The 72,089-nt window shown below is 31.8% G+C and overlaps 2 protein-coding genes across 2 annotated transcripts; both read right to left on the bottom strand.

Annotated features, from left to right (window-relative positions):
* Positions 1 to 31,369: 31,369 nt before the first annotated feature.
* On the bottom strand, positions 31,370 to 32,232 carry LOC146531681 (uncharacterized). The gene is made up of 2 exons (XM_085198637.1): positions 31,900 to 32,232; positions 31,370 to 31,533 (listed from the first exon to the last, which is right to left on the bottom strand). The coding sequence occupies exons 1-2, from the start codon at positions 32,186 to 32,188 to the stop codon at positions 31,496 to 31,498; spliced, it is 327 nt and encodes a 108-aa protein (XP_085054763.1). The 5' UTR covers positions 32,189 to 32,232; the 3' UTR covers positions 31,370 to 31,495.
* A 2,788-nt stretch (positions 32,233 to 35,020) lies between these two features.
* LOC146531680 (uncharacterized) lies at positions 35,021 to 35,323 on the bottom strand. The gene has a single exon (XM_085198586.1). It carries the CDS (start codon positions 35,321 to 35,323, stop codon positions 35,021 to 35,023), a length of 303 nt encoding a protein of 100 aa, XP_085054712.1.
* Between the last annotated feature and the right edge of the window lie 36,766 nt (positions 35,324 to 72,089).

The raw sequence follows: 72,089 nt of genomic DNA, 5'->3' as shown, positions 1-72,089 counted from the left end.
GCCGAGCCGATGATCAAATATTTCAGAAATAGTTTCATATTATTAAAGACTTAAAATGGTAAAACTTTTTTAATTTATAAACTACTAGAACACACAAGTATAATAATTGATTTATATTATAACTAGCGACCCTCTTGCGGCTTCGCCCGCTTTAACTACTGGATTATTCATGTAATGTATGTTTGCAAAGCACTTAAGATAATGTGAAAATTAATTAAACCCTAATGCAACCCGCATTTTCGTAGTTTCAATAAGGATTTTCCAATTGTTTCACACAGCAAGGATTTTTTAGTACGTACCGTAATTTTAAATCTGTGCACTAATCTTTTCAAGTACTTATTAAAATATATTTAAATGACTATTTTTAGATAGTTAAATGACTATTTTTAAACGATAGAAATTATAAACAAAAACCTACCTTCTACTAACTACTACAAAAAATGTGAAACCAAATATATCGCGCTTAAATAATACATTCAACTCCAATTATCCAATACGTGCAAACGCATCTAACTAAATCTTCGTTGCTATAGAAGCAGCCGGGTTTTTTTTTTCGAGCTTGTGGTTAATGCTGAAGGGGTTATTCTGTCCCTGATGAAAAGCAAGCACGACGTGGCTGCCTGTGAGGAAAATTAAATAGAATGCATGGGCCGAGACTCGAACCCGGGCTGCCCGCGTGGCAGGCGAGCATTCTACCACTGAACCACCGATGCGTGTAAAAGGCAAGCGGGCACGGCGGACGCATGGCGAGTGGCAAGCCGTTTCACAGCAAGGATTTTTTTGATATTGTAACAACTTCTAAAGTACTTATTAAAATGAAAAACAGTAAAAGACAGTTTTGATCTACATTAAATGGCCAACGTAACTAATATACTTATTTATATGCTGAGAGTAAGGGATAAGTGAAACTTGAGTAACATAAAGCTGATGTGTGAACGGCGGGATGAATCAACAATTAAATGCGTTTTTCTGTAAAACTATTCGCAATTTCGAAATATTGTAAAAAGCAAATTTTATCATCGTTTAACTTAGAAAATTAATAAAGTATTTTAAAGGATAAGGATTAATACCATTATGGAAAAATATCCCTCACAATAAAAAATATATTGAAATTATTATTTTCAGACAGAAAAATGATCACTACACGTTATTCTTAAAAGATACGAATATGCTCTCGCGGACTTTTTTGTAGATTTTATTAAGAGGAACAATACTCCAGTACATTATTTTCATGTAGTACTTACCATTAGAGCAGCGCATGCACGAAAGTGTCTCAACGGGTAGGACTTTATACACATTTATCGTATTTATGTTAATTTACATAAGAATGTACAAATAATAAACTATATATAAACCTTCTACGAAAAACACTCGACTTAATGGTGAAGACCGCATCAAAATCCGTTGGGTAGTTTAGAAGAAGAAGAGTTAGAAACAACAGACAGACACGAAAAGCGACTTTGTTTTATAAGATATAGGAATTATCAACATGACAATGTAAACTTTTTATTATATAACATCAACCACGTGCGGTGCCGTTTGACATAAAATGATTCATTTTCGTGTAAGCGTTGATTATATTTTTTTGCTTCACAATAGCTTTCTACAGAAAGCATTTTTTGATGTATCTAATTTGATTTAAAAACTCTTAACCTCTACAAGTGGGGCATTTTTCGACTATTTTGTTAAGTAGACGACATTCCAACTCGCTTGGTAGTCAGCAATAGTTAATTAACTTTATCAACCTACCAAAAATTTTAAGCCGCATTTGGAATTCCAAACATGACTTAAACTTTTCAGTAGGAGTAACTCTGGAACCTTCCTGAAGTATTTGTGGCCGCCATCTTGTTAAACATTTTCTTTGGATAACTCATTAAAATCAAATTTCTGAAACCCTTCTTACATAATGTAAAAGTTGGGCATTTGTTCATTCATATTTTTAACGTTTCTGTTGTTTTATCTATAACGAAATAACGAAATATTTCCTATATTCTTCATTTTATTTATTTCCAGCTTACAATAAAATCCAAGTGGTTAGTGCTTATCAAAATATTTAATTAAACTATAAAGCCACAACAAGTTTCTATAACGAAGTTGGTGAAAGCCAATTTCTATACGTCTCATTATTTGTATAATGGTAGTTTCAGCGACGAAGTCAAACGTAGCAAGTTAGTTACCTTCGCAAGTGCCTTTCGAAGTTTAGCTAATGTGTAAGGTTTGAGCGTTTATTGTATCCTCCTGGAAGTACCATATTAATTTAGATTCTTGCAATATTGTTTTAAGATAATAAAATCAAAAAAATAAATATCTATAAACTATCTGTGAAGCAAGTGCACAGGGCTATAACCGACTGAATGTAAGCACACTGTTATTAGGTTAGTGAGTAAATTAAATAATTTAATGCCTGGTGCTAAAAAATATTGCCCATCGGCCATTTCGTCGGTGAAGTTTATAACGACACATTACTTAACATTTAAATTGGCTCTCATATCACAGTTATGTATTTGACGGGATATTTTTTTTTTGGAGACACACCAAAAGTATATCTTAAATAGGTATAGTATCTGTCTATTTATACAAAAACAAATCTACGAGTAGTTAGTTAACTAACAAGTAAAAAATATTCACTGAAACTCAATACTGGTAATAAGGAAACAAAAAAAAACACAAGAGAGTTTTAAATTTTCACGAAAATATCTCATTATCACACATATATTTCCCACTTCCACAGCTAATGAATCGTGTTAGACTAAGTTATCTCAATGTTCTCTTTACCATTTTTATTCTTCTGATTCGGAACAACACGAATTTGCAAAATAGATTACTTACTCTGAGGACATGTGGAATTTGCAATTTGTTCTCTAAACGTTCAAAGAATTTATTATAAGATTATATTCTACAGTATCTTTTTAAATTCTGAGTATCTGAAGGCTAATCGTGACGCAAGGGCACCAACTGTGAGAAGCGAACTCTACTCGTACACAAAATTTAATTTCGATATTTGTTTAAATTTATATTTTAATTTCTTCTCTCTGCTGTCGAAGCGAAAGCGTGGTGTCGAGTTCCGCCATTTAACACGTAATGTCTCCAGAATTTGGAAATTAAGGAATGCACTGTCCTAATACAAGATTCCCTTTACCGACCCATGCTGCATTCCGCACACAGCAGAATGAAAAAAACTAATTTAAGTTTATATAGCCGTGAAATATCAGTGGATTATAGCTATGTAAAGCGATATAAGATAAATTAAAATTCAGCTTAGCGTGCATTAGATCAATCGGGGAAAAAATATTATCACTTACCCGTTATGGTAAAACTAAGTGGGACTTACAGTTTCACCACTCAGCAGGTAGAGTCAGGAAAAAGCAGCAAATCAATTGCAAGCAAAACAATCGTATTTACGTTTGCGTTTTAACATACACATTAACTATAATAATACATAATATATTTACCTCAGTTACATAAAGTAATATATTTATTTTTAATATTATAAAAGAAATTTCATTTATTTTTATCATTTTTATTTGGTCTCTTAAGATGAAAATCAATTAATTATCTCTTATTAAATTGTGAAATACGATAACTGCAAACAAAGAAGCTCCCTAATTAATAAATTAATGAAATAAAGTTAATAAAGGCGTTTAATTAGACGATGTTCTTTGTTCACCGTAGCTTAGTTATAAGAAGATCAAGTTTTCATTAAAATTCGTCTTATTTTTTTTATAGATATATATCTATATATCTAATGTATCGTATTTTTTCATAAAAAATTTGCAACTGCTCCCGATTGACACAATTCCATTGCTTTTATAGTCTTTTTCACGTATTCTACCCTCTTTTACATGAGTTCGCTAATATAATACATTTATTTTAAATAATGCTCGCCGATTTACGGTTTTAATAAACCAACGCCAACATGGTAAATAGTACACATTTATGACTGTCTATATTTAATGGTTTGCCGTTAGAAATATAATTATGCCTGAGATAATGATACTTGACTGTTATTATAAGAATGAAACATTCTAAAAAATCCGCAAAATATTTGGAAAAATATAGAATATATATCTTAAGTACCTAAAAACTTGATTTGAGATTAATTAACTTCTTCTCTTTTGTACCAACAGAAATCATTAAAATATATCAACCCCTAGTTCGATTACGTGGCCCCATGCTGTTTTGCTTATACAATACCCTGGTCTCTGGTCCTGTAAAGTAACAAGAAACAGAGTTGTCGAACTGATGACCTCGCTCCGACTGAGGCCATGTTTAAATTTCCATAATTCAATTAAACTGCTCTTTGTGAAGCAAGTGTAGTAAATAATTTTCTAAATAATATCTTATTACTTCATAATGTGAACAACACTATTATATTGTACTTTTTATAATAATTATCATTTAAAAAAATACAAAGATTCTTTCTGCTTTAAAATAATTAATGCTATGAAAATAATTAAGTGTAAAAATTAGTTCTTTCACGTCGATCTTTTATAGACGCTTGTAACTTAATAGAAATTCAATTTGACGCAGTTTTTACGTGATTTATAACTTACTAGCGGACCCGGACGCGGCTACGCCTGCTTGAAATATAAGAATATAATTTCTATAGAAATATAATTTCAATCTAGATGAAATGCTAAAAGTGACTATTAGATTTATTTTCATAAGGATGAATATCAAAATGACGCGGTAACGAACGCGGTCGCGTAGCGACGACGATTGTTATTAACATGGCAGAATAAATTGCATGTCACATTAGAAAGTATTTTAATTTATTAGAATATATGTATAATGTAATATTATATAGCCTATAGCACTTCTGAAGAATGCAGCTTTCATACAAAACAAAAACAAAGTAAATCGATCCAGTAGATCCAGAGATCTTAGCGTTCAAACAAACAAACAAACAAACTCTTCCGCTTTATTATTAAAAAAGCTTTTATTTAACTTGCAATGTATGTATGTGGGTTCGGGTGAAATCTTAGAGCTCAATTTTGAAGTAGATATCGTCAACCGATTGAGCTGAAATTTTGTATACACGTTTACTTTGGATAACAATGCACGATAAAATATGTGACGTCATTCTATATCTAATATGGCGGACCATGCAAGATGGCGGAATTGTTATTTTTAATGTACTTCTACAATATGGGTATCAAATGAAAGAGCTCGTTGAGAGCAACTCGAAAAATAATGTGATGTCACTCTAAATCCCATAAGGAGGATATCGAAGATAGCCGAGTATCTGTTTGGTCTACTTCTACAATATAGATATTAAATGAAATGGGTCGTTGACCGTAACTCCAAAAATAATGTGACGTTATATTAAATCCAATATGGCGGAACATCTAAGATGGCGGAATAGTTATTATTTATGCACTTTTGCAATATGGGTATCAAATGAAAGATCTTGCCGAGAACTATTAGAAAAATAATGTGACATCACTTGAAATCCAATAGAATCGACACGATTCAAGTTTTTTGTGCTTTCATATAATGAAAGGAATGTTCGTACGATTGAGCTGAAATTTTGTATACACGATTGGTTTGGATGACAATGCATGATAATGTTTGTGACTTCATTCTAAATACAATATGGCGGACCATCCAGGATGGCGGAATAGTTATATTTCATGAACTTCTATAATATGGGTATCAAATGAAAGGGCTTGTTGAGAGTAACTGGAAAAATAGTGTAACGTCATGCTAAATCCAATATGGCGAACCATCCAAAGTAACAGAATAGTTATTTTTGATACACTTGTATATTACGGGTATCAAATGAAAGAGCTTCTTAAGAGCAACTTGAAAAATGATGTGACGTGATTCTAAATCTAATACGGCGGACCATCCAAGATGGCGGAATAGTTATATTCAATGTACTTCTATAATATGGGTATCAAATGAAAGGGCTTCTTGAGAGCAACTTGGGAAATAATGTGACGTCATTCTAAATCCAATATGGGGGACCATCCAAGATAGCCGAATAGGTAATTTTAGTCTACTTCTACAATATGAATATCTATTGAAAGGGCTCGTTGAGAGTAACTCGAAAAATGTGACGTTTTTCTAAATCCAATATGGCGGAACATCTAAGATGGCGGAATAGTTATTATTTACGCACATCTGCAATACGGGTATCAAATGAAAGGGCTTATCGAGAATAATTAGAAAAATAATATGACATCTAGTGTGAGAAACCTTCTTCCTCCTGGCCTTAATCCGGCATCACGACATCCAACCAGCGCTTCCTTGGGCGTCCAGGAGGTCTCACTCCAGGAACTGATATAGCAAGGCACTTGCATCCGACTTAGTTCTTAGACCGGTGCGTAACGTGGCCAAACCATATCAGGCGGCGCTCTTGGAGCTTATCCGCAACGTCAAGGCCCCATGACTACCTCGAACGAATGTGTTGCGTATGTGGTCAGACCGCATTACGCCGCACATCCACCTCAGCATCTTCATTTCCGTGACGTGAAGCTCCTGAGTGTGCCGAGATAGTGCTAGCCAACATTCGCTGCCGTATAAAAGAACCGGTCGTATGATGCTCTTGTACATCAGTCCCTTGAGCTTGGCGGTTTTCTTCGGTCACAGACCACACCAGTGACCTCCCGCCATTTGGCCCAGGCAGCACTTATCCGACCATGGACATCGTGATCGATGCCTCCAGACTCGTGCATAACGGATCCAAGGTACCTAAACTTTTCTGACTTAACGGCTGGCTCAGGACCAATAAGGATCGTGCTCGAGTCCGGGCTCCCGCAGGCCATGTACTCGGTCTTCGACACATTTAGTTTAAGACCGCCGTTCTCAAGCGTACCCTTCCAGAGGTTCACTTTACGCTCCAGCGTCAGTCGGTTCTCGTCAATGAGTGCTATGTCGTCGGCATACATCATCAGCCATGGAGGCTGCACTACATTGAATAAGAACGGACTAGAGTCGAGCCCTGGTGAACCCCCACTGTAATCGGGAAGGGTCTAGTGTCGCCAACAGCATTCCTAACCATAGAAGAGGAATCGTGGTACATGTCTCTAGTGTGAGAAACCTAGACAGTGGTAACTAAAAAGTAAAAAATAAATTATAATCAAAAAATCTTTTTTAGAAAAAGCTTTTATTTAAAAGCCCTAAAAAGGAGAAAATAAAATTTGTCTTTTAAATTTTAACTATCAACTCATAAGCTCATTGTACACAATTTATATGATCATAAAAGCTTGTCGCGTTAATCAATATTTAATTAAATTGAAACTTTAAAAATTGAAACTTAGCAGATTTTAGTAAATTAAATTAGCACTAGTTTAGTTACACAAGTAAATCGCGCGACAAGCTTTTTCTAAAAAAGATTTTTTGATTTTAATTTTATTAGTATAGATTTAGCTTTCGCTCATACAGTTTTTTACGCGATGTGAAGATCAGTGGTTCTTAGTATGGTGCGATAGGAATAGTACTAGGTGGTTGTGGGTTCGATTTTGTATTCAGATATATATATATGCAAAATATTTTAATCCTTATACAATATATTATTGTTTATCTGCTGTGCTTATCTATAAAGTAACATTGTTTTCAGCTAAATATATAATTTTGTACAGCATAACCTAGTTTCAGCTGATATTACAGAACTAAATCATAAGTTATAATCATTTCTAATACATTTGCTACTAATTGGAGCCATTTAGATGAATTATGGGAATACGAACGCGGCGCTGCCTGGTCAAAACGTTACAAATTGGCAGCCTTATTAATTTGCAGGTTTAGTTTAACCTATGATACAATTAGAAAGTACGATATTTAAATTTTGAAATTAAAAATGACACTTCCAAAAAATATTATTTTAATATTGTGTTGTAGGAAAGCATTCATATTCTTCCAATATAGTAAAAAGTCTATTATACGTGCAAAAACTACAATACTTATCTTATAATTTTATCTGTAGTATAAAATTTACAACGCCAGCTACCGCGTGGGCGATGTAAAATATCGAAATGAAAAGCAAGTCCAACCCGATCGTTGATAAGGATAACCTGAATGAAAATCCATTCTCTAGAGCTTCATATCCAGAGATAACTACAATAGTTTTATATAATTTTGAATATCAACAGAAATGGTCAGTTTTATTGTCTAAAATGCTTTTTATAATAGGAAGCTTATATAAGTACAAGTTGTATTTTGTTGATGCAAATATTTTTTCAGTAGGTACAAAGTTTCTGAGACCATTTACAAAATACAAATATAAGTGGAGAAAATACTCAAACTGGAAAAACTAATCTGAAACAGTGATTGATATCTATAGAATAGCGAACGTCCATTATATGTGACTGACGTTTTTGTTCATTTGAATGGTTTTATAGTCGGACATCGTTCCTAAAAGAACATATGTCTGTGAACTTAGCAGAGCATTGTCCAGCAGATCAAAAAAAAAATGGAGTTCTCTTCGCATGCACCTGAGTTCTATAGTTCCTGATAGGTTTTATAAATAGTTCTGTCGTTTTTACCCCTGAAAAAGTTATGTAAAAAAATGATCTGCTAACTTCCCTTGGCAGATCATTTTTTTGCAAATAAAAATCGGGGCGAGATCTGCACTCATAGGGATGAATAAAATAGTTCCTGATAATTTTTAACAATAGTTCTGTTAATTTCACGAAGATAAAAAATTTTAAAAAGAAAAAAAGAACGTTCGTTTCGAAAATAGTTCAAAAGGTAAAGTAATTTTAAAAATTAATAAAATGATATTCAGACGCGAGAACTCTTCATTTTTAAATAGATTATAAGTAGTTCTACGATATTTAGCCTGAAAGAAAACCAGAACTCTGAAAAAACTGCCAGCAGAGCATAGTTGATTGTATGAAATATTGAAAAATGTCCATTTCAACTCTTCATATGTAAAAGTACTAAATAATTTATTTCTGAATGTGCTCAAACACGAGAACTCTTGTATTTCTAACAGAATATGAGTTATTCTATTATACAAAGTCAATTACAAAACTAGAACTCCTGTAAAAATGCCAGCAGAGCATAGTTGAAAATTCGATTTGTTGAAAAATATCAAATTAACTTGTTGCGACGAAAAATATTTTTTAAAAATATTAATATCTTGCTCAGAAGCGAGAACTCTTCATTTTTCAACATAATACAGGTAGTTCTACGATATTTAGCCTAAAAGAAAACCAGAACTCTGAAAAAACTGCCAGCAGAGCATAGTTGATTGTATGAAATATTGAAAAATGTCCATTTCAACTCTTCATATGTAAAAGTACTAAATAATTTATTTCTGAATGTGCTCAAACACGAGAACTCTTGTATTTCTAACAGAATATGAGTTATTCTATTATACAAAGTCAATTACAAAACTAGAACTCCTGTAAAAATGCCAGCAGAGCATAGTTGAAAATTCGATTTGTTGAAAAATATCAAATTAACTTGTTGCGAAGAAAAATATTTTTTAAAAATATGAATATCTTGCTCAGAAGCGAGAACTCTTCATTTTTCAACAGAACACAGGTAGTTCTACGATATTTAGCCTGAATGAAAACCAGAACTCTGAAAAAACTGCCAGCAGAGCATAGTTGATTGTATGAAATGTAGAAAAATGACAATTTTAACTCTACATATGTTAAAGTACTAAATATTTTTTTTTGAAAGTGTTCAGACACGGGAACTCTTGGATTTCTAACAGAATATGAGTTATTCTATTATACAAAGTCAATTACAAAACTAGAACTCCTGTAAAAATGCCAGCAGAGCATAGTTGAAAATTCGATTTGTTGAAAAATATCAAATTAACTTATTGCGACGAAAAATATTTTTTAAAAATATTAATATCTTGCTCAGAAGCGAGAACTCTTCATTTTTCAACATAATACAGGTAGTTCTACGATATTTAGCCTAAAAGAAAACCAGAACTCTGAAAAAACTGCCAGCAGAGCATAGTTGATTGTATGAAATATTGAAAAATGTCCATTTCAACTCTTCATATGTAAAAGTACTAAATAATTTATTTCTGAATGTGCTCAAACACGAGAACTCTTGTATTTCTAACAGAATATGAGTTATTCTATTATACAAAGTCAATTACAAAACTAGAACTCCTGTAAAAATGCCAGCAGAGCATAGTTGAAAATTCGATTTGTTGAAAAATATCAAATTAACTTGTTGCGACGAAAAATATTTTTTAAAAATATTAATATCTTGCTCAGAAGCGAGAACTCTTCATTTTTCAACATAATACAGGTAGTTCTACGATATTTAGCCTAAAAGAAAACCAGAACTCTGAAAAAACTGCCAGCAGAGCATAGTTGATTGTATGAAATATTGAAAAATGTCCATTTCAACTCTTCATATGTAAAAGTACTAAATAATTTATTTCTGAATGTGCTCAAACACGAAAACTCTTGTATTTCTAACAGAATATGAGTTGTTCTATTATAAAAAGCCAATTACAAAACTAGAACTCCTGTAAAAATGCCAGCAGAGCATTGTTGAAAATTCGATTTGTTGAAAAATATCAAATTAACTTGTTGCGACGAAAAATATTTTTTAAAAATATGAATATCTTGCTCAGAAGCGAGAACTCTTTATTTTTGAACAGAATATAGGTAGTTCTACGATATTTAGCCTGAATGAAAACCAGAACTCTGAAAAAACTGCCAGCAGAGCATAGTTGATTGTATGAAATATTGAAAAATGTCCATTTCAACTCTTCATATGTAAAAGTACTAAATAATTTATTTCTGAATGTGCTCAAACACGAGAACTCTTGTATTTCTAACAGAATATGAGTTGTTCCATTATAAAAAGCCAATTACAAAACTAGAACTTCTGTAAAAATGCCAGCAGAGCATAGTTGAAAATTAGATTTGTTGAAAAATATCAAATTAATTTGTTGAGATGCAAAAATATTTTTTAAAAATATGAATATCTTGCTCAGACGCGAGAACTCTTCATTTTTCAACAGAACACAGGTAGTTCTACGATATTTAGCCTGAATGAAAACCAGAACTCTGAAAAAACTGCCAGCAGAGCATAGTTGATTGTATGAAATATTGAAAAATGTCCATTTCAACTCTTCATATGTAAAAGTACTAAATAATTTATTTCTGAATGTGCTCAAACACGAGAACTCTTGTATTTCTAACAGAATATGAGTTGTTCTATTATAAAAAGCCAATTACAAAACTAGAACTCCTGTAAAAATGCCAGCAGAGCATAGTTGAAAATTCGATTTGTTGAAAAATATCAAATTAACTTGTTGCGACGAAAAATATTTTTTAAAACTATGAATATCTTGCTCAGAAGCGAGAACTCTTCATTTTTCAACAGAATACAGGTAGTTCTACGATATTTAGCCTAAAAGAAAACCAGAACTCTGAAAAAACTGCCAGCAGAGCATAGTTGATTGTATGAAATATTGAAAAATGTCCATTTCAACTCTTCATATGTAAAAGTACTAAATAATTTATTTCTGAATGTGCTCAAACACGAGAACTCTTGTATTTCTAACAGAATATGAGTTATTCTATTATACAAAGTCAATTACAAAACTAGAACTCCTGTAAAAATGCCAGCAGAGCATAGTTGAAAATTCGATTTGTTGAAAAATATCAAATTAACTTGTTGCGACGAAAAATATTTTTTAAAAATATTAATATCTTGCTCAGAAGCGAGAACTCTTCATTTTTCAACATAATACAGGTAGTTCTACGATATTTAGCCTAAAAGAAAACCAGAACTCTGAAAAAACTGCCAGCAGAGCATAGTTGATTGTATGAAATATTGAAAAATGTCCATTTCAACTCTTCATATGTAAAAGTACTAAATAATTTATTTCTGAATGTGCTCAAACACGAGAACTCTTGTATTTCTAACAGAATATGAGTTGTTCCATTATAAAAAGCCAATTACAAAACTAGAACTCCTGTAAAAATGCCAGCAGAGCATAGTTGAAAATTCGATTTGTTGAAAAATATCAAATTAACTTGTTGCGACGAAAAATATTTTTTAAAAATATGAATATCTTGCTCAGAAGCGAGAACTCTTCATTTTTCAACAGAACACAGGTAGTTCTACGATATTTAGCCTGAATGAAAACCAGAACTCTGAAAAAACTGCCAGCAGAGCATAGTTGATTGTATGAAATGTAGAAAAATGACAATTTTAACTCTACATATGTTAAAGTACTAAATATTTTTTTTTGAAAGTGTTCAGACACGGGAACTCTTGGATTTCTAACAGAATATGAGTTATTCTATTATACAAAGTCAATTACAAAACTAGAACTCCTGTAAAAATGCCAGCAGAGCATAGTTGAAAATTCGATTTGTTGAAAAATATCAAATTAACTTATTGCGACGAAAAATATTTTTTAAAAATATTAATATCTTGCTCAGAAGCGAGAACTCTTCATTTTTCAACATAATACAGGTAGTTCTACGATATTTAGCCTAAAAGAAAACCAGAACTCTGAAAAAACTGCCAGCAGAGCATAGTTGATTGTATGAAATATTGAAAAATGTCCATTTCAACTCTTCATATGTAAAAGTACTAAATAATTTATTTCTGAATGTGCTCAAACACGAAAACTCTTGTATTTCTAACAGAATATGAGTTGTTCTATTATAAAAAGCCAATTACAAAACTAGAACTCCTGTAAAAATGCCAGCAGAGCATAGTAGAAAATTCGATTTGTTGAAAAATATCAAATTAACTTGTTGCGACGAAAAATATTTTTTAAAAATATGAATATCTTGCTCAGAAGCGAGAACTCTTTATTTTTGAACAGAATATAGGTAGTTCTACGATATTTAGCCTGAATGAAAACCAGAACTCTGAAAAAACTGCCAGCAGAGCATAGTTGATTGTATGAAATATTGAAAAATGTCCATTTCAACTCTTCATATGTAAAAGTACTAAATAATTTATTTCTGAATGTGCTCAAACACGAGAACTCTTGTATTTCTAACAGAATATGAGTTGTTCCATTATAAAAAGCCAATTACAAAACTAGAACTCCTGTAAAAATGCCAGCAGAGCATAGTTGAAAATTCGATTTGTTGAAAAATATCAAATTAACTTGTTGCGACGAAAAATATTTTTTAAAAATATGAATATCTTGCTCAGAAGCGAGAACTCTTCATTTTTCAACAGAACACAGGTAGTTCTACGATATTTAGCCTGAATGAAAACCAGAACTCTGAAAAAACTGCCAGCAGAGCATAGTTGATTGTATGAAATATTGAAAAATGTCCATTTCAACTCTTCATATGTAAAAGTACTAAATAATTTATTTCTGAATGTGCTCAAACACGAGAACTCTTGTATTTCTAACAGAATATGAGTTGTTCCATTATAAAAAGCCAATTACAAAACTAGAACTTCTGTAAAAATGCCAGCAGAGCATAGTAGAAAATTCGATTTGTTGAAAAATATCAAATTAACTTGTTGCGACGAAAAATATTTTTTAAAAATATGAATATCTTGCTCAGAAGCAAGAACTCTTCATTTTTGAACAGAATATAGGTAGTTCTACGATATTTAGCCTGAATGAAAAGCAGAACTCTGAAAAAACTGCCAGCAGAGCATAGTTGATTGTATGAAATGTAGAAAAATTACAATTTTAACTCTACATATGTTAAAGTACTAAATATTTTTTTTTGAAAGTGTTCAGACACGGGAACTCTTGGATTTCTAACAGAATATGAGTTATTCTATTATACAAAGTCAATTACAAAACTAGAACTCCTGTACAAATGCCAGCAGAGCATAGTTGAAAATTCGATTTGTTGAAAAATATCAAATTAACTTGTTGCGACGAAAAATATTTGTTAAAAATATTAATATCTTGCTCAGAACCAAGAACTCGTCATTTTTCATTAGAATATAAGTAGTTCTACGATATTTAGCCTGAGCACAATATTCATTTTTTAAAAAAATATATATTCGTCTTAAATAATTAATTTGATATTTTTCGACAAATTGAATATTTAGGTATGCTCTTCTGGCATTTTTACAGGAGTTCAAGTTTTATAGTTGGCTTTGTATAATAGAATAACTTATATTCTGTTAGAAATCCAAGAGTTCCCGTGTCTGAACACTTTCAAAAAAAATATTTAGTACTTTAACATATGTAGAGTTAAAATTGTCATTTTTCTACATTTCATACAATCAACTATGCTCTGCTGGCAGTTTTTTCAGAGTTCTGGTTTTTATTCAGGCTAAATATCGTAGAACTACCTATATTCTGTTGAAAAATAAAGAGTTCTCGCTTCTGAGCAAGATATTCATAGTTTTAAAACATATTTTTCGTCGCAACAAGTTAATTTGATATTTTTCAACAAATCGAATTTTCTACTATGCTCTGCTGGCATTTTTACAGGAGTTCTAGTTTTGTAATTGGCTTTTTATAATAGAACAACTCATATTCTGTTAGAAATACAAGAGTTCTCGTGTTTGAGCACATTCAGAAATAAATTATTTAGTACTTTTACATATGAAGAGTTGAAATGGACATTTTTCAATATTTCATACAATCAACTATGCTCTGCTGGCAGTTTTTTCAGAGTTCTGGTTTTCATTCAGGCTAAATATCGTAGAACTACCTGTATTATGTTGAAAAATGAAGAGTTCTCGCTTCTAAGCATGATATTAATATTTTTAAAAAATATTTTTCGTCGCAACAAGTTAATTTGATATTTTTCAACAAATCGAATTTTCAACTATGCTCTGCTGGCATTTTTACAGGAGTTTTAGTTTTGTAATTGACTTTGTATAATAGAATAACTCATATTCTGTTAGAAATCCAAGAGTTCCCGTGTCTGAACACTTTCAAAAAAAAATATTTAGTACTTTAACATATGTAGAGTTAAAATGTCATTTTTCTACATTTCATACAATCAACTATGCTCTGCTGGCAGTTTTTTCAGAGTTCTGGTTTTCATTCAGGCTAAATATCGTAGAACTACCTGTATTCTGTTGAAAAATGAAGAGTTCTCGCTTCTGAGCAAGATATTCATAGTTTTAAAAAATATTTTTCGTCGCAACAAGTTAATTTGATATTTTTCAACAAATCGAATTTTCAACTATGCTCTGCTGGCATTTTTACAGAAGTTCTAGTTTTGTAATTGACTTTGTATAATAAAATAACTCATATTCTGTTAGAAATACAAGAGTTCTCGTGTTTGAGCACATTCAGAAATAAATTATTTAGTACTTTTACATATGAAGAGTTGAAATGGACATTTTTCAATATTTCATACAATCAACTATGCTCTGCTGGCAGTTTTTTCAGAGTTCTGGTTTTCATTCAGGCTAAATATCGTAGAACTACCTGTATTCTGTTGAAAAATGAAGAGTTCTCGCTTCTGAGCAAGATATTAATATTTTTAAAAAATATTTTTCGTCGCAACAAGTTAATTTGATATTTTTCAACAAATCGAATTTTCAACTATGCTCTGCTGGCATTTTTACAGGAGTTCTAGTTTTGTAATTGGCTTTTTATAATAGAACAACTCATATTCTATTAGAAATACAAGAGTTCTCGTGTTTGAGCACATTCAGAAATAAATTATTTAGTACTTTTACATATGAAGAGTTGAAATGGACATTTTTCAATATTTCATACAATCAACTATGCTCTGCTGGCAGATTTTCAGAGTTCTGGTTTTTATTCAGGCTAAATATCGTAGAACTACCTGTATTATGTTGAAAAATGAAGAGTTCTTGCTTCTGAGCAAGATATTAATATTTTTAAAAAATATTTTTCGTCGCAACAAGTTAATTTGATATTTTTCAACAAATCGAATTTTCAACTATGCTCTGCTGGCATTTTTACAGGAGTTCTAGTTTTGTAATTGACTTTGTATAATAGAATAACTCATATTCTGTTAGAAATCCAAGAGTTCCCGTGTCTGAACACTTTCAAAAAAAAATATTTAGTACTTTAACATATGTAGAGTTAAAATTGTCATTTTTCTACATTTCATACAATCAACTATGCTCTGCTGGCAGTTTTTTCAGAGTTCTGGTTTTCATTCAGGCTAAATATCGTAGAACTACCTGTATTCTGTTGAAAAATGAAGAGTTCTCGCTTCTGAGCAAGATATTCATAGTTTTAAAAAATATTTTTCGTCGCAACAAGTTAATTTGATATTTTTCAACAAATCGAATTTTCAACTATGCTCTGCTGGCATTTTTACAGGAGTTCTAGTTTTGTAATTGGCTTTTTATAATAGAACAACTCATATTCTGTTAGAAATCTAAGAGTTCTCGTGTTTGAGCATATTCAGAAATAAATTATTTAGTACTTTTACATATGAAGAGTTGAAATGGACATTTTTCAATATTTCATACAATCAACTATGCTCTGCTGGCAGTTTTTTCAGAGTTCTGGTTTTCATTCAGGCTAAATATCGTAGAACTACCTGTATTATGTTGAAAAATGAAGAGTTCTCGCTTCTGAGCAAGATATTAATATTTTTAAAAAATATTTTTCGTCGCAACAAGTTAATTTGATATTTTTCAACAAATCGAATTTTCAACTATGCTCTGCTGGCATTTTTACAGGAGTTCTAGTTTTGTAATTGACTTTGTATAATAGAATAACTCATATTCTGTTAGAAATCCAAGAGTTCCCGTGTCTGAACACTTTCAAAAAAAAATATTTAGTACTTTAACATATGTAGAGTTAAAATGTCATTTTTCTACATTTCATACAATCAACTATTCTCTGCTGGCAGTTTTTTCAGAGTTCTGGTTTTCATTCAGGCTAAATATCGTAGAACTACCTGTATTCTGTTGAAAAATGAAGAGTTCTCGCTTCTGAGCAAGATATTCATATTTTTAAAAAATATTTTTCGTCGCAACAAGTTAATTTGATATTTTTCAACAAATCGAATTTTCTACTATGCTCTGCTGGCATTTTTACAGGAGTTCTAGTTTTGTAATTGGCTTTTTATAATAGAACAACTCATATTCTGTTAGAAATACAAGAGTTCTCGTGTTTGAGCACATTCAGAAATAAATTATTTAGTACTTTTACATATGAAGAGTTGAAATGGACATTTTTCAATATTTCATACAATCAACTATGCTCTGCTGGCAGTTTTTTCAGAGTTCTGGTTTTCATTCAGGCTAAATATCGTAGAACTACCTGTATTCTGTTGAAAAATGAAGAGTTCTCGCTTCTGAGCAAGATATTCATATTTTTAAAAAATATTTTTGCATCTCAACAAATTAATTTGATATTTTTCAACAAATTCAATCTTCAACTATGCTCTGCTGGCATTTTTACAGGAGTTCTAGTTTTGTAATTGGCTTTGTATAATAGAATAACTCATATTCTGTTAGAAATCCAAGAGTTCCCGTGTCTGAACACTTTCAAAAAAAAATATTTAGTACTTTTACATATGAAGACTTAAAATAGACATTTTTCAATATTTCATACATTAAACTATGCTCTGCTGGCAGTTTTTTCAGAGTTCTGGTTTTCTTTCAGGCTAAATATCGCAGAACTACTTATATTTTATTGTAAAATAAAGAGTTCTCGCGTCTGAGTATCATTTTATTAATTTTAAAAATTACTTTACCTTTCGAACTATTTTCGAAACGAACGTTCTTTTTTTCTGTTTAAAAATTTTTTTCTTCGTGAAATTAACAGAACTATTGTTAAAAATTATCAGGAACTATTTTATTCATCCCTATGAGTGCAGATCTCGCCCCGATTTTTATTTGCAAAAAAATGATCTGCTACGGGAAGTCAGCAGATCATTCTTTTACATAACTTTTTCAGGGGTAAAAACGGCAGAACTATTTATAAAACCTATCAGGAACTATAGAACTCAGGTGCATGCGAAGAGAACTCCATTTTTTTTTTGATCTGCTGGACAATGCTCTGCTAAGTTCACAGACATAAAGAACATCAATGATTATTTTTTTGTATATATGTTACCTATTTATTTATGAGTTCATTCGGTAAATTCAAAATAATCGATATCTTTTCCGTAGAATTCAATTAAAAATACTGCAGGATTTTATACACAAATATGGAGCAACAACTGAAAATATTTATAAATGAATTATATGTATTTTTTTAATGTAACGCAGATGAACAATATTTATGTATCTTTTATCATATTGCATTTCTTAAATTCAATCACATATTTAAAGTTCAACTTGATAGACTATAAATACACAACACAGTTCTTGAATTACTTGTGTTATCTAAAATGTATGTGTGTTTATTTTACATTACTAAAATATACCTCCCAAAAGCTACTCCATAATAAGATTACAATAAATACAAATATAAAAAGCATTATAAAATATCTGAATGTAATTTTTAAGTAATTATCACTCAAAAGTACTTTTGGCTTGAATTCAAGATATACTATAAATAACAGAAGCATATAATTTTATTTTATAGTATCATTTACATTTTTACTCCCTAAATATCAAAAGATTAACAACCCCGTGTATATTTTATAAATGCATAAACCTTTCATTTTCCGGAGTATTTCACGAGGGTTCTACAAATCCCCAAAATGGTTTCGTTTGATGATCAAACATGCCAATTCAAGCCTCAAGCTCGAGTTTCCATTTACCATCGAACCATTGTATCGATGTAAGCCTATGCCTTTACAAATGTTAGGAAACGCAAAATGTTTGAAAATTTTCATTGTTTAAGTAAAATAATTATATATATCGGTACTTACAGGTTAATATTGACCACCTACAAATGTGCACCAATACTGTGTAATAATTATACGAGATGTGATCATGAATGTACGTTACACGTTCATCGAAGAAATATATTTTTCTTTCAGCAATATGCGTAGATAATAGTTTAAAAAAATTCTATGTTATACATTAGTAACCTGATAAATACAATAAATATTTGATAAGTACAAGAAAATTATAAAGTGAAAATGTAAGTGAATATAAACTTTAGCATTATTTATAATTAATTATTGCAACGCAATGATTCAAGGGTTTATTTTGTAATCTTCGCATCAAATATGATAAAAAGAACATATTGTGATCATATATATTACGTATTATCCCAGTCAAACGAATATTTTTTTATATTTTACTTTAATTAAAACGACGAATAAAATAAATATACGTATATAATATTCGTGTCAAGCTAAATTTAATTTAAAGATAAAATCTTTTAAATAAATATTCTACAGAGATTCTATCCCAGAATTTCTTAACTTAAAGATACAGATCACGTTTTATTCGCATAAACTTTTCGTCTAAGTTAGAATTTAATTATTTCTTCAAGTTTATTTAGGAGGTCACCACAAATCAGTCACTAGAAATCCTCTCCACCATCTTCAACCGAGTAGCTCATCATTACTTCCAACAACTCCACGCCTAAACCACTGCTGCCTCATTTTGAAGTAAATTAAACAGTTCTATTGACGTCTTCATTATTACTTTGACAGACGATTTTCTTAAGTTTTACTTTCGAGTAACCTTACTCAAAAGCAAGTGTGATCAGGGCGAGTATATTTTTGTCATTAATTGAGTATATTTTTTTTTATCGCGCATAGACTTCATCATTTCCTATATACAAAATATGTAAAGTTATAGCATCAAGTCCACAGTCCGTGAAAATGACCTTAATATTTTAACATTTTTAGACAGAAGTATGATTATTTTCATAATGTTTTTATTTGTTTTATTTACCATTTAATAGCAATGTCTTGAAGTCGGAAGGCGGAGAATTAAGTTTTTTGTCACTAGGTTCCCTTGCCGATCCTGCTACTCGGGACTATGCAACCGAAATCTGAATACTATACTCACTATGTAATAACGAATAATGTAAATAAATATATTGAATTTTTGGACTACACTTGTTTTATTTCATAAGTATATTTTTCAATACTTTTGATTATTTTGACAGTTCCTGGCATAAGTTTAAATTATAAAACTAGTAGTTGTATTGTGTATCTTTAAATATATTTTAGTCTTGAAACTAAATTAATTAAATGTTTCTCTTTCAATACTCTAACAAACTCCGATATGATCCATTCGCGAATATGGAAATTAGCAAAAACAATAAAAAATTGTAATCCTGGCGCACGTTTTACATTAAATCTGTGATCTCATCAGAAAAGTTTCCACCTTGTAAATCTGCACTTCCTCAACTGCACTAAGTACGTGACCGCCCCTAGCCGCAGCTTGTACGAGCAGCTACTTAAGATATGCTCCATACTATAGGGAAATATGTACGGTATAGATAAAAAAATAACCATTTTACTATCATTGTATTATTAAAAAATCGATCAAGTGTGAGTTGGCTTTGCCAACCGAAGATTCAGCCTCAATTTCAAGACTGTAGTTCAACGGCAAGTACAATTTATAAAATTTAAATAATTGTCCCTCGTTTTTTATTAAATAAACTTCTACCAAGTTACGGCAGTAAAAAGGAACTCTGTCACAATGGTAGTTTATTATTTCAAATATTAAAATATATATAGAACTTAAATCTTTCACATATTTTAATTGAAAAAAATATAAGTACAATTTCGAAAACAAAACTTAAGAGCCCCGAAGCCGAACTTGCGACAGTGTAATCGATACTGTCGCGCGCTAAGAAATAAATCACCGATGTTTTCTAAGATTTAGGTCTTTGTAAGTCTGCTCAAGCATCCTCAACTAACAATTCGTTTCTGTTATTAAAACTTTTATATTAACAAAGTTATTTTATTTTATTTTTACAATAGAGATGAAATGGGAGTGAACGTTTAAAATTGAAGTACTTGATCTAAGACACTTTTTTATTATGTTTTTTTTTGTCTATTTGTTACACTAACCAGCGGATCTAGTTGTATTAGGAATACACAGTACTAATATATAATTTACATATATTCTTATTGCCTAATCTTTTCATTTTAATTATCTTATTTGTGTGACTGGATTCGGGAAACATCTACTATAGAATCATTTAAAATACATGTCTTTTCCAAATCTTACGTAGATAATCATGTACCTATTATAGCAATAACTTATAGTTGTTTTTAAGCTTTCGCGACACAACATCTCCTTAACCATACAGCATTTGTTTCGATATGAATATTAAAATAACAGAGTTCGATCTCGTTTTTGAGACTAATATTAACCTGTTTAATGCCGTCTAATCCACGATCGTCTATTTAACGAAACTTTAAATAGCGCCAAAAATAATAAAAAAAATCGTAAAAACTTGCAAAGGTATATGTTTGAGGTCCAGAAGGATTTTGACAATATATTCGCACTTGAAAATTTTTACCAATAATCTTGGCAAAGGTACTTTTATTCTTTATTGTTTTCCGATATATCCGCTATTTTATAAGAGCGAGGAAATGTAGATTATTTCAATGAATCCCACTTCTACCGCGTTCACACCTATCACGCATAAGTATAGATGTGGCATATATATGAGTGACAACATACGATCAAATTCTCACTGAACGAATGAATATTTTAATAAATATTAGCATTCAAAACAATAAAACAGTAGTAATTACATGCGTACGGCTTGTGAAACCAAATATTGACAACAATTTTAAATATGTATCAGTTTAATATGTGGTTGAAATTGCGTTACGTTATCACGAGTAACAAGGATTAAGTAGAATCTGCTATAATCGAATGAGGGGGCGACACGGGGCGATATATGTAGTCAAACAAACATCCAACAACACAATTGTACGATTTGGCTATAATATAACAATAAATTTAAGCGGGCGAAGCCGCGTGTAAATCACTAGTATTTTATAATTATTGGTTTTTTATATGGCATTGAAAAATGTCTCAGTTTTAATCAAAAAGGTTATACAAAACAGTATATCCAAAAATATCATACCAATAAGGGAGACTGTGTAATTTAGCTCCACTGGAGTTTGATGTGATGTATACAAAATTCAATGACGCGAAAGATACGGGGCAACGAAGCATTCATTAAAATGCCAATCAAGCATACAATGAGCGGTTGAGTTCATGTCATATTGACTTTCGATGACCGTTACTCAAAATGTAATTTTGGTTTATTTAAATAAGGACTTTTAAAATTTTGTGGTGTCGATGTTGTTAATATGAACATTTTATCTCATATTCTTTAACTGTTAGACATTCTTTATTACTTACATGTATACTATGAAAATTTACGTAGGAAAGCAACACATAGAAAGAATCAAATTGTCGCTTCAATCAATTTCTTTTTAACTGGTTTCAGAAACTAGTAAATATTAAATTATATTTTAGGTAAAAACTTTATAGACACCTATATGTCTTATTTACTTATTTTTAACATAATAGCATTATAAGTCTGTTATCGTCTATCCTCAAATCGCTCGCTATATTTTGCAAACTCATCACACAAAATTGACAGTAACAAACATCCAGAAATTTTCTTCGAAGAAAATCACCAGGCGTGAATCATAATGGAGGCCATTGTTAATAAAAAATATACGTAAGATATAATATAATATAATATATATATTATATATAATATATATTACGAAATTTCAATGTTTTTAATAATTTGTTGTTCCCTAATCATTCTATACGTTTACCTTTAACAAAATGGATATTTCTCACTTTAAAAAGTTTGCAAATAGAAATTCTTACTTGGACCATTCCGATATCAGGTTCTGAACTTCAGAAAGAAACCAAAAAACTTACAATAGTCCTCCTCAGATGGTACTACTGAGATTATTGAATTTGAATAACATAATCCAACAAATGCCAGATGCGGCTATTGCTTTCAAGCAAATTACCCGTTTCTCTATTTACGCTAGAATAACCTAATGCTACACTTATTAAATGAAAAGGTCTTATTACCCACCTTTGGACCTCTGTTATCGGATTAAGAGCTTTTATCTGCAGAGTGTTCCGAATTAATGCGAGAATTTTCGGCCTATTTTAGTTTGATAGTTCTGGTTAATCTTTTGTGATCCTATTAATCTTTCTAATAGTGTCCGATTGTAGGCAAAATCTTAAATCTATAATCAATAAACCAGCTTTGATATCATACATTTTTAAATTAAACATTTAAAGTTCCAACAAACCATTCTGTTTCTTCAGAGTTTCTTGTCTCTTCAGATTGCAATAGTAAAATCTTCACGAATTGTACAAATTGCTGAGTAAAAGTCGCAAAGTTTTACTCCCATGTGTAGTGATCAAAGAGCCCTCTGCCTTCCTTTTCCATTAAAGTCGAGACGATTGTACTGTTTTTACTGAACCAAATAAAGTAAAACTGTTTTATAGTTACTTTTAATTGACTTTGTTGGATAAAATGTACATGTTCAACTCATAAGCTTCATCTTTTATTACAGCTGATTTGCTGTGTTACTATAGCTGATGTTACTTCCACTCCCTACTTTCCGCCGAATTCTGAAGATATTGAGGTCAAAGCAGGTAAATGAAAAAACAAGTAGGTAAATGAAATTCTCTACCCAGAGTGCAAAACGAACTAAGAACCGTGGAAGCCAGACAGGCATTGTGCCGTTGCGTCATTGTATTAACTCTATAGTTAAAAAACCATATTTAAAAATCCCGAACATTTGCAGGATAAAATTATAAATAATATATAGTCATCACCTATCCACATCCACATCCACAGTTTTCTTGGTATAATCCCAATATGGATGACTGAATGGGTCTCAATCTAGTTTGCACCATCGATGTTTTCCTATAGTGTGCGGTACAAGGGCTATAATTGATATGGACGGATTAAAAAAGAACTGAAAAGCATAGGAGGAGTTGTTTAGGCTTCTCCGTTCAAAAAGTGTATTATTTATTTGTTTATTTTTTTTATAGTGAGCCTGCTTCTCCGTTGCCAGAATAAAATTATTAAAGAAATAGTTTCTTGGCTATTAATTCTTTTTCTTTTCTTTATTAAATGCACGTTTTTTGTTTTATTTGTATTTGAAATGACTGCATACTTTTACTAGTATAATAAAAAAAAGGTATTAAAAAAAATATAGAAATATTTTTACCTACATATTTATCATAATGAATAAATATAATAATAATAATAATATTAGTAGGCTCATCATTTATTATCTCCTCCATTAATTAAATAAATTGCCTACGTTTAAAAATTAAATTGAAAGCCTTTACAAATCGTCCTCTACAATTAACACAAATCGACAAGTAGCATTCATTCCCAAACCGCGCGTATAATGACCGCGCCACCCTGCATTCTGTCTCGCAGAGCGTGTACTGCATAAATTAGCCCCAGTTAACTAGGAACCGCTATAATGGAAAGCTGTAGTGAATAGGCAGTGGTAGGGAGTTTTTCCATTTTAGATTAAGATATAATAGTACTAATATTATGTAATTAAGTAACAACAGTTATGAAAATATTTTTTAATTAATAGAATATATTCTATTAACCTATCCTACAATATGCTGAATGGTGAGCTTTTCAAGCATTTTTGTTTTACACAAACAACAATTTTTCGACAAAACATCAATATTTTTGATTCCTAAAATCTAAAATAAGAGATACAAAGATTATTTCTCACGTTGTAGTACGTACGTTCGTTGAATGTTGATCCCCATATCGCACATTCAGCGAGGATTAATATTATAACTGCCGTTTTGGATGTTAAAAGCTTAAATTGAACAGCGCAATGGGAGCCTAATGTCACTATGCCAATAAAGATAGTTTTATCTTCACATTGCCATATTTTAGAAAGAATGTTACTAAGCTAAATTAAAAGCTTAAGAGCTGAAGCAATGTAGATAAGTAAAAATATGTATGTAACATACATGTATGTAGATATTCAAATAAATATGTAGATATATCATCATAAACCTTATTGCATTGCATATTTTCTTTAGGAATCAAACTCGTGAGCTTTTGATTTTCCTCCACAATATAATAGAGTAATAGGCCAGTTTAAATATTTGTTTTAAGATTGTTAGTCAAACCCATCACTATATTAATCTTACAGGCTTCTAAAGCCTTAACAAATGACATTGTTGGACAACATGGAAACCGTATTCAACGTAAAAGCTATAAAATGTGACGCGTCTATGGAAAGTTTACAAACAACTAATCTACACAGATATGCGCCAACTTGCTAACTGCGAGCACGATACACGGTAACTGCCCAAGTAGAGAGTAGAGTCACGAACAGATGTGAGTGGTTTATGAATAGATAACTTAGGGCTCTCTTAACGTGTTCTTAAAGAGAATAGAAAACAACAAGTGGAACTTAAGGTTTATAATATGTTGACTTTAGAAAAGTTTGTGAAACATAATACATTATTGTTATTTCGTAACTTTGAGTATGCTGCTATTTTGTAGCGTACTTTGCTTATTTATTTATTTTGAACATTAAAATAATACCTAAAATAATAAAGCCCCCTCTCAATATCAATTTTAGGTTTCATATAACTTTAAGTAAATAATAATTTATTTACAAGAATAACATTAAACATATATAATAGAACTAGCGGACCCGGACGCGGCTACGCCTGCTTGAAATATAAGAATATAATTTCTATAGAAATATAATTTCAATCTAGATAAAATGCTAAAAGTGACTAATATATTTATTTTCATAAGGATGAATATCAAAATGACGCGGTAACGCACGCGGTCGCGTAGCGACGACGGTTGTTATTAACATGGCAGAATAAATTGCATGTCAAATTAGAAAGTATTTTAATTTATTACTATATACGTGTAATGTAATGTTATATAGCCTATAGCACTTCTGAAGAATGCAGCTTTCATACAAAACAAAAACAAAGTAAATCGATCCAGTAAATCCAGAGATCTTAGCGTTCAAACAAACAAACAAACTCTTCCGCTTTATTATATTAGTATAGATAACAGACAAAAGAAATGGCTGAAAAAATAAAATTTAAAAATTATTTTAAAATGAATGAGGTATAATTATGATTTCACGCAAATATATGAAAGAAAATAAATATTTTCTTTATTCAAATTCAAAAATTGCTTCCGTTTATTTCGACTGACTAATAAATATTTCCATACTGACGTGAAAACGCTGACGCATCAAAATGGTGGTAAATGAAAAAGAGAGCTCGCAGTAGATTCGATAGAATCTAGGAGGAGAGGCTGATAAGCCTCTTCATCATATTATATGGTTTCATTCGAGGGTTATTGCATACAATGGTTATTGTCTCACTGATCCGTCGCAAATACTATGATGGCAATAGATAGTATGTAATTTCTTTAAATTTATATACATATATTTAAAATTTAAATAGATTTAATTAAACTAAACGCTGAACACGCAAATTTCCTTGTAGCTATTTTTATTGATTGTTAAGTATTTCATGATGGGTAACGAATCAAAACTTGACTATAAAAAGTTATACGTAGCTAAAGTAAAATATAACTATTCAAATTTTACATAACATATAAGCTTAATTACTGGACTTAATATGAAAATGCTTAGAATGAAAAATAGACTTGATTTATTTATTATGATAATAAGTTTTTATTATCTATACTAATATAATAAAGCGGAAGAGTTTGTTTGTTTGTTTGTTTGTTTGTTTGTTTGTTTGTTTGTTTGTTTGTTTGTTTGTTTGAACGCTAAGATCTCTGGATCTACTGGTCCGATTTTCATTGTTTTTGTTTTGTATGAAAGCTGCATTCTTCAGAAGTGCTATAGGCTATATAACATTACATTACACATATATACTAATATATTTTAAAGTACATTCTAATTTGACATGCAATTTATTCTGCCATGTTAATAACAACCGTCGTTGCTACGCGACCGCTACCGCGACGTTTTGATATTCATCCTTATGAAAATAAATATTATAGTCACTTTTAGCATTTTATCTAGATTGAAATTATAGTTTACTGTGTAACATACTAATAAATAATTAAGGAGATGTTACTGATACGCGAACGGGCAGATGACGTTGACGGTTTTATAAATTTTTATAACTTTATTTGTTGTTTATAATTAATTTAAAATACACTTTGATTCTCTTCTTATTTTATTTGATATTGCCCGCTAAAATTATCCTACTTAATAGAGAGAAATGTTTAGTTATTTCGTAGAGTCGATATCTATGTACGCACGTACGGAAAACTTTAGGTACTTTTTCTAATATTAAGAATACCTATCCTTTAGTTACTTTTAATCCTTTTGTTAGTTCATTTCAATAACTCAGATAATTTTTTCTAATAATGTGTATCTACTTATTATTCTTTTTGATTATTTGAGCTTATATTTTCTTACTAATTCTATTGAGAATTGAAAATAATTTCATGAATATATTTAATAAATATTCTTATAGTTGAAGCAGGCGTAGCCGCGTCCGGGTCCACTAGTACTAAGATAATTATTATCTGATAAATATATAGGAAACATAAAATGAAATGACACCTAGTCCTATTTAAAATTAAATCAGCTTCACACTGTATCCCGCACACAGCAGGGTAGGCAGAGGGAACCTAGTGTTAAGACACTCCGTTCCCCACTTTCTGCCGAATTCTGGAAGCATTGCGTGTTGGGTGGCAGAACTCAACTCCACGCTTTGCCTCGATACCAGAGCGAGTAAATGAAAATATAAACGTAAATAAATATTTCAATACTTCGAGTGGGGATCGAACCCACGACCTTCGCGTTACGGTCACACCCTTATTCCGTTAAAATTAAATTATTTTTATATGACTCTTTTTGCAGATCAGACAGATTTTTTTCGATTTGTATTTCTCAGTAAAGCTCCCGCGGTCATATTGTATATCTGTCACAGATAGTAAGATGTCCCACATTGACTCTACAGTGCATCGCATATTACTTGTCTCTGCAGTATGGAGTATAACTAGTATGACTGCCCGCGGCGTATTGCTGCTCCTTGGTGGTTTATTGTTCTTGCATAACTCCACAATACAACTGAACTACGTAAATTGAGCAATCAATTTTTTTTATTAAGAACTACGGACCAAAAAGAAAAGATTTTATTGAACTCGCGTACCTGTAGAAGCTTTTATAAAAAATACAAAGTAAAAAATGCAAACGATCCTTGCGCAAGTAGTTTGTATATGGTAAACTGTTATGTATCTAGGGTGCACTCAATTTTTAGTTAACAAAATTTTAATTAAAGGTGGATGAGCGTATGTTGCAAAGTGAAAGATAGGCATGTAATTGAAAACTTTAAAAATATCACATGCATTCTTGTTGAGAATAAAAATTTTGTAAAATTTTTTTTTTCTATTATCAGTATTTAAAATATACGCTACTAATGCTAAGTCGTGTAGAAGTCAGTAGACACTTAGGTGTATACAGCTAGTAATACAAAAGTCTACTTCCTCTTTCACTGAAGCAGCAAAGTGAAAATATTTTCAAGAATTAAGAATATAATCGTACATACATAATATAATAAATTATTTTTTAACAAAAACATACGATTTTACATAAAGTAAAACGTTCTTTGATTTTGTTAAATAAAAATAATTAAAAAAGATTTTATAATTTTTGAAGTTAGTATAAAGCTTTTGCTAAAATAATCTTGATACAATATAAAATTACTAAGCCTGTTTGTTTGACATTAAGTTAAAGTTAAGTAACCGCCAAAATTTTTGCTGGAAATTCTCCTAAAAGCGTAGAGCTTTTTTGATAAACTAAATCCCTGGGAGTTCGGCACCGGCGTCCTTGTATGCACACAAAGTGCTGCGCTCAATCAACTTTAAAGGAAACTAAAGTAGACGCGAACGAGGCGGCGTGATTAAAGAGCCTGTGACTCGTTACCTTCAATAGGTAGGTAGCCTATTGAATGTTTAGTATAGCAACGAGGATTTCAAACATGTTTAGTATAAACATGAGCCCTGGTGGTACATTAGTAAAATTGTGTATATGTAAGCGTGATGGTCGTGTGTTCGATTTCCACTAGGGGGAATTCATTATTTTTATTTCACTAATAAAAATAATACTCACATTAATAAAACAATAATGAAAACCTACACTTGACAGTTTACAATATAAAGTCGTCTCACAAAACAGAATCAAAGTTTGTAGTAATTAATATAAATAATTAAACACAAACAATTCGATCCAGTTCATAGTTTTATAATTTATTAATCAGCAAATTTGAATGAAATGGATACAAACGACATTAATTTAAAGGCTTATCCCAAATTATATATTAATTTCAATATCTGAGTACAATTTAAATTTCATCATAAAATTAATGAACCCCGGTCAGTTGATTGCGAATGTGAATTAATTCTCAATCAAGGGTTTTTTTGTAAGTATGTAGTTATAAAAGAGTAAACATTGTATTGAGAAAAGTCACTACATCATTTATATAACAGCCGCTTTCATTCTGTATTTTATATACGTATTGTACGTCTTTTAAAATGGTGATTATTACTCGCCTTATAATAATAATAAAAGCTCATCATCTGGATAAATGTGTAACATTAAAAAATTATATTTGTCTCTTGTATTATGTACATCAGGTATTTATTCAATCAGAGCAATAGGGCAGTCAAACGTTTTGAACTAGCTCCTGTAGTTATAAATTAATTAGTTCGTGCAATCAATAGATGTGAGCTCATTTGTTCGTGAGTATTTCACAGCTCCAGCAAACGACAATACTAGTATATTCAGCATATTATAATGGAGATCGATAGAAATTTCATTTACTCAAGTGGGAATTGAACTCACAACCTGTTGCGTTTACAGTCACACGCTTGTGTCCCTGCGTCACGACTGGCCTCAAATATTTAGTAAGTTTAGTATTAGCGATATAATTTGGCTCATGTTGAAAGTGTGGAATTAAAAGTTCATTTCAGACCAATTTTAAACACGAATAGCTAATGGATTTTAACTCGATTCCAAAACGCTAATTTCGTTGAAAGCTCGTTGGTTTCAATGAAATTGTGACGAGTTTGGGAAAATTTGTTTCCGATAAATCGGGTCACCTTTTAATGAACTGTTAAAAATGGGGTAAAATGTACTGCGTTCTTTTCATATTTCAACTTTTTAGCTTATAAACTATAAAAAATATACTAAACTATTCACTGGTGTGTTACTAATATAAAATAGCATTTCATTGCTAACAGCCTTTTAAATCTTACATCGTGATTGGAAATTTCAGTTGCTAATTATCCTATTTGAGTTACAATTGCCTCAGCTGCAGCAACATTTAAAATAGTATTTTACACTTTTATTATAATTTAAGTTTTTGATTTTCGATGCCATTATTTGTAAAAATATATGCACAAAAATATGTGCTGATAGCATGGGATAATGCGCTGCCGTCTTAATATTATGGAAATGCGCAATATTCAAACAGCTGAATAAAACCCTCACAAGGATAAGTCGTCGTTAGCTACCTGCAGTAAGAATCCGCTAGACATGGGTTTTATTGATCATTTGTCTATTACTGTGTCATAATCAGTTGTATATGTAATCATGTTAAGATATTCTACGAAATATTTTGTATTCGCGAAACTATTTGTCATTATTTAGAAGTTATCAGATTTTATTTAATAAGTCTTTAGGCTAACCCTGTTTTAAGAGAACTGTCAACAGCATGTCTATTGTGTTTCTATCGCTCCACAAGATGCTAAGATGTGAACTTATAATTTAAATTGAAGATGCCTAGAACGAGAGCTTTGCCAAAGGCAGTTGGCGTCAGACACCGAGCAGTACTTTGTCAAAGTTCGATTAACTAGTTCCGAAGATTTAGTGATGCCGTAATCGGAAAAAAATATATATATAAAAAAGTATACTATATGTATATGATTTTCATAATTTTCTAAAAATTCAATATACATATTTTCTATCGGTCTCTATTGGATTTATTTATATGAGAACATAAATAGAGAATCATGGCTCATTGGCACAAGTGTGGCTGGATAAGAGCGGTAATAGATTCAATTTCTACTCAGGGTAATGAAATATTTTCATTTTCTCGATTTGTTATAGCGCGGCGTTTAGTTCTATCACATCTCAAAAATTCGGCGTTTATAATGTTGTATCCAAGAAAACATATAACGTACTGAGAGCTCAACGTCGCTTTATTTGCTAGATTATTAATGAGAAATAATTTGGAATTTGAATCCCGCAACTATTCCGCTGCGGCGGCTTATCATATATTTGCTAGCCGTCATATTTTAAACTATCGAGTTATGAAGACTATAAATGTATTAAAATGGTTCGTGATGATTGTATTATACAAAATAGTAATAATTCGCTATCACGTAAAACTATCGTCCGTAAACCGACTTTACAGACAACCAGTTTTTTTATCAGTTAACCTACTACATACGTATAAATAAATCATTAGTATGTGACGTGCTTTCACATGCTTTATTGGGATAATATCATGAACATGACAGGTATATGAGTCATTAGATGCTTATCAAATAAGTGTACTTCGATAATGATATATTTATTAAAGTATTGGAATATTTATAAGGGTAAGAATTATGCTTTAATTTAATAATAGAACTGAACTAAAAATACATAAATATGCAAAAGTTGTAGAGCACGGCAAAAGCAGCAACAACTTATTGTCTATCGGGATTTTCTGGAGTTGACGGGTTATCTGAAAACAAATGAAATCACATTAATAAATAATAACTTTGAAATATCCTTTTTAAGTTAATATTTTTAGTATGGGGAATTGAGTTAGAACACTTTTCTGTATAAAGGATATAGGGTAAAGAATTTAATAATTCATTTCGTATACGCATTGCAACACTAAATATTTTGTAACCAGCAATGTCTAGTAACAGCAGATATATTCTTAAGAACCGCCGATAAATTTTGTAATTAATAACTAATGCACACAAAAACTCGATAGACGATTCTACGTTGTTTGGACTTCGTTATTAGTCACAGAAGCTACATTAATAAGTAAAGCTTATAGATAGATTTTCAGTATATAAATAACATCACAAATAAAACGCACTTCCATAGCCCCTCAATTTTGCCATCTCACGAGGTGTATAATCAGAAAATCTGTTTATATCGAAAGTAGCACTGTTACTTTCAGCATTGGATTTATTAATTTGATTTAAGGAATTCACGAAAGCTTTATAATGCTCCTTCTTATCAGCGTCACTCTTGTAGTGCTTGTTGTACTCTTTCACAAATTGCTCAAATAATGCCGGCGCGTCTTTGATGTCGTAGTGTGGCTTATCATCACCGCTGGCCACAGCGACGGCGACGAGGAGAACTATGCAACTGAATATTTTCATTATGAATTTGTTTAAGTTGATTTGCTTCTACACACGCTAGTGACGAAAATAAAATCTAGAATGACGATTCCGAAGATGCACCGGCCATATATATAGGTGAGCTGTATAAGCTTGGCCAGAGCCCTTTCATCTGATACCTCACTTGAACTAGCGGCTTTAATAGTAAATTTTGCCTGTCTGTTTATGCTATTATTTTTTAAAATTTACCCACAAATGCATAGTTTGCAAATTCTTATTTCCCTGAACTAGTACTACCTGTAGGTGCTAACTGCCAAATTGAATAATTAAATACGCGTTTTTACGTTATAAACGGCCATGTATAAATAAATTTCTTTTAGAAAATCAAGAGACTGTAGATATGAGTACATGTTTTAAATTTCAACTCAATATCTTCCATAGTTCCTGAGATAAGGTCAGCAAACAAGAAAAACGTAACACTCATTACATTGTCGAAGAAAGATTCCACGTGATGTTTTTTCAATGTGCGCCGGTCTTTTACACAAAGGGCGGGCTTGGTTTACAATGCGCCATGTTTCACGCATTGTATCCGAGAATTGTGTTTTCTCTAAAATACATATTCGATTGCAATACATATTTGCATATTAATATAGTAGTTGTATGACCGTTGTTATCTTTCATAACAAGTAGAATAATTATACTTTAATCTAAATGGATATCGTGTATATGTTATACTAGTGAAATGCACTAGTCCGTACATAATATGTGTTTAATATGGCATAAAGAAATATTTTTGACGATCTTGATTGAATATATCTTAGAAATTGATTGCAAAAGGCAGTGGTGAAAGTAATAAATAACATAATATAATTTACAATAGTACGTGATGCTACTTGAGAAAGGTGTAAAGTCTTCAATCGTGTTTTAATTTTCACTACCTTCGTGTGTTGAACACTTTACGCATGACGTAAGCGTAGTGTTCATTCACTATTCCTCGCCGATACGTGCATTTATTCGCATCACTGAGAGTGTCCAAGGATAAAAGGCTAAACAACCATTCCAATACGTATGTAACTAGATTAGTTAGTTTGTTTTAGTTATTTTATTTGGCAATATCGGTGGTCGTATCGTTATTTGAAACAACAAATAACGATACGACCAATTCTAATCACGTTTTGTCGTTTAAAATGTTAGCTTCAAATAAAATATAACTTTATGTTGGGATTTACAATTCTAAATGTATAGGCTTTGTTAGTTTTTTTTATACAAAAGACAGACTGTAAATATTTTAGTTAAATCAATTTAAATTGAGACCCTTATTAGAGTCCTCTCTTGCCTGCAGGTCGTTTCGGTACCATTATTCTCCCAGCGTGCAACTGAAGGCCTTGAACCATTACGCCTAAAAGCGAACATTTCTCTTGATTTTACCAAGACTGTTAATCGTTAGTCCCTCATTAAAAGTTAATTTAATTATCAAATATTATTCTTTTTTTACTACAATTTTGAGGTTTGAAACTGTTGGACTAAAAAAATTTAAAAAGTACGTAACTTATAAACAATTTCTATTAAGACTAAATACATAGATAATAACGACATAATGACGTTACACTATTTTTCCAGTTACTCTCAAAAAGCCCTTTCATTTGATACCCATATTATAGAAGTTCATGATATATAACTATTCCGCCATCTTGGATGGTCCGCCATATTGTATTTAGAATGAAGTCACAAACCTTATCGTGCATTGTCATCCAAACCAAACGTGTATACAAAATTTCAGCTCAATCGTACGAACATACCTTTCATTATATGAAAGCACAAAAAACTTGAATAGTGTCAATCCTATCGGATTTCTCGGCAAGATATTTCATTTGATACCCATACTGCAGAAGTGCATAAATAATAACTATTCCGCCATCTTAGATGTTCCGCCATATTGGATTTAGTATAAAATCACATTATTTTTAGAGTTACGGTCAACGACCCATTTCATTTAATATCTATATTGTAGAAGTAGACCAAATAAATACTCGGCTATCTTGGATTTCCTTCTTATGGGATTTAGAATGACATCACATTATTTTTCGAGTTGTTCTCAACGAGCCCTTTCATTTGATACCCATATTGTAGAAGTACATTAAAAATAACTATTCTGCTATCTTGCACGGTCCGCCATATTAGATTTAGAATGACGTCATATATTTTACAGTGCATTGTCATCCAAAGTAAACGTGTATACAACATTTCAGCTCAATCGGTTGAAGATATCTATTTCAAAATTGAGCTCTAAGATTTCACCCGAACCCACATACATACATTGCAAGTTAATAAAAGCTTTTAATAAATAGATTTATATTGATTCAATGATATATTAAGATTATACAAATGTATGAAGGTCGTTGAACGTAGCTAAATAGTCGTCTAGTCGCTGTCTCTGGTCAGGATTTTCTAGATCTTAGAGCGCTGAAAATAAAATTTACTTTGTTAATAAAAATTAACTTTGAAATACTTTACTTAAATGTTTTGATTTAATGTCAACTAATATTTACAATATTTATAACTTACTCGTACTCGTATATAGGACACTATCGTTAAGAATTTACGCACTTTAATAGAAACCAATAACTTTTTTTTCCGGGATATGGAAAATGACGTATTAGTTAAGGACAGATAATTATCTAATGTATTGATTGATCTCGCCAAATTTTATTTATATTATAATACAAAAATCGGAATAAGCTGTTAAAATTTCCATGCTACTTTGAAATGCAATAATGCGATTTTGGAGGATTCGTTTGACGTTACTGACGGAATCTGCATTGATAGATGAACTATAAAATTTAACGAGATATTGTTAGTATATTTATGACAGTACTAAAAGAACGCACGTCCAAGGCCCTTCATTTTTTCCGCTTCTTCAGGTGTATAATCGGCGAACTTATTTATATCGTAAGTGGCGTATTCACTCTTAGCATTAGCTTCATTGATGTCATGTAGGGACTTCACGAAAGCTTCATAATGCTCTCTTCTATCAGCCTCACTCTTGTAGTGCCTGTTGTAATCTTTTATAAATTTCTCGAATAATGCCGGAGCGTCATTGACGTCGTATTGTGGCTTGTTGTTACCGCTGACCACGGCGACCGCGACGAGCAGGACGATGCCACTGATTATTTTCATTTTTAACGCTGTTTGATTTTGCCTTGTATATGAGTGTAATGACTACAATCAAATCTAGAACGACGATTGTGAAGTAGTACTGAACACGGACATATATATATAGGTGAGCTATACAAGCGTATTACTTGAATTTGTAATTTATAATTTGTTTAATTGTCACCGAGTCTAATGCATTTTATATTGTATAAATTAAGTCATAAATTATTATGATAAGAACAATTATTTCTTAATTTTTATTACTTGAGATTAATTAATAGCTGGAAGATTACTAAGAAGTACAGTTAAGAGAGTTTATGTATAACATTTTGAAAGTTTTCAAATTGCACTATATGCAATTGGTTCAAAATAAAGGATATGATTAAATGAAATTAAAGTGGATTGAATTAAAATGAAAAATTACTCGGAATTACATACATTTACGTATATTATTTTCAAATTCAATCCATTCAAACATATTGGAGTCGTTTTGGAAATATTTAATCTGTGTTTTTTATTAATTTGTGATTAAAGAAATATTATTCTTATAAGTCTACGTCTACCATTTCAAATGATTAATATTACATTGGTGTAATATATATGGTCCCATCAACATCTCCACTATATAAAAGCATAAAGAATGACTTCACAACTCTAGTATAGTTTGAAATAACTTAACTTGTCCGCCGTCGGCACTTCACGTTTCATCTCCTTCATTCGTATTACAGAACACTGCTCCCAGTATCATAGCTCCAGTTCATGCTAACGGAATATTCTAGAAACTCCAACTTTAATTTAAATTTAAATTGTTAATTATTTCTTGCTTTAAAATTTCTTTTATGTTTAGAATTTTTTATCTCTTGGTAAATAAGCAACTTCACTTCACATACTCAGTAAGAGATTAATGCTAGCTTCTGTGAAATTAGATTTTTTACAAGTAACGATTATTTTTGTACTAAGTTTGTACCAACCAGTTTTCTCAGTTTCTGTTTTATTTATATTCTTTGTAAATATTACTTTGAGTTATATTTACAAATATGTAATTTTATTAACTAGACTTATTACAGTAAACAACCATTTGTAATTTGAGTTTTAATTTAATGTTATGATCGAGATGTCATCACGGTTATCATAACAATAATGAAATCAACAATTTAGTAAATTAATTTAAATTAAACACACTAAGCTAATATAATATAACGATAATTTAAATTAACTGATTGGAAATATATAGTCAATTTATCTACATTATAATATAAAAATTATATAACAATAGCCACAACTACCGCAACGGCAAATCACATGCATGTTGAAATCGATACCGCAATAGTGTTAGACAAGCTTAAATATAAAGGTGAAATGAAAATAAATATTTTTGAGCATGCCTTGCATATGGTATTAAACAGACATTGTGACTCAAAAGGACCAAGCTTTAAGAAATGGTCGTCCGATAATTCACAAATATATATCATCACTTTAAATAATTTCAATAAATAAAGAAACATTGTAAATAAATTTCGCCAAAATCGTGAAATTGACAAATAACTACAATCAAATCAATCAAATTTCTGTGAAAATTACGTTCTACGCAGATAAAACGATTTCTTATTAGACTGAAAATCCTATTGAACTGAGGAAGAGCTTACAAAGGGCTATGATTGGCTCTACCCAACCGAGCAGCGAGTGGCGTACTAACTGTTTGATGCAAACCGAGACCCGCTCAACGAAATTATCTCCTTAAATTAGCGAGAAAATAGACTTTGTTCTTTATTTTGCACCCTCAATTCGTCCCCAATGTGAATGTTCCGATATTTTTAAACCCGTTTGAGTGTCTAATTCTGTGCACAGTTCTCTTTATCCCAAATTTTTATTCCTTTATCTCTTTACTGTACTTTAAATTGCGTTTTCCTAATTATTTACTGAAATATTACTTCAAGACATGGTTTTTATAATAATTAATAATTGTAAATATATGACAAAGAAAGTTTTTGTTTGTGCATGAAATATTAGTAAGAAAATTATATAATTGCTACTATAAAGTAGTAATAGTGAATAATTGTTTTGTTACAAATATTAAACGCGCTATGCTTTATTTACATAATATATTTATTATAATAAATTTAAAGTATAAGACTCAATTTAATCCAAAGTTCTATAAAATATTACTCCTATATATCCAGAAAAATTGAGATCAACTGTGTAATTACAAAGATAACATTATAAGAGTATTTTGCTAAGTTTGTATAATAACTCAGGTGATGTCATATGAAACGATTAAAGAGAGTGCTCTAGTACATAATATTGAATTATTTATTGGACGCTTGAAATACGCGCGGACGTGGCGTACGTTTGTCGAACGTCGGAAGGGGTGAGACAGTACATCCGAGCAGAACGCGTGAGAGCATTCACCAGTGAACCGTAAATGACCGAGTAATTCTTTATTGTTTCATTCAGTATGATTTATGCTCGGAATAACGATTTTTTTTCGCAGTTTGTACATTTATATATATTTTTATTGGATATTATGTCCATCTTATTATGGTTGAAGTAGTTTTTCTATTCTTTAAATGCGTATTTGTAATGTAATCCGACGCTGAACAAGCGTAGGACCGTGTCTACAATAGAGGAAATCAAACTCTACGAAGTTTAATAGAGTCATACAACCGTAGTAATCGTCCCCTTCCTTCAGATTAATACACACGCAAAAATATTACGTAATAGTGCGTACTATTTTGTTTCTGTATTGATTGACACTTCCTGATATACTCGTATAAATGCAAAGATAATGTTTTAGAAATAGTGAAATTAATTTAATTTCTTCGAATATATAGATATATTATTTATATTCATGTGCATATCGGATACATGAATAATGTAACGTGTTTTTGTTGCAGTAAAAAAACTGAAAGCATGTACCACTTACATTTGAAAACCTTATTACCTCTATTTATTATGAAAGAAAACCAATTTTATTCACCGAATATATATTAACAAATGTAAAGAAAGTAAAGCTTACTAAAGGCGACAAATTATTAAATACTATGAAGATGAATGTTTATTTTGAGCGTATTTTACAGCTTTAGATCTTATATACGTACAGTAACTGCAAGCTCAGCTATAAATCATAGTATATATGTAGTGTGTGTCTATTCACGCTGTGAAGGGCCGCGTGTAAAGCCTGCGGGAGTTTGTTCCCAATGACAGGCGTCACGCAGACGATGCATCATGCGGAATGAGGATGGGGTTTCACCCTCGCTTTACGTGCCATTTTGCCAAACAACGTTGTGAGTCCGCATCGGTGCGTTAAAGATTGTAATTAAAAGATAAAAACGATATCGCTATGAGAATATTAATGTTGAATGTGAATTAAATGTGTTTTTTTCTCGTGGAAACGTCGTGAGTGTACTCTTTGAATTTATCTTTTATGTGGTATACAATTAATATTTATAAAACTTGAGAAATTACTTAGAACTTAGAATTTACAGTATACATTTACAAGTGTATACTGTAAATTCTATCAGGAACTTTAAATTAAAAATGCTAAGTACGTCTCTCCTGAAAAATTAATTAACATTTCTGGTTGAATCTCACGTTTGCTTTTTTATGTATGAAATTCTGTGATATTGTCTATTATTTCGAGGAAAGGTTAAAAGGAGACTTGAAGAGCCGTCGCGCTCATTATTTTTGACAGCCGACAGCCGTATTCGATCATAGTGCTAGCGAGTTTCTATAAATAATAAATTTTAATTCGGAGGTTTTAGTGATCTTCACCACGTTAGTATTTTACAATATAGTCAGAAAGTTCAAATTTGTCCTTACAATGCACTAATTTCTTCTATAATAAATGAGCATTACATACATGCATACATTTTATTCGACTATAAAAATATTGCACAAACTTTGCTACAACTGAACTGTCTGTGATTTATTAAACAACGTAACATTAAAGCAATAAGAACGATTTTTGTTATATTTACATTTAAATATTATTGTTTTATTAAAGCACAGACTGCAAGGAACGCCCCAACCTACTTTTAATGGAGTATTCTGTTCATAAGTTATTTCAATAATTCGAGTCACCTTTTCGCTTTGCATTTTACGCTTGTAAAAATGTATTATGCTAGTAAAAAGTTATTAATGTGTTTAAAACGTCAACAAGGGGCTTAGCCCTTAATCACTGACCCTAGCGGATTTTTGATTATAACTTAAGTTTTCGCGAGAATGGTACCTTTTTGATAGTTTCATAGTCACCAATGACGCATGGCCAGAGGGGTGTGCAGATGCGTGACACGTGTCTTAGCAGGTTAGTTCGAGTACCTGACGTGCGTGATACGTCACGGTATTACATGTCAGTGGTTAAGGGTTAAGCAGGTCCTGTCCTGGTTTTATAATATTAACTTAAACTTAACATTATGTGTCTAAACAACAGTCACAATAAGTATCTATTACCAATAGCAATTTATTAATAAGCTACTAATGAAAATAAATGTTATACATATAAATATCATAATGATATTAAATATATAATATATGATTACATTTTAATTAAATATATATTCCACTCTACAATTAATTAAAATTAAATGCACTCTGCATTATGCTTAGTTAGGATTATGCGTTTATTAATACCTATACAGTGAACTTAACTCGAAATTTTCATAGCAAATACGAACTAATTATAACAGTGTACACGCGCTCTTACACTCGCTAGAATATTTAGTTCATTGTTAGGAATCTGTGACAGCTGGTACTTGTAGGGTTGTCGCTGTTACTGCTATTAAATGTATTAATACATTCTTCTTAATATTCGTCACTTCAAGTTACGAATATTAAGGAGAAATTAAATATAGCAAATTTTACGGAACGGAAGTAAAAACTATTTATTATTTTCATTTACTCGGTCTAGTAAAGTGAGGCGTGGGGTTATTATCTCCTACTTGTATTAAAACAGAGATGATTAAAAATACTGAGTAAATGCCATCTCAGACTGTAGCGTTATGTATGAAAATGCGATACAAACCAAATATATAAGTATAGTCACATTACAGTAGCTCGTGTGCTTTCATTTACTAAATCAAACCGAGTTACCATGATAACCGGGTCTTTGTGTAGCCACGGTCGAGCTGGGGTCGGGAAATTGATAAATCCTTTCAGTACAGTCGTGATAAGGGTGTGGGTAGTGTAGGCAGGTCTAGCATTTAGTTTCCTTATGCTGAATGACCACTACAAACATTTATTGTGATTTGCGTCTTGCCGATTTTTTTTTACTTTATTAATTAATCATCATCTTATGGGAAAAAATCTTTCTTTAATGTTGTAAATATAACTTTTATTATATGAACACGATAAATGTTTTTAATTTGAACGTCGTATTCTTGGGGACAATACCAAAGGAGACTCATTTCTACTCTCTGCGAATACAACAAAAAAAAATGTTTTTGTAAATTAAAATTCATTTAATAATACAATAATCAAATTTATTTCAAAACCAACCCGACAATAAAAAACATACATACAGCATCCCTGTTATTGTTTACGAAAACTTTATCATTATGATAATGTTATACGAGTACCTGCTTTTCATAGATAATGTTGACCTTTCGAGTCCACTGTTTCCCATCATAATTAAACTCTACGCATATTTAACTCGCCGTGCACTGATCGCTGACACTTGTGTAAATAAACCACAACTTTAGTTGTTTTAGGAGCAATGAGCTTTTTAATTCAAATTTTCGTCACGATCCCTACACATTGATACGCTCGTTGAATATGTAAATGATATGCTTTACATTTACAATGATTTTATACATACATACATTTTACGTTTTGACTATAGATTTAATTTGTTTTTTACTTTCTTAAGTAAAAGTCTTCATAGCAGCAAGTCCTATTATTATATACTTCAAATATCTTCGACATTCTTAATTGTCATAGTACTATTAAGTCCTGAGCGTACTACTTAATGGGGCTAAAATAAAGCTTGTGCAATTATTCTATATATATTTTTTAGCATTAAAAAATTCTATGAGAAAAAATATATGATATTAAAAATGTTATATCAACAATATGCGTTCATATTGTATCGTTATATCGTTACACGTTATAACGATACCTACAATATGAACGCAGCATACGTAAATATTCTGAAATACGTATAAATGTTGTACCTCATAATTCACTAGGGCTATAAAAACCGTAGACACGTCCTAGAATGATTTTCTTCCCTCTCTGGGGATCAGCCTTGAAATATATTTACAGAACACGAATTTTGATCCCTGCCTCAACCCATAAAACAAGAAGAAAATATTACAGCCTTTGAGTTTGCGAATGCGATGTGAATTATTGCTATAAAACCTCCTATTAAAAATTATATGGACAAATATAACAAAACTTTCCAAGTCGGAAATATAATGTAAATCTTATGTAGGTATTAATATTCCAAGTAAATTCTTTCCTAATATTGACTATTCAATTTTTATTGCAACTTCAATTTTTAATCATATCAATTGTATAACAGTCGTGAACTCATCTTCAACTCACACATCGCTGCAGTGACAACTTATTTTAATATTGTATTGTATTTTTCATTCTTAATTAACAAAATTTCTGGAAAAAGGAGAGATGCAGACCGTAAATCTGTCTCAGAGACACCACAATGAATGCTTTGTCATTTGTCTCGGACGTCAACAAACCGCGACAAGTATTTACAACTACGATAACGTCACAATGTACTCACAGTCAGTCCAAATTGATGTCAATCAGTGTTTTCGGTTCCGATCAATTTTACGATAATGTTGCGAAAGGTTTTCAGTTGAACTTTCATAGGAACTTTATAGCAAGTAATACATTTTTATCTCTTAAATATTTTTGATTTTGTTCGTAGAATATGATGATATTTGAAAAAATATTATAATTATTATTGAATGTTTATTGTTTATAAGTCGTCTAAACTATTAAAGTAATTTAGTATGTACTATGCTTGAGTTACGATATATTAAATCTACTCTCGTTTTATTTCTTAAATATAAGCCACACTGTGCATAATTTATATGAAATGATCAAAACTTTCAGTCGCATAGAAATAATTTTGCAAATTGCACATAATTTGCAAATCTACCGAAAGATATTCCTCTTAGTAATGACCGGACGGTATTCGGCCACATTACTACGATCCCCAAAATGATAGTGTTTTCTTTATCCCGTTTATATCAATTTACGGTGTATAAGAAAACATAAGTTCTTATATTTATTATAAGCTAAAATATAATAATTGTTTTTGCTGCATTGCACAAATCGATTGTCAATACCTCGTCAACATTTAAATTTATAATATTACTTTTACAAAATCAATTTTCGATAATGTTGAAGCCGACTTTGTATCTGCTAAAAGTCACGTATTATGGCGGTAACCGGTAAGGTAAACTGCAATATACGTAAAATGTTTATGATAGAATATTATTTATATGTTGTAGGCGTATAAACTTAATTTTCTTAAATAAATTGATTAGTACGAAACGAATTGATTTGTAATCTCCAACAATGAAAGATAAGTTTTAACAATATTATTTTTTAAATTACTTTATATATATATGCAAAGTTTTAAGTACAGCAGTCTGTCGTACTCCAGACGTAGGGTCTACTTGTAATTAGTTTCTTTAATTAGTTATTCACTGACTAAGAGAAAACATGCCGAGAGGTTAAGTGATAACTTGAACAAGCAGTTCTTTAAAGTTAAATTGTAGAATTGAACTTCAACGCGAAGACTTGACGCAGAAAGTACTTGAGCATGTTTATGCTGCGAGTAAATTGTTTGCAAGCGATTTATCTATGTAAATGTAAAGAAGTATTAGTTAGAATTCATTTTACATTTCATTGAACAATTTATTATAATTATTATATAAGGGTAGAAAAAAATTAAGCATTAATATGAAAACAATATTGATTACATAGCCTAAAACTAGTGATATATTTGACAAATCAAATATTGGTGATTTAGAATTATTTCATAAAAGTAATGTACATTTATGTTATTAAAATAATACAATCTATTACAGTACAGTGCAGTACAAGTATATTGTACTAGCGGACCCGGACGCGGCTACGCCTGCTTGAATTATAAGAATACTAGCGACCCCCTTGCGGCTTCGCCCGCTTTAACTACTGGATTATTAATATAATGTATGTTTGCAAAGCACTTAAGATAATGTGAAAATTAATTAAACCCTAATGCAACCCGCATTTTCGTAGTTTCAATAAGGATTTTCCAATTGTTTTACACAGCAAGGATTTTTTAGTAGGTACCGTAATTTTAAATCTGTGCTACTAATCTTTTCAAGTACTTATTAAAATATATTTAAATTACTATTTTTAGATAGTTAAATGACATTAAATAATACATTCAACTCGAATTATCCAACACGTGCAAAAACGCATCTAAATCTTCGTTGCTATAAAGGCAGGCGGGTTTTTTTTTTCGACCTTGTGGTTAATGCTGAAGAGGGTATTCTGTCCCTGATGAAAAGCAAGCACTACGTGGCTGCATGTGACGAAAATTAAATAGAATGCATCGGCCGGGAATTGAACCCGGGCTGCCCGCGTGGCAGGCGAGCATTCTACCACTGAACCACCGATGCGTGTAAGGCAGGCGGGCGCGGCGGACTCGCTTGTATAAGCATAACGTCGCGAGGCGCGTTTCACAGCAAGGATTTTTTGATATTGTAACAACTTCTAAATTACTTATTAAAATGAAAAACAGAAAAGACAGTTTTGATCTACATTAAATGGCCAACGTAACTAATATACTTATTTATATGCTGAGAGTAAGGTATAAGTGAAACTTGACTCGATACAGTTGATGTGTGAACGGCGTGATGTGTCAATAATTAAATGCGTTTTTCTCTAAAACTATTCGCAATTTCGAAATAGTTTAAAAGCAAATTTTATCTTCGTTTAACGTAGAAATTTAATAAAGTATTTTAAAGGATAAGGATTAATACCATTATGGAAAAATATCCCTCATAATAAAAAATATGTTGAAATTACTATTTTTAGACAGAAATATGATCACTACACGTTATCCTTAAAAGATAAAAATATGCTGTCGCTGACTTTTTTGTAGATCTTATTAAGAGGAACAATACTTCAGTACATTTTTTTCATGTAGTATTTACCATTAAAGCAGCGCATGCGCCAAAGTGTCTCAGCGGGTAGGACTTTATACACATTTATCGTATTTATGTTAATTTACATAAGAATGTACAAATAATAAACTATATATAAACCTTCCCTGAGAAATACTCGACCTAATGGTGAAAACCGCATCCAAATCCGTTGGGTGGTTTAGAAGAAGAAGAGTTAGAAAGTTCAGACAGACACAAAAAGCGACTTTGTTTTATAAGATATAGGATAATTTCTATAGAAATATAATTTCAATCTAGATGAAATGCTAAAAGTGACTATTATATTTATTTTCATAAGGATGAATATCAAAATGTCGCGGCAACGAACGCGGTCGCGTAGCGACGACGGTTGTTATTAACATGGCAGAATAAATTGCATGTCAAATTAGAAAGTATTTTAATTTATTAGTATATATGTGTAATGTAATATTATATAGCCTATAGCACTTCTGAAGAATGCAGCTTTCATACAAAACAAAAACAATGTAAATCGGACCGGTAGATCCAGAGATCTTAGCGTTCAAACAAACAAACAAACAAACAAACAAACAAACAAACTCTTCCGCTTTATTATATTAGTATAGATTATGATTTTAATATAAAAAATACGTACACAATCTAGCAATTTTAGTGTGTATATTATTTCTTACTTACAATTCATGCATATGTCACACTTCTATACATACATATATGTATAGAAGTGTGACATATGCATGTATTACATAATTCAAATTCTTGGAAGTGGTTCCAACATATGAGCTACGGCTTAGAATGAAGACGAGGAATAACTTTTCCACTTAAATATTACATCACATAGCGCACTGCGATTAGAACGATTCAATTTCAATGTAATCATGGGATTTTCCTCTTTAGATGCGGATTTTCTCAAAGGCTTAAGTTAGTTTAGAATTTTGTTTGTATTCAGAGGCCAATTGTCGTGAACGATTTGAAGCTTTGTTGTATAACTGAACAACGTTAAACGGTTTTGTCGTCACAAAAGTTTTGAGAATTCGATTTCCGGGATTTCCGGGAAGTTGTTATAATTATAATTCAGCAATCGGAGTATTTATAAATAAGATATCAGAAAAGATGATATATTTGCCGATAGAATAACATTAATATATGTAGAATACTTTCATACCTCGTCATTACAGAAAATTTATATGAAAGAGAGAATTCAACCGCAGCAGGTGTTATGATTCGCTATAGAATAATATTTACGGCTGTTTCTTTTTGAATTGGGACGCTTTCTAGTACACCTTGTACATATACAATAATGCTCGTATCTTTTTCACTATATCACTTTTCGCATACTCAGAACTAAAGTTTCCACTTTGAAGGAGCGAGTTGGCTCCAGCGGCATTTCCTTGCTAATTAACGAGCGAGTGTGCATTTTTGGGCGCATCTCGGTCTGTTGTAGGGTTGGTGCTCTTTCATTAAATAATGCAAGTGAATATCTTTGTGTGAATATTGTATTTAATGTTATAATTAATTATTACATAAACTTACAGCTTATACAATTTGTTTACATAGGATAGGGGATTGATTTGATAGGTTTTTTAAAGGGGATACGTGTTTAGAGGGTCTAGTTTTTATTTTAGAGGCATACATAATTTTCTTATGTATGATACGTTCTATAGATAGATATCATTACAATAAATATATTTTTAAATTCCATTTTAGCTATTTGTAGCTCGATCCTCCATCTCGTCCGTCGTTCCGGACATGGCGTGTCGGGTGGCGGTCCCCAACGCCGCACTCGTCGCCACTTGAGGCAGCAGCAGACGCAGCAGACGCACTGGTGCGCCTCGCCTTGTAGGAACGCCAAGGTGCACGTGGCCTGTGGAACCATGCAGCCCTCGTAAGGGCTGGCATAGTAATAGATGTACATAGGTAGGTATCTATTTTATATTTTGTGTTTTTAACTTAGCCAGAACGTAATTAAATATCGCATATTTTATATCTAAGAATATCATTGTACTCGTTCAAAGAACGCGAAGAACAAATTTGCTCGTTCTATCTAGTAGCACGATAGGAATTTTCAATAATCTAATAGAAGTAACAAACTAAAGCTAATTTCTTTCGACTCAAAGGAAAAGTTTCCCTTAAAAAGTAAGTTTCGATACAGAAACAATAAATAAATTGAGAGCTCCACTCCAGCGTACCTACGAGGGAAGTAGAATAAAGTTGACTGATAACACCATATTCTAAATAATTTTTAATGATATGAGAGAATTTAGTTTATTTATAATCAATGTTCTTTCATAGAGTATATTCAGTAGCTCGATTGGAACAAGCTAACGTTATGTAAAGTAAAAAGTGAAAATCACATTTGTAAGCAAACACACGAATTGCAACCAAATTAACAAAGAACTCATTAAAACTACAAGGGGATCAGGACATAGTATTTAAAAAGCTAAATAATTTATATCAAGCTAAAGATTTTCTAATGCTTCAGTAAAGTATGGATCGTAAATGAATATAAACATAACGATGTCGTAGGCCTACGTCTACGCGCGGTCGTAGACGCAGTTGTAGGCAATACCAATGTATCTTTTCATTTCATCCAAGTTGTTTTATCATTTAAAAATAATATATTTAAGTTATTAATTAATTAAATTAAGTAGTATATGAGACATACTCACATACGTCATTTTTACAATTCCACTTAATTTTTTTAAGTACTGTACTAATTGATTTTATTAATTTCATGGTGAACTAATTTCTTTTAAATTTACCTACTATGTTTGTATTTCTGGCCATTAAAAGAATTTATTTCATTATCTATATTACATTATCCTGTCCTTTACAAATTAAATTTCTCACAATCACATCGAATTCGAAAAATTCCCGTACAAATTTAGTAATTCTGTTGCTAGGGTAAATAAGTCCTGAAGAGTGGAATTTAATGAAACGACAAGTATTGTAAGTGCTAGAATAAAATTTTACAAATGCTCTAAACATCTTGAAACAATTTAAACTTGAATCTTAATAAAGTGGTGGGTATTGAAATTATTGTAAAATACTTTATCTTAATTATTATCAGTAAGCAGAAATCTTATATAACGTTTCTAGATGACGATAGATATTTTTACGAATCTCAGTAATTTTATTATTATTCGGATAGTGCAGAATGGGGGAAAATTATGCTTTTATCCTTAACAAGTCCATATAAGTAATATAAGAGTCATACAAAGAACACTAACACGGCTTGAAGAAGCTGGCCGTTTTAAGCAAAACGGTAAATTATAAAACCAAAAACACAAAAGTAAAAAAGGGTGTAGACGTTAAAGTATTTGTGTTTTAATAATAAAAAAAATATAAAGAATAATATTATAATTTTAAGCCATTTGTTACAGATGTTGAAATAGAAGTGATTACTTCAGTATTTAATAGTAATAACACTATGCAGCAAAATGTTTTCTTAGTACAAATATATAAAACAAAAATAAAACTATAGAGAAAGATACATATTAGGTACAACATTAATATACAATATATCATAAGTTTGAAAGCGAGCTCGTGCTTTGCATATTAACGAGTTTGCTCAGAATCATGAATTCTACATAAAATAACAAGCCCTGCCTTGCTCTGTACTAGCAATAAATTAGCTGTTTATATTGTGTAAGTATTTTTTTTCCAAACTTTACAAAGTAAATGCTTAGATGTCCTATCGTAATAGAATCTTCATACCAATAAGCTATGTGATATGTTTCATATAGTGCTATTAAAGAAATAAGAACCCTATGTGAATCAAACAACCAGTGTGTGTGTGTCGTTAGAAATTAAATTTATTCAGGAATTGGGCCATTTGCCGCCCTTTCCAGCTATTCAGTATTAGCAATTTTCTTTTTAGAGACTCTTTTTAAAGTAGAATTGCGTTGGAAGAGATAAAAAAGAAGAGATTGGATAATTAGCTCTATTTTTAAGAAAAAGTTAGTAGTGAGTTTCTCTTTTAAAATTAATTGGAATATTTTATTCTTCTAATTGTGGTGCAGAGACATTAAGTGTGACTATAAATGTGACTAGTTGTGGGTTTAACGCAGTTTCTCCAGAATTTGGCAGAAAGTGTGGAACGGAATGCCTAAACACTAGGTTCCCTTTGCGTACTCTACTGTGTGCGGGATACAGCGTGAAGCTGATTTGATTTAAATATCTTTATAAGTGTGACAATATTTTTAATAATTTCTCAAACAAATTTAAACATCATCTTTTCGCTTATATTGTACAGCTTACACAAATGTTTTCAGTGTCAATCAAAATTACTTCAGATTGTCGGTAAAGAAAAAAAAATGTGAAAGGCAACAGATATACAATAACTGAACATCAGTCAAGTCACAAACAAGATTGCAATGTAATCAATCAGAGGGAGCCTCGTCGCCGATTACTCGAGTGACGTCACAGCACTGCCGGGTCTCACAGCGATATAGGAACACTTACATTATGTTGTATTGTTTCAATAATTAAAATAATATAATTAATATAATAGAGACAAAAGACAAAGACTTAAACAAAAAGTGGCAATGAAATCCTTCACATAGTCCTAACACAGGCAAAATGTGAGGAGAATTAGTCTACCTATATATTATAAATCATATCGTACGAAACAATAAAGAATTACTCGGTCATTTACGGTTCACTGGTGAATGCTTCCGGCGTTCGACAAACGTACGCCACATCCGCATATTTCAAGCGTCCAATAAATAATTCAATATCTAGTACATATCTAGTACATACTAGAGCGATCTCTTCAATCGCTTCGTTTGACGTCACCTGAGTTATTATACAAACGTCGCTAAATACACTGATATGTTACCTTTGTAATTACACAGTTGTTCTCAACGTTTCTGGATAAATATGAGGAATATTTTATAGAACTTTGGATTACAATGAATATTGTAATACTCAATTTAATCCAAAGTTCCAACTGAAAGCTTAATTTAATATCATTAATAACATTTTATGCAAATAAAAGCACGTTACATAAATGCGATTCACATTTGTAACAAAACAATTATTTGTTGTTACTGCTATATAATAGAAATTATATTACCATTTTCACACAAAGATTTTATGCACAAATATGATAAATAGGAACTGTAAGTTATATACAACAATAATAACAATGGCACAATTGTAATTATAAAAACTATTGCTATAAATGTATCTTTGATTAAAAATATATAAAAAGTTCTCGAAAATATATATATCGCGAGAGCACTTCATTTAATATACAGTAATATGATACAGGCGTAGAAAGTTAGGAAAAATGGAAATTCTTTATAGAATTAGACACACGAACTGCTTTAAAAATATATGAACATTCAAATTAGGGACAACATTGAGGGTGTAAAATGAAGAACAAGGTCTCTTTTCTCACTGATTTAAAGAGATAATTTAATTGACTGAACGTCGGTTTGCATCAAACAGTTAGTACGCTGCTCGCTGCTCGGTTGGGTAGAGCCAATCATAGCCCTTTGTAAGCTCTTCCTCAGTTCAATAGGATTTTCGATCTAATAAGAAATCGTTTTATCTGCGTAGAATGTGTTTTTCACAGCAATTTCGTAGTTATTTTTCAATGTTCAATCTTAATTAGCAACATTATTTTATAAACTGTGTCTACTTTTCAATACCTACAAGAGGCTATTAAATATAATTACATATCTAGTCATGAATTTATTATTATATAAAATATACACGGTCGTCGTGGCGGAGTGAGACAAGGGTGTGATTGTAAATACGACGGTAGTGGGTTACATTCGTGGTAATAAAGTCGCAATGTCTTGGCACTAGGTTTTCTCTGCGTCTCTGCTGTATGCGGGATTTAGCATGAAACTAAAAAAATACTCACATTATCTTAATTATTTCTCCCTATTCTTTTCAAGATAAGAATGCTACAATTATCTTTTATACCATGTTATATTTGATAGATGTACTGTAACAACTGTTTAATTATTATTCGCCAGGGTTAGATCTAATACCACTGCTTAGTACTTTAATTTTCTGCCTTGCATTAGCCTTATAAATTTTATAAATGTGACTCGCCTTAGTGTGATCTTGGTAAGTATTTTTTATAAACAAAAATAAATTAGTTGGCTTCTTTATTTATTTTTTATAAAATAAATGAGTCCTGTGTCATAATTACCAAATTACAGATAAGCTTTTGTATATAATTAACTTATTGTTTGGAATAGAAATATAATATTTTTATATCGTTTATGTTAAAACAACCATTGAAATTTTTATAGTGCTGAAAGAGCGCGATCTAATTAAAATTGTGATGTCACTGAAACACAAAGAAACTGATAACACACGTTGGATTGGAATATCTGAGAATCATATCTGATAACTCTATGCCCGAAGTGAGACGCACGAAGATTCAAGTGGGAAAGTTCTGGTGCATTGCGACGTGCTTTGCGGGATCGACTATACGCTTTACAGGTATGTTTTGATTTTCATATTTTAAATAATGGCGAGGCCAGTCGTCGTGCGGGCTTAGGGGGCGCCAGGGTTTCATTACACACGGGCGCTTCACGAGCTAAAGCCGCCCCTGGTAAATTATATAATATTGAGAAATAAAATAATAATAAGCATAGCGATGGTTACATAACTTATAACACGTTTGTACATAAAGTATTACTAAGTACTTCTACTAAAGCTTGTAAGTATTGCCCCTAATTACTATTACTAACTAATATAAGCTACCTCCTCTCAGCAAATGCTATGTGTAACTTGTACATACGATATATACGATACTAGGTCAATGTAAATACAGTGAAGTGAAATTTTACGGTTAGAGACATTTATTTTCTCAAAAGAAAGAAAAATTTTCGATATACATACATTTAACATTTTTTTTATTAATAATTATTTTATTAGTGTTTATATTTATTATAAAATACACAAACAATCATTGTAGCCATTACCAAGCTTTCGTTGTTCTACCGTAGAAAGCTAATACCGATATATAGAGTTCAGATTTTCATATCAACATGCATATGACCTGTCGTTGAGGTCGCGATTCATTCAGCTACATTGTCATACTTTTTCCATATTATACTGTTATTTATTCCATGATATAAACTAATTATACTAAAGTTATTTTAGTGTAAATCTATTCACATTCGACCTATTTATTTATGAGGCTTGGACCGCACTCTGGTAGTTATTATTAATCTAAATGTGTTTAATTCCAATAATGTTTCTATATACTGTCGATGCTTACTGATATAAAAGTCAATGGGCATAAACGAAACATTAAGTGATTATTCCGCTATTACCAATCTTTGTTCCTATTACATAGCATGCGTGAAGGTTATAGAAAATAAAATACTTCTACATAATTTTTTATGTAACATTATATTATTATTGGAAGCCTATATTTCACTTTACTGCCGTAACACGTCATAACTCAAGAGCGACGCACGATCAAAAGCGACGTTTGATTGATATTATATTTAAAATAAATTATAAGCAAAAAATCATTTTTAGAAAAAGCTTTTATTTAAACGCTTTAAAAAGGAGAAAATAAAATTTGTCTTTTAAATTTTAACTATCAACTCATAACCTCATTGTACACAATTTATATGATCATAAAAGCTTGTCGCGTTAATCAATATTTAATTAAATTGAAACTTTAAAAATTGAAACTTAGCAGATTTTACATAATTAAATTAGCACTAGTTTAGTTACACAAGTAAATCACGCGACAAGCTTTTATGATCATATAAATTGTGTACAATGAGGTTATGAGTTGATAGTTAAAATTTAAAAGACAAATTTTATTTTCTCCTTTTTAAAGCGTTTAAATAAAAGCTTTTTCTAAAAATGATTTTTTGCTTATAATTTATTTTCTGTTTTGATTTTGCAAGAGGAATGTGATGAGTTTTAATGGCTGTTATAATTTTATCGTGATATCTTATCTTAATATTAGGGAAAGTTAAGGAATTGTAATAAAAAAATACTGCTGCAGCAGGGTAGGCAGAGGGAACCTAGTGTTAAGACACTCCGTTCCCCGTCATTACGTGTTGAATAGCAGAACTCAACGCCGCGCTTTGCCTCTACACCAGAGCGAAGAAATGGAAGTATAAACATAAATAAATATTTCACTTCCTCGAGTGGGGGTCGCACCCTTGTGCCGCTGCGCCCCGACGGCCTCTACCATATGACCTGTCTATAATAAATATTTTTATATGCTGTTAATTTAATGTTAAGCGAGTGTCTGTACGCAATCGTAGATACGACCTCTGTTCCGGCGGTTGTTAGTTAGATTATATTGAAACATAATAAAAAAAACTCTTTAATACGAAATCAAACACCTCTTAAAATTTTTATAACTTTGTATATTTTTAAACATAAAATATCATTCGTTTTAATTATTTTAACGCAAATAGGTCAAATAAATTCGGTGTATTTTATCTTCTGTATAAATTGAACTTGCTGTTGAATATCAATAAATACCAATAGCAATGCACTATAAGTTTCCATAATCTAGTTTATAAATGAATATTTAATATTAATGCATACAGTAATATAATAAATATACAATTTTACAATGTAAACCATCCCGAGGCATCATTTTATAATTTGCCGCGGCTACGATATCCTATTACAGTTTAACTTACCTCCGCAAAACGTGACTTTTCCTGAGCGTAAGCCTGCTTCAACACTATCTAAGAAAATAGATTTTGTAAAGGTTATATTAAAATTGTTCAACCGTATGTCGGCAGAGTATTAACAGTAGACTAGTCCCGACGAGCGCACGTCGACGGCGTACGTCGGCTCGGACGGTCTACATTGCTTAAAACAAACATGGCCTAAACCTGTTTGAGATATCTTTTACAGATTTGAGAAAGACGATATTGTCATTTAAGAAACAAAGTTGACTTTATGTATATTATAATATAGAAAGTTAAATATTATTGTAGAGAAATTAATTAATATTTTTTTCGTTGATAAAACTGTATATGTATAGTAATGTATCCTGTATTTTACTCATAATAATTTATGCTTATTAATTATAGTAACATTTTTTATTGTACCTAGTTAAGTTTAGTAACTGTTATATCTATTAATAAACTACAGTTACAATCTGCGATCGTAAACTCGAATTTCAGCGTGTAAGAGCGTCGTTAGCACTTTTCTTTGTATAATTAACGATCTCCCAAATTGCCCACATTTCTTTCACTTTGTACAAAACTGCTTTATAATGATAACTGTCGAGTTCCACCTAAAGTATCCACCAAGTTTTTTGTAAGAACTATTCATATACATTTTTTTTCTTTTTAAAGCTGTTGAACTTGAGTCTATTAAGGTTGTTAATTATCTAATTCAGATAGACACAATTTTAATCATTCACTTAATCTATATGTATCTATCCTTTAATACAGTACCATAAAATAATCGAATATCCATATATTCTGGGAAACCAATAAATTGGGGAATAGGTGAGCGTAACGTAGGTATAATAGAAAATCCGATCGACTATCGAATTTATCTTTACGTCACTGTAGCTACTCGATATCGCCCCAAATTTTTCCTTTGAGAAAATTTCACTCCAATGAAAAATAGTACGCGCGTCTTTTGTCTTACTTTCGTGTAATACAGTCACGTATTTCATACATAGGAGCTAAACATACAGTGAAGTGAGTTAATAACATTTGTACAGACTCGTGTAGTCTTGATGTAGCTATACTCTGCTAAGAGTTATTATACCTGTAATCATTTATATTTCACATGGGAAATATTTATTTTCTTTGTTTAATCTTATCTGAAGTACTGTAATAGAAAAGAAATGTAACTGTAATGTAGAATATTTATATTCGTATAAGAATCTTTTTACAGTCAATAATGAGTATTTCACTATGCTGATATCAGGATGGTTCATAAAATATAGAATTAAAAAATTACATAAATTTTAAACGTTTGAATTTGTTGCGCGATTATTTCTCAAAATCATTATTAGTTTTTCTAAAGTTACATTTATAATCAGACTAGCGGACGCGCGCAGCTTCGCTAGCTTATTTAGGGGTGAATTTTAATAAACCATGAAAAATGTGTTCAATTAAATATTTTTAAGAGTCTAAATTTCAAATTTTATAAAAATCGGTGGCGATTTAAAGATTTTTCCATACGAACTTTCAACCCCTTATTTGCACCGTTAGGGGAAGAATTCTAGAAAACCATGAAACATATCTTCAATTAAATACTTTTAAGAGTCTGAATTTCAAATTTTATAAAAATTGGTGCCGATTTTTAAAAAAATCTATACAAACTTTCAACCCCATATTTGCACCCTTAAGGGGAGAATTCTAGAAAACGATGAAACACGTGTTCTATTAAATACTTTTAAAAATCTTTCAAATTTTATAAGAATCGGTGCCGATTTAATTTTTTTTTCATACAAACTTTCAACCCCTGGTTTAAAATTTTTCAAAATCCCTTCTTAGTGGATGTCCAGATTACGAAAGTAAACATCTGTCCAAATTTCACGTTTCTACGCACAGCGGCTACGGCTGTGCGCGCGTCTTACCTCAGTCAGTGAGGACAAGTCCTTTTATATATATAGATAATGTACTTGATTTACAAAAAACTGGACAAGCGCGAGTCGGGCTCACCCACCGAGGGATCCGTACAAAAATTGGAGGTCTCGAGATTTTTCCAAAATTCAGGCTTGACTTAGCAGAGCCTTGTAGTTGACACTTCACTTAAATTCGCGGCTTTAATACCAAATTTTGCCATTCTTTTATGAGACCTTTCTGGGATCATAAGTTAAAAAATACAATTGAGGCATATACTGTCTATGGAAGCAATAACACAACAACAATTTTCATATTATATTTAAATTACATAGCATAAACAGATTTTAGAATTATATTCATTTGAACTTCAAAGCAACCGATAACACACATAAATACTATAGAATATTACATTTCAAATCCCCCTCTTTCGTACTAAATATTTGATGTCCCACATGTTTCACGAAGGCACTGGTCGATCGGGTCTGTACATGTGTTAGCCACAGTTCATAAACCATTCCATTCAATGAAGTAAATTTCTTTCAAAGGTTCGTTCGTGCGGAAACACGAAGGCAACCGTGTCTACTGCCTAGGGTTAGTGAATGTGGGCCCGTATTAATAATTCCTAGCATTGCTATTAAAAATACATTGACCGTGTTAAATCAGTTCGGTAGGTTTGAATACAATTTGTGTTTTGCAATTTCTCGCTTCATTTTATACACGAATTTAAAATATATAATATATTACCATGGGCCGGAAATAACCGGATATCAAATGTGCAAGTGTTAAGTGACGAAATCAATCCCAGTACACAATTTCATAGATTTAGATGTAAACAATTTTTAAAGTAATTATAACACTTCTGTCTTAGTTATTTCTATAACATGTGAAATTGTAATAAAATAGTTGTATGTTTCATTCGAGTCTAAAACAATAATTTATGAAAGTCATTAGATGGAGGACCTTTGCGGGGGTTGTAGTAATGTGGTCGAACACCGTCCGGTCATTAGTACAGTCCTCTTTAGGTAGCTCTGCAAATTACGTGCAATTTGCAAAATTGTTTCCATGCGACTAAAAGTTTGATCATTTCATAAATTCTGGACGCCGCGCCACCTTCTAGAGATAAAACGAGAATAGATTTAATATATCGTAACTCAAGCATAGTACATACTAAATTAGTTTAATAGTTTAGATGACTTATAAACAATAACCATTCAATAATAATTATAATAATTTTTCAAATATCATCATGTTCTACGAACAAAATCAAAAATATTTAAGAGATAAAAATGTATTACTTGCTATAAAGTTCCTATGAAAGTTCAACTAAAAACCTTTCGCAACATTATCGTAAAATTGATCGGAACCGAAAACACTGATTGACGGTCGATTTGAACAGAATGAGAGTACATTGTGACGTTATCGAAGTTGTAAATACTTGTCGCGGTTTGTTGACGTCCGAGACAAATGACAAAGCATTCATTGCGGTGTCTCTGAGACTCTGGAGACAGATTTACGGTCTGCATCTCTCCCTATTCCATCATTTCTGTTAACTAATAACAAATTTAAACAGTAGGACAATATTTACATAAATTATAAGCAAAAAATCATTTTTAGAAAAAGCTTTTATTTAAACGCTTTAAAAAGGAGAAAATAAAATTTGTCTTTTAAATTTTAACTATCAACTCATAACCTCATTGTACACAATTTATATGATCATAAAAGCTTGTCGCGTGATTTACTTGTGTAACTAAACTAGTGCTAATTTAATTATGTAAAATCTGCTAAGTTTCAATTTTTAAAGTTTCAATTTAATTAAATATTGATTAACGCGACAAGCTTTTATGATCATATAAATTGTGTACAATGAGGTTATGAGTTGATAGTTAAAATTTAAAAGACAAATTTTATTTTCTCCTTTTTAAAGCGTTTAAATAAAAGCTTTTTCTAAAAATGATTTTTTGCTTATAATTTATTTTTTACTTTTTAGTTACCACTGGCTAGGTTTCTCACACTAGAGACATGTACCACGATTCCTCTTCTATGGTTAGGAATGTTGGCGACACTAGACCCTTCCCGATTACAGTGGGGGTTCACCAGGGCTCGACTCTTAGTCCGTTCTTATTCAATGTAGTGCAGCCTCCATGGCTGATGATGTATGCCGACGACATAGCACTCATTGACGAGAACCGACTGACGCTGGAGCGTAAAGTGAACCTCTGGAAAGGTACGCTTGAGAACGGCGGTCTTAAACTAAATGTGTCGAAGACCGAGTACATGGCCTGCGGGAGCCTGGACTCGAGCACGATCCTAATAGGTCCTGAGCTAGCCGTTAAGTCAGAAAAGTTCAGGTACCTTGGAACCGTTATGCACGAGTCTGGAGGCATCATCATCGATCACGATGTCCATGGTCGGATAAGTGCTGCCTGGCGGCACAAATGGCGGGAGGTCACTGGTGTGGTCTGTGACCGAAGAAAACCGCTAAGCTCAAGGGACTGATATACAAGAGCATCATACGACCGGTTCTTTTATATGGCAGCGAATGTTGGCCAGCACTATCTCGGCGCACTCAGGAGCTTCACGTCACGGAAATGAAGATGCTGAGGTGGATGTGCGGCGTAACGCGGTCTGACCGCATACGCAACACATTCGTTCGAGGTAGTCTTGGGGTCCGTGACGTAGCGGATAAGCTCCAAGAGCGCCGCCTGAGATGGTTTGGCCACGTTACGCGCCGGTCTAAGAACTAAGTCGGATGCAAGTGCCTTGCTATATCAGTTCCTGGAGTGAGACCTCCTGGACGCCCAAGGAAGCGCTGGTTGGATGTCGTGATGCTGGATATGAGATCCAATGGTCTAACCACCGAGGACGCTAAAGACCGCGCAAAGTGGAGTAGGTTGAGTAGGAAGGCAGACCCTGGCAATAGCCGGGATTAATGCCAGGAGGAAGAAGGTTTCTCACACTAGATGTCATATTATTTTTCTAATTATTCTCGGCAAGCCCTTTCATTTGATACCCGTATTGCAGATGTGCATAAATATTAACTATTCCGCCACCTTAGATGTTCCGCCATATTGGATTTAGAAAAACGTCACATTTTTCGAGTTACTCTCAACGGGCCCTTTCAATAGATATTCATATTGTAGAAGTAGACTAAAATTACCTATTCGGCTTTCTTGGATGGTCTGCCATATTGAATTTAGAATAACGTTAGATTATTTTTCGAGTTGCTCTCAATGAGCCCTTTCATTTGATACCCATATTATAAAAGTGCATTAAATATAACTATTCCGCCATCTTGGATGGTCCGCCTTATTAGATTTAGAATGACATCACATCATTTTTCAAGTTGCTCTTAAGAAGCCCTTTCATTTGATACCCGTAATGTACAAGTGCATCAAAAATAACTATTCTGTTACTTTGGATGGTTCACCATATTGGATTTAGAATGACGTTACATTATTTTTCCAGTTACTCTCAACAAGCCCTTTCATTTGATACCCATATTATAGAAGTTCATGAAATATAACTATTCCGCCATCCCGGATGGTCCGCCATATTGTATTTAGAATGAAGTCACAAACCTTATCGTGCATTGTCATCCAAACCAATCGTGTATACAAAATTTCAGCTCAATCGTACGAACATACCTTTCATTATATGAAAGCACAAAAAACTTGAATCGTGTCGATTCTATTGGATTTCAAGTGATGTCACATTATTTTTCTAATAGTTCTCGGCAAGATCTTTCATTTGATACCCATATTGCAGAAGTACATAAATAATAACTATTCCGCCATCTTAGATATTCCGCCATATTGGATTTAGTATAACGTCACATTATTTTTAGAGTTACGGTCAACGACCCATTTCATTTAATATGTATATTGTAGAAGTAGACCAAATAGATACTCGGCTATCTTCAATATCCTCCTTATGGGATTTAGAGTGACATCACATTATTTTTCGAGTTGCTCTCAACGAGTCCTTTCATTTGATACCCATATTGCAGAAGTGCATAAATAATAACTATTCCGCCATCTTAGATGTTCCGCCATATTGGATTTAGTATAACGTCACATTATTTTTAGAGTTACGGTCAACGACCCATTTCATTTAATATCTATATTGTAGAAGTAGACCAAATAGATACTCGGCTATCTTCAATATCCTCCTTATGGGATTTAGAATGACATCACATTATTTTTCGAGTTGGTCTCAACGACTCCTTTCATTTGATACCCATATTGTAGAAGTACATTAAAACTAACAATTCCGCCATCTTGCATGGTCCGCCATATTACATTTAGAGTGACGTCACATATTTTATCGTGCATTGTCATCCAAAGTAAACGTGTATACAAAATTTCAGCTCAATCGGTTGACGATATCTACTTCAAAATTGAGCTCTAAGATTTCACCCGAACCCACATACATACATTGCAAGTTAAATAAAAGCTTTTAATAAATAATGATTGTACAGAATCTCGGCGACAGCAATGAATAAATATATTATCGTAAGTAATTTTGAACCAAAAATAGTTTACGAATTTGTACGAACGTACTAGTACTAGAATAAACTTTCATAAATGTTTCCATATATTAATAAACAATTCAATCATCTAATTAATGTTCTAGGTATAATCTTTTTAAAATTTCCATCTGTGCATAGTTTTGCATTTAATTAATTAATTTAATTTTTATATTATGTAACTACAGTACCTACTTTCAAAATACTAAGAGAAACATTGTCTTCTAGTCGGGTGGTAATTGCCAATTATCTTCACGATACCGTTCTGCCGAACAACTAAAAATTGGTTAACAGAAATGGGGGTGAAATGTATAGGTACTGAGGTTTTCTTCCTCGCGATACACTTGATCGCGTCACATCCTGTATAAGTTACTTATTTTTAAAATTTCTTCAGAGCAACAGTTTCAAAGCTTAATATTTTGTAGTAAACCAGGAATAATATTGAATAATAATTAATTCAACCCTCGTAAACTAGAATCACGGTGTAGATGAGGGTCTAATGTGGCTTCAGCAGAAGTTGTGCTGCGAAGGTGAAACTAACAGTACTGTTTGCTTTGATGTGTAATGGCTCACGGCACTCTGTTGTATACTGCGAGTATAACGATGCCGACGTGACCCTGCAGGCGTCCCTAATAGGGGTCTCAATTTAAATTAATTTAGTTCTGCCAATATACACGTAGCTACCTATTTCAATATGTACAGGTCAAACTGATATATTTACAGCCTGACTTTTATATATAAAAAATAACAAAGAACGTTTGTAAACAGCGAATTGTGCATCCGAACAAAAAGTAACATTTTATTCGAAACTAACATTTTAAACGACAAAGCGTGATTGGAATTGGTCGTATCGTGATTTAGTATTTCATTGCTAAATAATATATAGGTATTTGTTTGTTTATAACTTAAATGTGGATCTTCACTCAGTGACGCGAATAAAAACATGACATCGGCGAGTAATGGTAGCACTCCACTGACGTCATGCGTAAAGTGTTCAACACACGGAGGTACCGAAATTTAAATCACGCCGAAGAAATTACCAAGACATTTTTTTTGTACCAGAAAAAGACAAGGCAAACGAGCATACGGGTAACCTGAAGGTAAGTGAACGTTGCCGCCCACGATCCCGTTTAAGGAGTTAGTTATTAGAGGAGTTACATGTTTATTGCCGGCTTTTGAGGTGGAGATCAATGCGCTTTTTTAAGGTACCCAAGTCATATCGACCTGGAAATACTGCCGCATGTAGGCCATTCCACAGTTGCATGGCGTGTGGAAGGAAGCTCCTTGAACCTATGAACCGCACAGTGCCATGTATCCAAATGGTGTGGATAGTATTTAAATTTGTGATGTACGGTGCGGTTAGAGAATTCAGCGGCAGGTAACGGGTCAAACAATTAAACAAAAAATAATAATAAGAAATAATATAAAATGTAATTATGACAGTACCATGTGTGTCAAAAGCTTTATCGCACACGCTACATCGTGTAACTTCGCAATACACTTAAGGAGGCTAACTTCGGTACATTTGACCCCGTTGTCGTTCCTCCGAATAATGTATTCAGTGAAGCTTAGACTCCTCGCCAACTCTCCTAAATTTCTCCTAGCTTATAGTTAATTAAATGTTTGAGGACGTTATATTACAACAAGAGGCAATTAGTGCAATTATAGGAAAATAACTACATATATTTCAAATAAGAGCTAAATAAGACGAAATATGTATACTATTATATTTTGTATATAACATTTTAATGTATAGAACTCGTATTTCTATTAATCAGTGTCTTAGAATTTAAAGAGGCTGGAATAACAAATATATAAGTAAATATTACTAGGCAATTTTTAAAATAAGTATGTATAGCTCCACGCATACATTCCACTCACATTAGCAGAGCTGTGAACTTATTACGTACATTTCACGCTACGTGCTCGCTCTGACCTACTTTTTCAGCTAAATTTTAAATCTAACTAATTTCAGCTACGTTCGCTTATATTTTCAAAGAGACGATACGTGTACATTTAAGTTTAATTTTTTTTTGTATTCCGTGTCGCAGAAAATTAAGGTATCTATCATTAAAAGGAGCTTACGAAATATTTAATTATAATAATTTAGTATACATTTTTAACTGTTAATTTCTGAAATGTATCTGAAACTTCACAAAACGATACTCAGTAAAATCCATAGCGCAGACAAAGGAGACACCGATTGACATAACGACTAGTTGCCGATATTCAGAATAAATGCAATCATAGACAAAATAGTAAAATAGTGTTCTTACTTATAGTGTTGCATCTTGCTTTTACTTAGCAAAATAGGCGAGAAGGAAGCAGGAACCTGCGAATGTAGTTAATCTAATCTAATCCCTGTTAAGACATTCGGTTCCTTTTAAGACACTTCCGCTACTCACTTTCCCCCAAACACAACGGCGCGCCTTACCTTGTTATCAGAGCGAGCGAGAATCTATATATATAAAAGGACTTGTCCTCACTGACTGAGGTAAGACGCACGCACAGCCGTAACCGCTGATGGTAGAAACGTGCAATTTGGACAGATGTTTACTTTCATAATCTGGACATCCACTAAGAAGGGATTTTGAAAAATTTTATCCCTAAAGGGGTAAAATAGGGGTTCAAAGTTTGTATGGAAAAAAAAAAAATCGGCACCGATTTTTATAAAATTTGAAATTTAGATTTTTAAAAGTATTTAATTGAATACGTGTTTCATCGTTTTCTAGAATTCTCCTTCTAAGGGTGCAAATAAAGGGTTGAAAGTTTGTATGGAAAAATTCTTAAATCGCCACCGATTTTTATAAAATTTGATATTTAGACTCTTAAAAATATTTAAATGAACATGTGTTTCATGGTTTTCTAGAATTCACCCCCTAAGGGTGCAAATAATGGGGTTGAAAGTTTGTATGGAAAAATCTTTAAATCGCAACCGATTTTTATAATATTTGAAAATTAGACTCTTAAAAATATTTAATCGAACGCATGTTTCATGGGTTATTAGAATTCACCCCTAAATACGCAGGCGAAGCTGCACGCGTCCGCTAGTAATAAATAAAATATTTCATTCTCCCGATTGGGAATCGGATTTACAACTGTCGCGATTACACTTGCACGTTTATGCCCCTGCGCCTTGACGGTCTTAAAACAAATATTTTAAATAATATTTTTTATACAACTATTCGCAGTTTAGTAAAAATAGCGAAAAAATATTGGAAGATATAATTCTTTTTCAATTACGGCATCACTAAATCTTCAGAACTCGTTAATCGAACTTTATCGAAGTCCTGCTGCTTGTGTCGGCGGCTTCCAACGCCAGCTGCCTTCGGCAATTTCCGATTTAAATGATTCACATTAACAGTCCACTTACAATAGTGTTAATAATAAAAAATAGTTTTGCGAACACGAACAAGATATTTGGCAGTATTCCTAAACATATTTACAACTGATTGTGATAAACTTAGACAAATGACGATTGTAAAAAGAAATATCGTCGTAAAATTGTATATATTACATACATTTCAAATCAAACTTTCGTTCGCAGTATGAAACATAACTCAAATAATATTCTATTGTGTAACTCACGTATCATATTATTAATTCATATTATATAATGTATTGTGGTAGAAAACTCATATTTCCATTAGATTATACAATTCATTTTGTACAAAATGTGTTATGATAAATGAGTTACTAACATTTTCTACAGGTGGTAAAACGTTATAAACGCTATATCTAGCGGACTCTTACTACAGGTAATGGAGATACCGATTAAGCTAACGACGTCTTGTCTCGGAGACTATTTTATACAGCTGTTTAAATTTTACGCATTTCCATAACACTAAAACGAACACGGACATAAGTAATATACAAATATTTAACTTCCAATGACAATAAGCTAAAGTATATTTACTATATGACAACCTATTCTATGGTTACAATTATTCTTATATTTTTAATAATAATCGATAAAAAAATAAAAATATAATAATATTGTTGTGTGTGTTGTTGCAACTTTGTCAATTCTAATACAAATAAACTAAATAGCCACTGAAATTTCCGATCACGAGGCGGCGTTTAAAAGGTTGTTAGCAATAAAATGCTAGTTCACGTTTGGAATGCGCCAGTCAACCATTTCCATGTTTTTGTTCACAACATGTCCGTGACGGCTGTAGCTCGCTTGTAAAAAATGCATCATACTGCAACACATTATAAATTTTATCTCGATTTTCTGCGGTGAAAACGTATGCAGGAAACAATTTCAATTGTTTTTATGTGTTTTAGTTGAATGAAAATGATTTTTATTTTTAGCATAGTTGAAATATAATCGATGACTTACATGGATGTAGAGTCGGTCGGTACTTGCAGTTAGTAATTAATTTCGCTAGATATTTTTTTATGTACAGGTTTTTGTATGTATTTTATCTGCAAGTTAGTGTACTTCCAGTTTGCCTATTAGGTTGATATTTCGGTGCCTGCTAGAAAAAAATAACGTGTATTGATTGCACTGAGGGCGCCGTGACGGTTTAAAGTGACAAAACATGTGGCGATTTAGTTGGACGTTTTTAAGCGACTTCTGTAAAAGGCGGAGTTGCCTAAGAACTTTGACTTTTTGTGAACTAATTTTGTATGAAAGCTACACTCCTTAGGAGTGCTATAGGCTATATAACATTACGGTTTAATTCTTAATTAGCCTTAAATAAAGAAATAACAATTTTATGCCTTGCCTTGCGTTCAAACGAACGCAGAGAGACAGAGAAACCTCTGTTTATATTTTTATCTGTATTAAGCCCAGTACCGGCAGACTCTATTCATGAAGTCTAATCTTGATTTCCGTAGCATATCAGCATTAGCAGAATCCGAGGAGTTAGAATTTGATACTCTGATGAAAGGTTTAGTTTAATAGTGGATACTTACAAGTGGGTAAATTATGTCTATTCAGAGATAACAGTAAAGTTTGGAGCAATTGGAGATATCATTCCTGGAACGGTTCCAAACCAGTGTGGTGATTGCGATATAAATCCTTATCCATTATATGGCCGTGTACGGACGTATCTGCTTAGTATCTGGCGTCGATTAAAAATAATTGATATCGGAGCTATGCTAGCTCGTATATACAATTGTTGGTATATGAATATTTGAAGTTGTATTTAGTATTTTATATTTTGTATATAATTAAATGAACGAACTAATGAATGACTGACGCATGATATTTTCGGAAGGCATGTTTTTTTTACTTAAAAAAATCAGTCGGTCAAATCGAAACAATACCAATTCGTAAGCACAACACCAATAACAGTACAATAAACGAAAACATAACACTTGGAGCCCCCATATCTGTTTCTTATCTCCCTTTTATAGCGCGAGGCTGGCTAACATATGGTGATTGCGAGAATACTGCTAAATAATCAGCACGTACATATATATGTACATAATTAATACAATGAGAATAACTGTAATAATAGTACACTTATACTCTTAGTTTTTGTTGGGTCGTTAGGTTCATATGATTATTGCTATCACATAATTACAAGTGTATATATATATGTACTAGAGAACCAATTGATACGTATAAAAAGGGATACAATTTTTTTGCTTCACTTATTAATATAATACGTATAGAAGAATTTTGAATTATATGTTGCACAGTATTTTGCTGAATGCTAAAAGTTTTCACCCATTTGTTCAGGTTCCACCTTTGTTAAAATATTTTATTAGTTTAAATTTCGAATGTAACAAGGAATTTGTTATTAATAGTTTATGAATCCTATGGCTAAGTTGGAACGTAATAGAATGAGAATATTTACGGAATATAGGCATATATCACATACATACGTGCTTGTGAACACATTCAGAGGATTATTACAGACATTTAATGATACCACCGAACGTGTTGGTTTTCATTACATGGATCAGTTTATGTCATATCCCTGTATTTATACCCGTAAAAGCCTTTGACGTGTGAACACGTTACAAGCACAGTGATATTAATTCTATACAGAAGTTTATTCGCCGAATTGTAATATCAATAGAATGAGAAATTTTCGTATAGTAATTATTTTTTAATTATTCTTATCTTACGAGTATATCAGTATATTTATGCACTTTCTTTAGTTATATACAATACTAGCGGACGCGCGCAGCTTCGCTTGCGTATTTAGGGGTGAATTCTAATAAACCAAGAAACGTGTGTTTAATGAAATATTTTTAAGAGTCTAAAAGAGTCGGTGGTTTAAGAGTCGGTGGCGATTTAAAGATTTTTCCATACAAATTTTCAACCCCTTATTTGCACCCTTAGGGGGTGAATTCTAGAAAACCATGAAACACATATTCAATTAAATATTTTTAAGAGGCTAAATTTAAAATTTTATAATAATCGGTGGCGCTTTAAAGATGTTTCCATACAAACTTTCAACCCCTTATTTGCACCCTTAGGGGGAGAATTCAAGAAAACCATAAAACACGTGTTCAATTAAATACTTTTAAGAGTCTGAATTTCAAATTTTATAAAAATCGGTGCCAATTTAAATTTTTTTCCATACAAATTTTCAACCCCTATTTCCCCCCTTTAGGGTTAAAATTTTTCAGAATCCCTTCTTAGTGGATGTCCAGATAACGAAAGTAAACATCTGTCCAAATTTCACGTTTCTACTGTGTGCGCGCGTCTTATGAGCGGTTACGGCTGTGCGCGCGTCTTACCTCAGTCAGTGAGGACAAGTCCTTTTATATATATAGACTAGCGACCCTATTGCGGCTTCGCCCGCTTTTACTACTGGATTATTCATATAATGTATGTTTGCAAAGCACTTAAGATAATGTGAAAATTAATTAAACCCTAATGCAACCCGCATTTTCGTAGTTTCAATAAGGACTTTCAAATTGTTTTACACAGCAAGGATTTTTTAGTAGGTACCGTAATTTTAAATCTGTGCTACTAATCTTTTCAAGTACTTGTTAAAATATATTTAAATAATAATAAAATAGTTTTTAGGTAATAAAAATAGTTTTTTAGATAGTTAAATGACATTAAATAATACATTCAACTCGAATTATCCAATACGTGCAAACGCATCTAAATCTTCGTTGCTATAAAGGCAGGCGGGTTTTTTTTTTCGAGCTTGTGGTTAATGCTGAAGAGGGTATTCTGTCCCTAATGAAAAGCAAGCACTACGTGGCTGCCTGTGACGAAAATTAAATAGAATGCATCGGCCGGGAATTGAACCCGGGCTGCCCGCGTGGCAGGCGAGCATTCTACCACTGAACCACTGATGCGTGTAAGGCAGGCGGGCGCGGCGGTTTCGCTTGTATAAGCATAACGTCGTGAGGCGCGTTTCGCAGCAAGGATTTTTTGATATTGTAACAACTTCTAAAGTACTTATTAAAATGAAAAACAGAAAAGACAGTTTTGATCTACATTAAATGGCCAACGTAACTAATATACTTATTTATATGCTGAGAGTAAGGGATAAGTGACTTGACTCGATGCAGTTGATGTGTGAACGGCGTGATGTGTCAATAATTAAATGCGTTTTTCTCTAAAACTATTCGCAATTTCGAAATAGTTTAAAAAGCAAATTTTATCTTCGTTTAACGTAGAAAATTAATAAAGTATTTTAAAGGATAAGGATTAATACCATTATGGAAAAATATCCCTCACAATAAAAAATATATTGAAATTACTATTTTTAGACAGAAATATGATCACTTCACGTTATTCTTAAAAGATAAAAATATGCTCTCGCGGACTTTTTTGTAGATCTTATTAAGAGGAACAATACTCCAGTACATTTTTTTCATGTAGTACTGACCATTAAAGCAGCGCATGCGCCAAAGTGTCTCAGCGGGTAGGACTTTATACACATTTATCGTATTTATGTTAATTTACATAAGAATGTACAAATAATAAACTATATATTAACCTTCCCTGAGAAATACTCGACCTAATGGTGAAAACCGCATCCAAATCCGTTGGGTGGTTTAGAAGAAGAAGAGTTAGAAAGTTCAGACAGACACAAAAAGCGACTTTGTTTTATAAGATATAGGATAAGCATGTAGAAGAGTGGCATAACTTTAGAGAGAAGTTTCGGTATTAGAAACATGCAGGAATTGCAATATATTACTATAAATATAGTATAAGCAACTAACTATAAATAAAGTATGAATTAGATCAGTGATCGAGAGTAAAAAAAAAATTAAATCTCAATTACAATTTTAAAAAAATTACAGTAATCTTTGGCACGTCCCATAAAAAGAAATCAAGCAAGAATCGATTCAGAATTTCAAATATAGTCAATCGCAATTCAATGAAGGCGATTTATGTCAATCGTTGCTCACCGTTCATTGCTGTGTCCGCGGCAGACGCGGTGTTGGCGAGGCTCCAGCTTTCTTCTTTACAAGAAATGGATCAGTTCTAACTAATAGCGGAAAACTCTCTCTTCTTTTAAAGATAAATGATAGAAGTGTCAACTTAAATATTTTATAAGTATGTAATATTTTTTGTTTAGACACAATAATAAGATTATTTATTGCATTTTAGAACACAATAGTTAGTACATTAAATACATAATTGTGTAACTCAAGTGAGAGAAGTCTAGAGCGGGTCGCTAGTAACAAATATAACATCGATGAAAGATCATGTATATTGGCTATCTGTGATAACAACTTAGTTAAGATTCGAACATATCTTTACAGTAAATTACATTAAATTTAAATTAGGTTAAGTATTCTACACCAAATTCCTGCCTCCAAATCTAGAAAGAAGTTAGCAAATGGCCTTATTAAATATTGTTATCTGTTTGACTTGGGAATCCGGCGTTTTAAAATGATGAGTTTGTCTTAAGAGAATTCATCTTACAAAAGTTTCTTTAAATATTTATATTTCTTGAACTATCCATTTTGTAAGGTTAGTATTTATCCATTTTGTGCAGATAAAATACATTTTTTTATGCTATGTACTTGTATAAGTGGTCGCAAACCTAAAGGGACATCAGCGTCCCTGTGGTCTATGAAGGAAATATTTTCCACATAAAGTTCATTGCAAGAAAATTAATTATTATCCTCAATAATTTATCTTTTGTGGAATTTTTGGACTCAAGGAAGATGAAATTCGACATATTTTGATGGGAGATAATAGTGACGATGAAGACAAACTATTGACACAGGATGATGACCAAGGCATACTTGATGTTGAAATTGAGGACACAACATTGCACCATCCAGAAATATAAAGCAAATCACCTGAGCCTTCGACTTCTGCTTCAAATCCTACCTTAGTACAACAAAGCTGCAGTCAACCTAATTGTAAGTGGAGGAAGAAAACATACATTCCAAATGTTTTTTTTTCAAATATAGAGTATCAATTTGGAAAGGTGCAAATTTGTCAAGATACTGAAAACAATATTTTGACCCCTTTTGATATATTTGTTTCTACAACAATTTTTTATATTTTAGTTCAAATGATAGTTACATAATCAGTGCGATACGCTGACCAAAATGGACGGGAATTTTTATTGAAATAGATGAGAGGAAAGCTTTTCTTGGAATGAATTTAGTTATGGGCTATCATGTTTTGAAAGACCATCTTTGAAAGATTATTGGGCTACAGAGTCAGATATAGCGGTACCTTTTATTTTAAATATTATGCCACGGGCTCGATTTGAAGACATACGTAAAAATCTACATTTTTGTAATAATGAAATAGTAAGGGACCCCACTAGCTCAAACTTTGATCGAGCATATAAAATTAGGCCCCTGATAACTAACACATTTGAATCCATCGTTTCAAAGTGCTCTCAATAATAGGTTTACAGTGAAAAGAAACTGGAAGCTAGTCTTTTGACCAGCCAACAGTTTAGGCAAGTCGTAGCTCGCAGCTTAGTCAACGGCTTTACTTCTAGACACAGAGATGTTCTTACTTCTAAAGCAAGTGCCACTACATCCAATGGAAAAGGCCAGTGCCAGAAAGAGATGCGTAAATTGTGCCAAAATGAAAAAGGAAAACCGTAAAAATAATACTTGTTCTATTTGTTAAGTTCATCTCTGCTGTACAAATGAAAGAAATTGTTTCGCTGACTTTTATAATCAGTAAAGTATAGTAAATTGATTATTTTCGTAAAGTAATATATTATTTCATACAAAAATAAGCATACGTGTAATAATAATAGCGATTTATGTTATTAAAACCTCTATTTAATTTATAATTAATATAATTATAAAGGTGATTTCTATGATAAAAAGTTACCTCTTACGACCATAGGGACAACTGTGTCCCATAAAAAAACTCAAAAAGTAAAAGTAATTTAATTTTTTTTATTTCAAAATATGTTTTTTAGATCGATAATTAACTATTTTAAACAGTTAAAATGATTGCAATACCTCTCAAAATCTTATGGTCCTGAAAGGGTTAAAAGGTAACCCGTTTTATCGGAAGGAAAATTTACCAAACTTGTCATAATTTTATTGAAGCCAGAGAGCTTTAAACGAAATTAGCGTTTTGGAATCGAGTTAAAACCCATTAACTATTCGCGCTTAAAATTTCTCTGAAATTAACTTTTAGTTCTACACTTTCGACAGTTTCGTGTTTTAAATTCCATCGTATGGCCCAGTTCGCTATTGCCAAAGTTAAAATTTAATATTTTTAAATTTGACGTCGTTGTGGTGCCGCTGGCTGTCGACGCGACGCGACGGTTCGTTTCGGAACAAAATAATACTCGGTGTTGAGTTCCGCCAGTCAACACGCAACTACGCAACTTCCGAATTGGTGGGAGGAACGGAGTATCTAAAAAAGGATAATTAAAAGAGTCTACAAAAGGAGTAATTTTGTATTTAATCTGAGTAATTTTTAATTTTGTACAACAAATAATAGTGAAATTTCATCAAGCAGTCTATTTCCAGGGACCAGTTAAGGAATGTCAGCTCAATCACTAGGTCGTACATAACCTTATTACCCCTATTGAGTGGCTTTGATGTGTAATCCGCATTGTAATGTCCTGAATTTATTGGAAACGTCACTTGTTAGAACTGTGAAATACGCACGAACAAATGAGCTCACACCGATTGATCGCACCAACTAACTCATATATAACTACAGGAGCTAGTTCAAAACGTTCAGTTAATGCTTTGATTGAATAAATAGCTTATTTATGTACAAGAGATATATATTTATTTCTATTGATATAACTAAAATGTATGCAAATACATATTTTTACTATAACTAAATATTATTATTATAGAACAATGTAGCATCGGGATATGTTTATAATTATCTCAATTTACTTTATAAAGGTATTTAGTATAATCATTATGATATGTGGTAGTGGGATCAGTGTCTACATAGTGTCCTACCTCTAATAATCACCATCTTAAAAGATATACATAGAAAATATCAAATAAAGAGTTTACTCATTAATTTAATAAATGATTATATATAAGACCGTTCAATAAATGATGCAGTGGCTTTTATTTATACAACGTTTGCTTTATTATAAGTAGATGAATGATTGAGAATTAATTCTCTGAACGACCGGGATTCAGTAACTGCATGATCAAATTTAAAGTGGACTCAGATATCGAATTTAATATGTCATACGGGATGAGCCTTCGCATTCATATCGTTTGTCATTTGTAAAGTAAATTTAATTAATCTGATCCAATTAAAGTTTGTTGATTAAATAAATTAGTAAACTGTAACTGGATCAAATTGTTTAAACAACTTTATTTTTATCGAATTATTTTTAAATATTATAGTTTTAAAGGTTTTGTTGCTCATGGTAGCTACTATAATAGGGTCTCCTATGATTGCGTCGTCGTCGTCTTTCAAAATTATACAGTGAAATAAATAACTGTCAAGTATAGATATTTATTATTCTACTACTATGAGGGAACAAATAGAGCCTAGCGAGTATTAATCGTTAGCTAGAAAGAAAATGTTTTAGTAATACCGCAGTGGAAATAGAAGCCACAATTCAAATAAATACTTTTACAGCTTCTATAGTTTCATTACAACGTAAAAAAATATATACAAGGATATAGGCAGGCCTATAATATATTTTTGCTTCTGTATTCCGTATATAGTAGAGTAAATACAAGAAATCTTATGTAAAGACATTTCGTTCTTCCGCCGAATTTTCGAGGCTTTGCGAGATGTTAAGTACGTAGTGTAACCTTTAACCTAATATGTCTGTGGAAGCAACTGTTAATATATTTCATGCGCCGTGTTTTTCGTTTACATATTTTTTTTACAAAAAAAAAATGCTCAAACGCAAGTTTTACTATTTTTCTTCCATGATTTTAGGCTCGTCTCTCTCGAGACTCATTTATCGTCGATGGTCACATATGGACACATCCATACAAATACCCCATCAGACTTCGTTTGTATAAATAGATCATCAATCACACATACGTACATATGCCTCGATAGGTAAAACTTTGGGGAAAAGGTGTTTCCTCGTAGTAAAAGCGCTTAGTGGAGTGACTTTGATAGATTATTCGCTTTTTGATCGATTTTATTGTTTTGAATACATACATATATTTGGCATGTTTGTTTGACTTTTCATTTTTGACAC

This window comes from Heliconius melpomene, chromosome 15, assembly GCF_056956725.1.
Source record: "Heliconius melpomene rosina isolate 202511_hmr_F chromosome 15, ASM5695672v1, whole genome shotgun sequence".
NCBI classification, from domain to species: Eukaryota; Metazoa; Arthropoda; class Insecta; order Lepidoptera; family Nymphalidae; genus Heliconius; species Heliconius melpomene.
Note: the sequence above shows the minus strand (reverse complement) of the source record. Positions and strands in the feature narration are given on the sequence as shown.

What these genes read in the sequence shown, in the direction of transcription:
- LOC146531681 (XM_085198637.1), bottom strand. Translation starts at nt 32,188, where the DNA reads ATGAAAATATTCAGTTGCATAGTTCTCCTCGTCGCCGTCGCTGTGGCC. An exon ending in AAAATTGAGGGGCTATGGAA is followed by an intron (nt 31,534 to 31,899) that starts GTGCGTTTTATT and finishes ATTTGTTTTCAG; the next exon opens with ATAACCCGTCAACTCCAGAA.
- LOC146531680 (XM_085198586.1), bottom strand. Translation starts at nt 35,323, where the DNA reads ATGAAAATAATCAGTGGCATCGTCCTGCTCGTCGCGGTCGCCGTGGTC.